Source organism: Adiantum capillus-veneris, chromosome 22 (genome assembly GCF_014529385.1).
Source record: "Adiantum capillus-veneris isolate H3 chromosome 22, ASM1452938v2, whole genome shotgun sequence".
Classification (NCBI taxonomy): Eukaryota; Viridiplantae; Streptophyta; class Polypodiopsida; order Polypodiales; family Pteridaceae; genus Adiantum; species Adiantum capillus-veneris.
The window spans coordinates 121,898,513-121,970,601 of NC_140952.1; the positions used below are offsets into that span (position 1 = coordinate 121,898,513).

Here is a 72,089-nt window from a genome sequence, read left to right on the forward strand (position 1 = left end):
AACATGCTCAAAACCATGAGCAAATAATGCACAAAATCCTCACTCAAGCATACATGAGTTTTTCCAAAGTCTCAACTCCTTAAACCTAGAATAAAATCCTATGATCGGAAACACAAAGTGCATCAACTGCACTCTACAAGCGAGGCATATACTAGCATAAACTCAGATGCAAACCAACCAAAATAAGACACAAATTGATACTCAAAACAACTGAAAATTAGCCCACATATGCCATTGCAAGATGAAGAATATCATCCTCCAAAAAGCGAACATCATGTGTATCCACATGGAAATATAAACGAGCATCAAGCATGCACCAAATGTGTATCAAATGAGCATCCGAATCGTCTAAAAATTCAGCTCACAATCATGCTAAAAATGATTTCAAAACTCTCTGCCAATCCGTGCACCACACTCTTGAAATCTATTTAATCGCATAAGTCAATGCACATAACCTATGATGAATCCACTCTCGAATCCTGAGAGTCCACAAGAATGCATACATCCACAAAGTATTCTCAACGTACGCACATAAATTTGTTGAATATCTCAAGCCACACTCTCTTCACTGAGAGCAAAACATCAATGCGCAAAACGAGAGGATGAAAAAGCTCAATTTGAGCTCTTCGAATGTAGCAAATCACCACAATAGGCATACGTAATCTTCAACTTTCCAAACACCCTGCAATCGGTTAGTCTATATCTCTCAAATAGTTCAAAATTTGTAAAAACTTCCTTCTGCAAAAATGAAGATCTCAAATAAACGATTTTGAATAGTGGGAATGGACCTGAAATGAGCTGTTTTTACAGGTCAAAAACAGATGTGTAAAAATATGCAGCTATGTAACCTAGACGTGCAGGCAATCTATCAAACGTACAACAAAATCAGTGCTGGATTTGGAAAAACTTTCAACTGGAAAGTTGTAGACCACGATGTTTCTTCTAGGGGTAGAGGGAATCAAGCTGAAAATTGAGCTTTTACTCAGACAAGATTCTACTGCAAAACAGTGCTAAAAGTTTCCCAGCTTCACCGCGATCTCGGCTGCAACGTTCTCGTGCTCTCCGCAATTGCCATGAGCTCTGATACCTGTTAAGGTGCGATTAAGAGTGTGTGTGATGTGTGTAGCAACGGAAAAGAGAGGAGAAGAGGAGACCTAGTGTTTGCAGGGGCTAAAACTCACTCTCAATATGTGAGCCCCCTTATTCTACTATATGTACATAATGAATAAGTATAGTGGGCGGGCGCCTAGCCTAACCGGTCATGGGGCTTTACCCCAACACTCCCTCCATCACCTTGTCTCTCTCACATACCCTTCTCCCTCTCTCTCTCTCTCTCTCTCTCTCTCTCTCTCTCTCTCTCTCTCTCTCTCTCTCTCTCTCTCTCTAGCACTCACCTTTGGGTGAGTGCTAGGGGGGGGGGAGTGCTAGAGAGAGAAAGAGGAAGGCATGAAGGTGAGAGAGAGAGAGAGAGAGAGAGAGAGAGAGAGAGAGAAATGAAATGAAATGTTATATTAACGTCTTAAAAAGGCCAAAATGACCTATGAGACCAATCTGTTACAATATGGTGAATCCAATACCATGTTTGGGTACAAAAGAACTAGATACTACTACTAGAATCCATCCTCATCTGCACTCTGGATATCGAGAGAGTATGGCTCGAATCCTCTGTTGTAGTCTCCATCGATGTTGTGTAGCCCCTCTCCTCAATCGTGGTTGTCTACATCTCCGTAGCTCCAGTGCTCGATCGATGAGAGTGCCGGTAGTGGTCGAATGAGTGTGGACTGAGCTCTGCAATGATGACTGCTCCTCTGACTGTTCCATATCTAGTGAAAAGAAACTGTAATCTGTCTCTGGGATTGTCTCTTTCTATCTCTCCCTAGTAAAGTGTCTCTATATCTGTGTAACTCAAGTAGATGTAGCCCAAGACATCTCTGATCCTCATAACTCTTGACCCTAGAGAAAGGACCGAAACCCTCTCTAGATAAGGTGGAAACGTCCCCATATCTCATAGTACAATGTGCAATGACATATGTAATGTAGCATATCTCTCGCTCTAACTGGCATAAGCGGCATATCCTATTGTCTGATGGTATCCCTCTAAATCTACTAGTCTCAATCTCTAGCTAATGTGAGGAAGTGTGTATCTGACCAATGGCACACCACAAACCATGAGACATATATGTGTCCATGTAGCTAGGTCGAATCACAAACCCATCTCTTGTGAGGTGGAGAAGATGCTCTCTATAGAAACCCATCTTTGTGCCCAACTCCTGTGGCGGCTCTATCCATGTCCTCCTTGTATCCAACTGGATCAGGTCCTGACGAATGAGTCTAGTAATCTCTACCCGTGTAAGAGACATCGAGGGTGCATGAAGAGAGTACTGGAAAGGGGGCAGCCTGTCCATGGTGAAACCATGCGTCTGAAACCATGATGTCATCTGTGCATACCAACATGAAGTGTCCCCCTGAAGAGCTAACCGTTTGGAAGACTCAAGGGCCAGTCTAGCATATCTGTCTCTAGTAGTATCCCACAAGCTTTGCACAAAGGATACTGATCTGGTAATCGCCTCAATCTCCATAGGAGGGGCACCTAGCTCTGCTCAAATGATGGTGTGGGGTACGGAGGAGTTAGCTCTTATTAATTGAGAGATCATAGATACCAAGGGCCTCTCCATACGTCTCCAACCATCCTGGCCTACAGAAGGTCCCCATGTATGCACCCCATACAACACATCTCTCCAAGCCTCTCAAGGCCGCAAAAGCTCTAGTCAGTCTAGTCTCTACTGCTCTCCCCAAAGAAAACCTCAGTCCAGTGAAGAGGTACGTGTATGCATCTGTATACTCTACAATCTCTTGACCATATGTGAAAGTCGGTGTTGATCTCCTGATCCACTATGGTGTGGTGTTAAACACCATAACCTTGGTTTTACCAAGGTTTATAGGCAATCCACTATCCTCTACAAGTTTGTGTAATTCATCCAACTGTTGATGCATACCCTCTGGTGAGTTAGAGATCAACACAATATCATCAACATATAACAACAATGGGATCCACGTCCCTAGGCACCTCTATCGCCCTCTCTTCCATGTAATTAGACACCTCATCAACATACATACCAAATAGAGTAGGAGACAATGGGAAACCCTGTTTCACCCCAATGGTGGAGTGAACTAAATAATATAATCCCCTCTAGAGTGTGTACATGTCCCATCACTGATCTGTATAGAGCCATAATCCCCCAAATCAACACTATGGGCACCCCCATCTCCTGCAATCTGCGCATCAAATGAGATCTCGGTACCATGTCAAATACTTTGCGGAAATTCACAAAGCTACAATAAATCCATCTCCCATGTGACCTGCCCTCCTCAATGATGGCTCTGAGTGTCAGAATATGATGGCAAGAGAGAGAGAGAGAGAGAGAGAGAGAGAGAGGCATGAAGGTTATGTGGAACAAATTGACAAGCCGCTTCGGATAGAGGGAGTTTTTTATTGAGAGGAAACAAATTTTTCATATGAAGAAAAAAAGACATTGAAAGCCATTACATAGTCACCTAAATTTTTCTTCTCTCTCTCTCTCTCTCATCCAAAGGTGAGCGCTAGTAGCCCGAGCAAAAATGGCTTCTCTCTCTCTCTCTCTCTCTCTCTCTCTCTCTCTCTCTCTCTCTCTCTCTCTCTCTCTCTCTCTCTCTCTCTCTCTCTCTGTCTCTCCGTCCGTCTCCGGGCCTTCCTCCCTCTCTCCCTCACTCCCTTGCGCTCATCCGTGGGTGAGCACAAGGGAGAGAGGGAGAAAGGGAGGAAGGACCGGAGAGCGAGAGCTAGTGCTCACCCACGGCTGAGCGTAAGGGAGAGAGGCGCGGAGAGCGAGAGAGAGGGATCGTGATTGTCACTTGGGGAGCTTCCGATATAGGGAGATAATCGAGAGATAAGTGAAGAATTACCTTTTTAAAAATCCAAATTAGGTTTGATTTTGTATATATATATATAAATATATATATATATATATATATATATATATATATATATATATATATAGAGAGAGAGAGAGAGAGAGAGAGAGAGAGAGAGAGAGAGAGAGAGGGGGAGATTAATGATTATTAAAAGATAAAATTACCAGAATACCGCTTTAATTTGTGGAAATTCCCAATACACCCCTCAAATTTCAAAAATTCCCAAAATATCCTTGTATCTAATTTGGTAAGATTGTCACGATTCCCTAATCTTTATTCCTTTTTAACAATTGAGATTTTTTTTTGAGTGCTTATCATGTAAACTGTCACAAATTAACTCCCAAAAAAAAGCAATTATGTCTAAAAATAATGAAGCAATTCATCTCCAAAGCCTACGTGTAACCAGTTCAAATTCTAGTTTTAGTATCTTGTATTGATAGACAATTAATCTTCTTATGAAAAGCTACAATTTTTTTTATCTTTGGAGAAATTTACTCTCACAACTAGGGGTATTTTTGGAATTTTGGAAAATTCGAAGGGCATTTTGGGAATTTATGACAAAATTTATATTGGGAATTTTTAAAATTTGAGGGGTATTTTGGGAATTTCCACAAAATAGAGGGGTATTGTGGTAATTTCCTTTATTAAAATTTGGATTGAGCGATGGAATGAGAGGCAGGTAGACAAGGCCAGGGAGAGTGGGAGAGAAGTGTATTGTATGAGAGAGAGAGAGAGAGAGAGAGAGAGAGAGAGAGAGAGAGAGAGAGTTTTAGAGCCCCGTACAGAGAGGAAGAAAGAAAGAGAGAAGCCAAGAGGGAGAGAGATGGAGATAAGAGAGTGAGGGAGATAGACGAAGGACGTGGAGAGAGAGAGAGAGAGAGAGAGAGAGAGAGAGAGAGAGAGAGAGAGAGAGAGAGGGAGGGGAATGGAGAAGAGAGGAAGGGAGAATAAAGAGAGAGATAGAGAAAAAGAGGTAGGGGAATAAAGAGAGAGCAAAAAGAGAAAGAGATATAGAGATAGGGCAATGAAAAAAGGAAGAGGTTGATCGGGAGAGGGGAAGAGGGATGAATATAGAGAGGATATAAAGAAAGGTGAGAGTAGTCAATGATGGTGATTGGAAATTCCCTCCCTCTGCTAGAATTCTCTCAAAGATGTACTTGATGATATGATAACTTAGAGAGAGCTACTAATTTTGAATTTGAGTTCTCGATTGTCTATAAATATAGGGACGGGTAAGAGCTAGAATATATCTATAAAACCAGCAAGTTTTAGTAGAAAACCCGAGTGATGGCTTCCTCCTCGACATGCAAGGTTAGTTTGTTTTTAAACAATAGGAAAAATATGAACCCCAAAAGGGCCTTGTAAGGATCCTTAATTTTAAGGGATTAAGATTGAAAATGTGTGTGATTTAGGAGACAAGGCCATTGAATGAGGGTATTCTCATAGGCTTTTTTTTAGGCTATCATAGGCTTTTTGTAGGTTGAAATAGCGGTTAGGGAGGGAGGATAGGTACATTCTCTCTCTACCCAAAAGAGTGGTGGTCCTTATGACAATAACTATCCTCCCCCCCACCTTTTTTTGCCACATCATCAAGGGCATCCATAGCCTCAGCCCAAAAAAACACTTTATAAAATAAATAAATAAAAAACCTCACTTTTACTCAGAACTTCTCCCCAACCTATATTTATACCCAAAAATCAATTTTCTCTCTCAAAATCTCACTGCTAGACCTTATAAATATCAAACTTTCCACCTTTTTCTATTTCCCTCCAAAATCACTCCCCTCTCTCTCTCTCTCTCTCTCTCTCTCTCTCTCTCCTCTCCCTCTCTCTTCTCTCTCCTACTTTTCAGCATACACTCTTTCTTCTTCCCTCTCTCACTCCTCTCCCTCTCTCTTCTCTCTCCTACTTTTCAGCACACACTCTTCCTCCTTCCCTCTCCTTGTTTGCAGGTCCAGTCCATAGTTTTGTTGCAGCTCTCCCCCCCATAGCTCTCCACTCCATAGCCCTCTTCTCCACTCCATAGCTCTCCTGCAGCTCTCCATTCCATAGCTCTTTTGCAGCTCTCCATCCCAAAGATCTCCACTCCATAGCTCTCCTCTCCACTCCGTAGCTCTCCTGCAGCTCTCCACTCCATAGCCCTCTTCTTCATTCCATAGATCTCTTGCAACTCTCCATCCCATAGCTCTCCACTCCATAACTCTCCTGCAGTTCTCCATCCCAAATCTCTTCACTCCATAGCTCTCCTCTCCACTCTGTAGCTCTTCTGCAGCTCTCCATCCCATAGCTCTTCACTCCATAGCTCACCTCTCTCCTTTGTGGCTCTACTGCAACTCTCCACTCTTGCTTGAGGCCAACTTTATTCCCCTTGCCATGGAGCTATGCAACATTACAAACCTCCCATCCAAAGCAAGATCGTCGAATTCGAAAATGGTTTCTCTACATGTTTAGCTACCAAAGGACTTTGCAAGCTCATAGCGTCATTACTTTCAAACTGCACAACAACGCCATGTGGCAGGTCACACCAATGTGGACCTTTGGGTGCATGGTTGCCTTTACCCTAATGATCCAACCATCAATGTGTATCCAACATTCAATAGCCTTTTCTTCATTCTTACAATATGTAGATAGAGGGGAGCACAGTCTTCTTGGATACTGCGAGAGATTGTCGTCTATTGGAGCTCATAGCACACAATGGTCTTTGTAGCCCATAATATATAACCCATCATCTCTGCCTTGGCCCCTCTCTACCTCCTCCATTCTATTCTATAAAACCCCATCTCTCCATGATATGGATACAAACAATAATACAAATCTCCCATCCACAGCACGATCGTCACGATAAAAATAAAACGTGTACGTATCTGGTTGTCAAAAGAGCTTGCACCTCCAAGCGTTATGACCTACATACAACACAACAATGTCGCAGTGCAGGTCACACAGATGAGGACCTTTGGGTGGATGGTTGCCTCTACCCCAATGACCCTTTGGTTAATGTGTATCCAACATTCAATAGTCTCCCTACCTTCTTGCAATATGTTGCAGTTGTCCACTATCAAAGCTCATAGTGTGAAATGGTGGATGCATCAACACCAAGTTATCATTCATAACAATTCTAGTCTGCAACAGAGGATCATTCATGTGGAGAAAGAAGCACAAACTCTTTAGCAACCTATGGAAGAGAACGATGGTAAGATTATGAAGCTTTAGGGTACCATATTGAGTTTGAAAGAGATGCCTTTAGGTGCAAGGGAGCATAAGAGGATCTTCTCATCCATAGAGACGCTTGCTCCCAAAGGTGGTGCTTGGATGAGAAGAGTTATCGCTACAAGGTGCATTTTAAAATACCCTATCACATTTCCTACGTGTATGAAGTCGCATCTGTGGTGACTATTTTGTTTTTTATTCTTATTGCAGGAATTTCATCCAAGAGACATGTGGTAGCCAAATCCAAGAGGATCCCATTTATTTGCTTACTAGTTTTCTTAAGAAGTCAGATGTCATAGCACTCTTGCACACACCAAAAGGAAAACATATCTATTTTATTGTTGTAACCAAGGAGGTAATGTGCAAGTTTTCTAATCTTTGAGTGATGATGATTTGCAGAAGGAATGTGATGAAGTTGGAATTAGTGCAAAGGGTTACACTGCACTACATGGCCTCTTCAAGAACACTTTGAGGGAACAAGGAGTTACTGAGAATGTATTTCCAGTGCCACACAAGGTGAAACTTGCTAGAGGGGCCTCCAATGAAGATGTTTTCTCATGTCTAGGTCACTATTTGCACATCGAAGAGACAATGCCCTCATCTATCTTTGTACAATCTCCACAAAGTGCTAAGAAAGCTACCAATGCAAGGAATCATGCTGATAATATTGACAAGGGGTTTCCTTACTCTATGTCAAATAATATTTTGTCCATTTGAAGAGGCTTCAACTAGCAATGGTTGTCTTTTATGCACTACCTTCTAATGGTGAGGAAAGAATCATGTGACGTTTCGCTTTCATTGTTGTTGTATGACCTTCACTTTTTTCCTTTCTTCTCTTGTAGTGTTTGGAACTAAGTTGGTGTTTGTTTTCAAGCTTGACGCATGCCAAATTGTGAAGCAATGAAGGCTAGAGAGGATGAGTGTCATATTTTTATTGTAAGAGCTCAAGAATATGAGTCTAGCAACAAAAACTTTGTCCTAGAGGATGCAGCCCCACCCTCCAAGAGCTACCACAAAACAAAGTTTTACAGCAAGACAGGCAAGTGGCACTACATAGGCAACCTCGCAGAGTGCGTCGTTTTAGCAGAGCCTTTGCTGATATTTGACATTATTAAAAGTGTGTGGAACTTCTCATCCGAAGGGCTCCTTTTGCGCGGACATGCGGGGAGATTGTGCAAAGCTACAACACTGAGTGACGTATGCAGCCCATCGGCCTCGAAGGACTTAAGCAGCTGCAAAGTCATACTTGGTGGGTTTATTTGAGGATACCAACTTGTGTGCCATCCATGCCAAGCATGTAACTATAATGCAAAAAGGTTTGGCACTAGCCCGTCACATACGAGAGAAACAACGACAGTTTTTTGCAATGGATATGTAATTATTTCAAATCTAGAAATGAAATGATGCTTACTCATTTTGGAATGTGTCACTTCTTATGTCATTTAAGCTCTTTGTATTAAATTTGTGTTCAATATTTTTTAATGTTCATTGTCTGGTGGTTCTTGCACACCATGCCATTGAACACGAAGGGGGAGACGGGGAGGGGGGGAGTTGTGAATGAGTATTTTATGGATAGTGCTACAAAACCTTCACAAAAGGCTTCAAGTGCCATTTGTTGAAATGCACACGTAATATCTATTTTTCCCAAAATTGATGTCTTGTGGACAGGGGTTTTTAACAGTGTTTGGGCCAAAATAAGCATATATGGTGCCTTCCAAATGTCAATCAAAGGCATTTTGGTTGTCTCTCAGTCTTCCAAGGTACAAAAGGTTAGGAAGGCACTAGTAGCAAAAAAACTATCAGTGATCACTTTGTTGGGTCTTATTTGCCAGGACGGGGAGGAGGGGAGTTGTAGATGAGTATTTTATTTGGCTAGTGCTAATAAATCTTCACAATAGGCTTCAAGTGTCATTTGTTGAAATGCATACATAATATCTATTCTGCCCAAAATTGATGTCTTGGACAGGGGTTTTTAACAGTGTTTGGGCCAAAAGAAGCATATCTGGTGCCTTCCAGATGTCAATCAAAGACATTTTGGTTGTCTCTCAGTCTTCCGCAGGTACAAAAGGTTGGGAAGGTACTAGTATTAAAAAAACTATTAGTGATCACTTTGCTGGGTCTTATTTGGGAGCCCCATCTGGCCCAAACTCGTTTCCTTGTGGACAGCGGCCTTCTGCACCACCAGGGCAAAAACAAATGAGATGTGTGTATTTCAACTGGCAAATTGCTACTAGCGCCTTCCCAACCTTTTGTATGGAAGACTAAGAGACAACTAAAATTCCCTTGATTTGACATCTGGAAGGCACGAGATATGCTTGTTTTGGCCCAAATAATGTTAAAAACCCCTGCCCACAAGACATCAATTTTGGGCAAAACAAGTCCAAAATAGGTGCCTTGTGGATAGGGGTTTTTTGCAGTTTTTGGGACAAATCCAGCACAACATTAGCATTAAGAATTCCATTTGAAAGCTAATGACACATCCATAGACAATTACTTGCCTTTACATTGACCCCTCGTCTTGCAAGTTGGGACCCTCGACATCGTCACAGGAGATAGAGATTGACCCACAAAGCACTTGCACAATCATAGTTTTTAAATTGATCTAATGAACACCATGTATCTATACCAAATAAAGATTCAAGGCATCTAATAAAACTCACAATAAACTTGCCCATTCAAAACTAGAAAATTAAATTTCACAAAAATCCATGTATTTACACCAAATTGTAAGTCAAGATAGGAAAGTACACGTGGAACTGATATTATATTGATATATGAAATTACAAAAGGGGATCACTACAGGTTTTCTGTTAGGAGGCATTGTGCAACTTCCTTGCGTCTTGCTTCAGCATTAGGTAGAATGGAAGTTAGGACTGAGGCCACTATGGCTTGTGGGTCTTCCACTCCTAAGGCTTGATTGATAGATACACGGGCTAAGACCTTGCCACAAAAACCTATGCCAAAAGTGGCCATTGCAAGGGGTTTGTTTACAAAAAAAACTCCTTGCATAGTCTGAGGTATATTAGACAAGCACAAGAGCTTGTTGACAGCCTTCAAGACCCACAAAGAAAAATGTCCTTCAAGTGAGAAGTCCTTGTGGATAATGCAGTTTTCGCCCATGGGTAGTTTGCCAAAGTAGTTTGCAAGTGTTGCTTCTTGGCCAAAAACATTGCTCTCTCTTGCCTTGCAAGCTTCCCACACCTCCATATCCAAAAGATCCTACAAAAGTTTGTGTTAGGAAAATACATTGGCATGGCCAATTACACAAGGAAGACAATTTCTGCATACTGCCTGTTGTTGTCGTTCATAGTTGGTGTGAGGTAAAGGTTGAGGGATGATCTCCTCATCAACAATTTTTGGGGCATTAGAGTCAAGTGACTCAACATGAAGAGGTTGTTGATTTTCCACAAGCTTGGCTTGGGTTTCCAAGAACTCCTCCTCATGATGTTTCTGCAATATTTGAAGTGACCAAGGAAATTATGTCAACGACTGCGATCCTAACTTGCATAGTTTTAGAGACATCATTTGGCATTGTAATGTGAATTTCAATGTCACAAGATTACCTTCAAGGCTTTGTAGAGGTATCCACTTCCCAGTCTTACACATCCACCGCTCATAGTGGAAGCATATATACAAAGTTGTGAAAACTTTTAAGTACCGTATCCAAATCCCCTAGCTTGTGAGACCACTAACTTGTACAGTTTCAGAGACATCATTTTGTATTGTAATACGAATGTCAAATGTCACAAGATTCCTTTCAAGGCTTTGTAAGGTATCCATTTCCTTTACACATCCACAGCTCTAGGTGGAAGCGTATAAACAAAGTTGTGCAAACTTTTAAGTACTGTATTCAAATACCTGAAGCCCCTAGCTTGCACAGAGGGAGATACACAAGATTAAACCTTCAATGGAGAACCTTGGAGTGCAATACTGCAGCCATGGCAAGGAGACAAGAGGTGGTTGATAGAGTTTTTGTAGGTGCTCCCGCCATGGGAAGCTTGGAGATGATGAGCTAAGAAGGTGTACCAGCTGAAAGGGTAAAAGAGGGTTAGAGAAGTTTACCTCAATGTTGCAGCCATAGCCATGGATAGCTTGTAGATGATGGGCTATGGAGTGGTAGAAGAAAGGGGAGAAGAGGTGCTTGGTAAAGTCTCCACAAGTACCGTATCCATGGAGATCTTGGGGAGAGGACAATGGAGGTGTAGATGAAAATGGAAAAGCGCGTAGAGAGAGAGAGAGAGAGAGAGAGAGAGTTTAGATTGTGAGCAGCTATGGAAATCTTCCATATGTGCTACAACCATAGCCATGGATAGCTTGTAGATGATGGACTATGAAGTGGTAGAAGAAAAGGTAAAAGAGGTGCTTGGTAAAGTCTCCACAAGTGCTGCAGCCATGGAGATCTTGGGGAGAGAGGACAGTGGAGATGTAGATGAAAATGGGAAAGCATGTAGAGAGAGAGTGTGTGTGTGTGTATGTTTAGATCGTGAGCAGCTATGTAAAGCTTCCATATGTGTTACAGCTATGGAAAGCTTCCATATCTGCTATAGCTATGGAAACCTTGGAGAGAGAGAGAGAGAGAGAGAGAGAGAGAGAGAGAGAGAGAGAGAGAAACAAAGAGAGAGAGAGAGAGAGAGAGAGAGAGAGAGAGAGAGAGAGGAGGAGGAGGTAGAATGGAGGGTAATGGCTGAGAAATGCAGATTTTGGTGAAAGAAAATAATTTTTGACCGTGTATTTGGTTAGGGGAGCTTTTGGGGAGTGAAAAGTGAGATTTAGATATTTTTGAATTTTTTTTAAATTTTAGGGTTACTTTATAGCCGCCCATGAAAATGGAGGGAGCCCCCCCCCCCCCCCCCCCCCCCCCTCTTCCCCTTTTCTCTCTCTTTCTAGGGGACAAAGCTATAATGATGGGAACAAATAGGCCCCCATGCCCCCTCCTACCCTAATTTTTTGAGGCTATAGCTCTAACCACCATTCTCTTCCTATTGGTCCATGCTTAATCTCCCCTTAAGCTAAAGGGCCCTTTTGGGGTTCATATTTTTCCTAATGATGATGACCCTGTTATGCTTGATTGCACAACAAGATTTACCATGGTTAATCCTAGAGAATATGGAGGGAGGTAGATTTAGTGAGATGTTTGCTATTATCTCTACTCTGGAAGGCGACATTCAGACTGAGCTGAAAGACGGTGTGACATTAGGTCATCATTTTCAGTTTATATTGGATTCAACGTTGTCTATAAAGTTCCTTTTGGCCACAAACATTGGTGTAGATATTTCTTCTAGATCAAATGTGGCAATAGTGGACTTATTTGATAGCTCCACTAATGAGAACGACGGACTTGCTGCTAGAAACACATCTGCCGAGACAGGGAAGAAGATTCATTTGCTGGTTGCCAGCAAAAAAAAAGATGGTTGTTCGGAAGAAAAAAATAAAAGCAAAAAAATGTGTTCGGATTCGAACTAGGTAGCAAAAACACAAAGTACACTGGAGTACAATGCATTAACTAGCCACAAGTACCCCAAGCTAAACCAAATGATTTCTAGGTGCTTGATTAAGAAAAAGGTGGATGAGGTTCCTCGGGTATACAATAGGGACTGTGTTTATGAGCTTGACGCTGTGCCGGTTGGTGTTCCAAAGATGTTAGGGATGGAACAAAAGTACGATGGCCATTTTTGGATTAAGACTGCTCGTTCTAAAATGAGGTATCCAGCTTTGATTAAGAGAAGTAAATGTGACAGACATGTCATTTGCAAAAATAGCTCCTGCTTGATCAATGCAATGAGTGGGCAGCCTAATGAGACTACTAACTTCAATTACGTCAATTTGCATGTTGAGCACCAGCAATGGAACACTACAGTGCTTCCACTATGGTCAAAGTCCGGTTCCGATTCGAGCGTGTTCTTGTGCTGCCTATATTACTTGTTGAGAATATAATTGGACCCGGCTATTTATCCACATCAAAAGCCATAACCATCACGTAGCAAAGGGGGTTTTGCGGTCTGCAATTCAACATACGAAAAAACTTGTGTCTCGTGTGGTGTCAGAATCAACAACGACTGAACCAAGGCACTTGCAACTGAGTCTTGCAAAGTAGATGGTAATGGGAGCGGTGGTTCAAGAGAATGGGGAGCAACTTAATAGAAAAGATCTCCTATATGTACTGAAGGAGATGCAACCATTGATCCATACATAGAGGTGCTGATTTATCTCCTTGTCTGCGAGTTTTCCGTCTCTACAACCTAGCCGACATTCATGTTCACAATTTCTGTTTCCACATTTAAGCATTGGATGAGAGAGGCAACTACAACACGGATTGGCGTTGGTGCGGAGTCGCAGTTGATTTGGCTTAAACATCTGCGGCTATAGGTTTTTCCATGGGATGTTATTTCCTCGGCAATCCACTGACTGTAACAAACACTGCCATGTGTTCAAAATGTCGATCTATGGTCATGGATCTGGGGTCGAGTTGGTTAATAGAATGAGATAAGATGGAAATGGAGATTTGCGAAGAAGCTGGATTTTCTTTGATCATGTTCGTAGGGTAGTGGGGTGGACAACAATGGCAGCATATGTCTACGATCCTATGTAGCACAGGCCTGATAAGAAGACTTCTTACTTCTCCTACGTGAAAATCATAGCGTTAATTGATCTTTTTTCATTGCAGGATTCAAGAAATGCAAACAATTTTCATCTGCGATATGAAAGAAGAAGACACTCAAGTGTAGATCTTGTTCTAGGAAATGATGAATTCAGTGTTGTTGGAAAGCGGACACACTGTCCAACTAATTTAGAGGATTCATGGTTGGTGAGGCTGAAGCAAATTGGAAAGCTATCGAATTGTATTCAGCCGAGAACCTGATAATGTTATGGAAGGAAGGGAACGCTCCTGCTTGTTTCATTGGGAGCAAAGTTTGCACATTCACACCATGCAGTACATGCATAAAAATTTCTAGGATGAGCACAAGTGTTTGTGTTAAGTATTGCGTTGTGTAAGGAGCGAAGAAGAGGCAACAAGCTTGTACAAGACTATAGGAGCTTGGTGGGCTTCTGGAAAAGTGTCCTACTTAACTTGTCACAAATGGGATTGTTGGCTAAGTTGGTGGCATGTAAGATACCCTCGGTGGAGAAAGCACTTTGTTGGGGTAAATATTGTCAACTAATTTTTAAAGTGAGTCATATAGTTCAATGTGAAAATACAATTCCTAAAGACAAGAAAATTTGCAGGAGGTGGATGATATGTCGTTCATTCCGACTACAAACCTTGCAGAAACAAAGAACGCTAGCTGACTTGCCGGCGAGGGAAACAAAGAAATGATGAGCTTGTACGATGCATGTGTGTCTGATCTATCAAATTCTTTGTTGCAAAGTGTCAAGATGCTTGCTTTTGTCGAGGGTAGATACCATGGAGCCAACCATTTGCAGAAAAACTTGCACAGCGGGTTGAGCAAGGTCAAGCACTAGGCCCAACCGTTGTTGCCATAGAGATTGAGCATGGGCTCAGAGGTACACCCTCTCTAAGCACTGAACAATGGATGGAGATAATACTATATATTACAGTAGCCAGAAAGCAAAAACACGCTATGGCAGTTAGTTGTGAGGAGGGGAATGCGTCGCATCGACCTGAGTATCTCACACAAAACATACCGCACAATCGTAGAGGCCTCCAAGCAACAACTAGAGATACCAGTCGTTGGCTATCGAGGAACAGGAGGGCTGCCTAGTGGTTGTGGAGACTGACATTCATAAGACAATGTGGGCAATTCATCGAATACCAAAGGGAAGTAGGGTTCATTGTTGCGCCATCCTTTTGAGGTATTCGGACATGGGAGAGAGTGGATAACAGTGGTCATGCCAATGGTTTGAAGGCACATTTCATGTGGTTCTGCAATGATAGTGTAGATCACACGTGACAGATATGTAACACTATCACTCAATGCCCTGCACAAATCCCAAGTATATGGCAAATGGAAAAAGGAACAAACCTAACCGCTTCATAGTTGTTGGAATTGGTGACAGGAGGCTTCACAATAGAGAAGATTCCTGTCAAGAAAACCAACAGTATACGTTGATGGCCAAGAGTATCAATTCAAGCCTCCAAGAGAATTGAGTCGGCAATAAACATGGAAGCCCGTATTGTGCAGTACACTATCGTAAAGACCGAGGTACACAAAAAATCCATGGTAGAAACATCTTCTTCACAAATTCGAGGTGAGAGGCGAGAAACCCAATGTGCACATGTGGAGACTTTGCAGATCGAGTAGCTCAAAGCAAACTATGTCTTACAAGCATATTTACTACATCTTCCTTCGTTATTTTGACTTGTATTTGAACTACAGTATGTTTATCCATCAAAGCAAGCTAGAAAATGAGGATCTACTTCGTGTCTTCAACTATCGTTGTGCAACATAAAACAGAATTGTAATTGAATACTATACATCACATTCCCTGGTGCCAATGCATTGTAATTCTTGATTCGATATTTTTTGTCTTCTTGTCGGAATTTAAAATTTGGATATAGAGGATGTACTAATTTTGTTCTATTACTATGTAGCGAAACACATTTTTGGGTTAGTAAGTTTGAATTCGATCATTGGGTGAGGTTGCATGCATCTTCTGGAGCTTCCATTAAGTTTGAAACTTACGTTTTTTTCCAATCAAGTAGAGGAACAGAGAGAGGATGTACTGTTTCTGTTCTATTACTATGTGCGAAACATATTTCTGGGTTACTATAAGTTTGAATTTGATCATTTGGTGAGGTTGCATCTAGAGCTTCCATTAAGTCGGAAAAATATGTTTTTCCCAATAAGCATGTTGTTTTAAATTTCCAATTGGTTGGTGAAAATCCAGAAAAAGCTCTTCAAAAAGCTCTCGGTTGGTGTGGAAAGCTTTTTTTTTGTGAAATTGACCGATGTAAAGGTTTGAGAAGAAGCTTTCTCGTAAGCTCCTACAAAAGCTCTCCCCGTTCCCGTCCCAAGGAAGACCTGGCTCCACCAATGGGTATTTCAATAATACTCGACTGCAAGAGTAGAAATTTTGAGTGTACAATGTATGGAACATAAGTAACAGAATTTGAAGCCCGAGTGGAACAAAAAATGTTTCCAGATCCACTACCCAAATAGCCAGCAAAACTAGACTCAAAGACATGGTAACATTATTATTGTGTGTGTGTGTGTGTGTGTGTGAGAGAGAGAGAGAGAGAGTAATAAATTCATTGTTTTCCTATGCTGACCAATCATATCAAGAGAGATACATCCAAATAGATGCTTTGCAGATCATACAATGTGAAACCTAGTTCTGCCTCTTTACAAGAATTTGGCATATATACACTTACCAGACTGCACATTGCTAACCTAACTTTGTGGGGAACCCTGAACTGAAAATCAATGCGGATGGGTATGTATTGATTGAGAGCTTGGCTATGTACAAATGAAAAGAGAAGCTGAAAAGGAGTCAAGGTGCATTGAGTGTCTTTTTCACCGCCGACTTCCATGAGCTTTGTAGAACAACTCCGAAACTTTGGCGTACAGAGGGGCAGCTGCTTTTGGCTGCTTCACTGATCCCATGAGAATCTCAGTTGCACTTATAGATGGATCTCCATAGAACTGAACATTTGTCCCAACACGTGTTAACACTACATTGCCTTCTAAAGAGCAACCTGCAAATAAACCTGAAGGAAAAAAACATATATCAGTAGAAAAGCAATATAAGCTCTATAATGTTTTGTATTGGTGTCATATAGAGGACCTTTACTGAGGCTATAGGTGTAGCAAGCCGTAGCACCACCATCCCCTGCTCGGACGTCTGCTTCAAAAGTTCGCCCTAATGGTCCTGCTGCAACACTTAAACCCGCTCCGAGCGAGAGATGAACCCTACCAGCAAAGGCCTTCACTGCTGCACCATTTCGCAGCACCAATATGAAATCTGTAATCTCTCCACCCCCCTATGGACATGAGCGGACATCAGTTAGAAACGAAAAAACTGAAAGCAGCTAAGACTCTTAAGACACAACACAATCCTGGCTGACCTGTGGTCCCCATCCAACACCAGTTGAAATTATTGCAGAAGGAGCTGACCATGATCCATCGGGTCGCTTGGCAATCACCAAACCCGTCCCCACTTTATATGTAACCATCATGCCTACTTTTACGACAGTGAATACAGCTAGGCCTTTTGCTCCCTTCAGTATCATTTCAGGAATTGTGCGTTCTGGCTTCAATCTTCCTATCTACAGAGCAAAGAGAAAAATTAGAAGCATGCCAAGTCTCATAAACATGGGAGAAAAAAATTAAGAGTGTGCCAAGTATTATCAAAATTGGAGAGCGAAATGCCACACGTGTACCTGTATTAAGGGCAGTAGACCATAGAAACAGGGAAACCCCATTCTAGGCCCTTGCCATGCTAGGAACGTTTTCTGGCCACAAGCCGTTCCAAAAATGCTTGTGTTTTGAACAGAGAACGCATTTTGGCCTCGTTCCAAAAAGGCCAGTTCCAAGATTGAAAAGTGGCCAACAAAGAGCTCTCTAAGGTTTTTGTGGGTAATGTTCATTGGGCATACATGGGGACCTTGACCCTTGTGGCCACTAAAGCCTAGCTTCTCAATATAATCTTCATTTTTTCAATCCACTCTAGGCTATCCACATCTCCCCTTCCGCTCCCTCTTTCCCACATTTCCCCTTGGCCGTTCCCATTCCCGTTTCTGTTCCACGTTCCATGTTTCTATCCAGTAGACTGAACTCTTTTGTATTTCGGATTCTACTTCGTTTGTTTTGACTTTCCTTTTCCTCTTTCACCATTGGCAAGCAACAAGACCTAGAGGTCCCAGTACATTGCGTAGCCAATAAGAAACGGCCTGGACCAGTCGGCCATGGGTGTGGCTTGAGTCTGGTCTGAAATTCGAGGTGTGTACATTAGTTTATGAGGCCTAGACAACCTTGTATAATGTGGACAAAGTCAACTAAGAATTCTTAAAAAGACCTGCCCAAAAAGACTCATTTAAGTGGCAATCAGGAACACATGGCAGTAGGAGACTTACTTGCCTAGCATGTCACCATGTGGGAAGCAAGATGGGATCGACTCTCACAATCAGAGAACGAAACTGTTCCACGTTATGTGGATAGGTTTTGAGATGTTCTCTTGAAAGTCACCCCATTCAAGAAGATTGAAGATTCGGAGAAGATACGTGACACATCCAACCCTATGTGTCCGTGGACAAGCTAAAGCATGGATAACCGCCAAAAGCTCTTTCTCATAAATCTGTACTGTCATTTCCGGCCTTGAGAACAATCGGCTCTCGTAAGCAATGACATGGCCTTCTTGCATTAAGACCGCACCCAAACTAGGACCACAAGCATCACAATATACTGCAAATGACTTCTACAAGTTCGGCAAAGTCAAAACTGGTCCCGTAGTCAATCTCTTTCAATGTTTGAAAGGCAGTCATCTCTGAGGGTCCCCACGAGAAAGGGACTCCTTTCTGTGTCAAGATATGCAGAGGGGAAGCAACCGCTGCAAACTTTCGAATGAACCGCCTATAGTACGAAAACAATCCCAAGAAGCTTCTAACTTCATGGACATTCTTCAAGTCGGGCCAATCAGAATAGTCTCTATCTTGGCCAGATCCATTTGCACTCCCGCTGGTGAGACAATGTGTCCCAAAAAGTGTATCTCTGGTAGGAAAAATTCACTTTTCTTTGCATTAATCACTAACTTGTGATCTCATAATGCCTGAAAGACTTGAAGCAGGTGATCTCTATGTTCTGCCTCATTCTTGGAGAAAACAATGATATCGTCAAAGAAAGTGCCAACAAATAGCCTGTACTCTCGAAAAATCTTGTCCATCATCCGGTTAAATGCCATAGGAGCATTTATTAAGCCAGAAGGCATCACCGAAAACTCAAATAACCCAGAAGTCGTCAGAAAAGCTGTCTTGTAGACGTCTCCCGGTGCGATTCTGATATGATGATATCCACTCTTCAAATCAATCCTGCTAAAGCACGAGGATCCCTGTAATCTGTCGAGTATATCATCGATCCTAGGAATCGAAAATCTGTTCTTGATGGTGATTTTGTTGAGAGCTCTATAATCGATGCACATTCTCCAATATCCGTCTTTCTTCGAAACCAACAACACTGGAGAGAAATACGGTTAAGTACTAGGCTGGACAAGACTCTTTTCCAATAGGTCTTTCACTTGGTTCATAATCTCTTTATTCTGTACTCGGCTCACGCGGTAAGGTGGCCGGTTTGGTGGTGTGCTTCCAGGTATCAGATCAATGGTATGATCTTCAGGACGAGCAGGTGGTAACTCGCCTGGTAGGCCCTCTGAGAAGCAATCGGCGTGAGAGTGGAGAAAATCTTGGTGTTCTTTATCAAGTTTAGACATATTTGTCCTATCCTTATCACTCATTTCTTTCATAAAGATCGAGTAAACAAACAGACTGGATTTCATTAATTTAGAAATGGCCGAAACCGATACAATAGGGACAGACTCACCCTTCAATTTAATGTCAAGTACAATGGTTCTGCTCTTCTCTGTAGTCAATGTCGCTTTCCTCGCCCGATAATCGACCACGGCGTTGTTCTTGTGGTACCAGGGAATTCCCAAGAGAACATCACAACCTTCCAAAGGAATTATGTAAAAGTCCTCATGCCCCGTAAAAGTCCTCATGCCCCAAATACCTCTGACAATGCAACCGAAGTTTGCCAATGACAGGTGTAATGGCTACGTCCCTGCCGAGTGCCGCTAGAACTGCCTTCGCAAGTGGTCCCATCCGATCGAGACTAATCTCGAGCCGCGCTGCCAATTCCGGTGAAATGAAGTTGGCCTTGGCTCCTCCATCAAAGAAGATCAGGGCCTCTTGGTCTTTCACTTTGCCCCAAGCTCGGCAAAGCTCTGTACTCTCGTCCATGATGTTGAGATCGGTACCCACACAATCTGGAACAGTCCTGTTTTCATCTTGCCTTTTCTTCCACGTTCCTCAGCTGCTCTCGAACTCTCAAGCCTTTCGTGTCACAAAGTGATGACGTGGCTACCGACAGTAGAAACCCTAATTTTTGCCAAAAACCCTAAAATTCTTGCAAACCCTAATTTCTCCCAGAAACCCTAATTTCTGGGAACCCTAATCCTAACTCCTAGTTGAAACCCTAAAATGACTGGAAACCCTCAAAGCAGGCGGCCATGCCACGTGGCAGCAGTGTACAGATATTTTCCGAAATCACGGAGGTAAAAAAAAAACATTTTTCTTTTTAGCGACACAAATCCTAACTTTTGGCTACGCTTTGGAAGATCCACAGAGGTGACTGCCTTTCAAACATTGAAAGAGAAATTGACTACAGGACCAGATTTGACTTTGCCGGACTTGCAGAAGTCATTTTAAGTATTTTGTGATGCTTGTGGTCGTATTTTGGGTGCAGGCAAGAAGGCCATGTCATTGCTTACGAGAGCCGATTGTTCTCTAGGCCGGAGATGACAGCACAAATATATGAGAAAGAGCTTTTGGCGGTTATCCATGCTCTTACTCAGTGGCGGCATTCCTACTCGGAGAGGATTTTACTGTCTTTACAGACCATCAGAGTTTGCGCTACTTCTTGTCACAGAAGCAGTTTTAGATGCGGTGGGCAAACATCTTGTGTCACGTGACACATCCCAACCCTATGTGTCCGTGGACAAGCTACACCATAGCAGGGTTCCCGTCAGTCAAGTCAGTTTAGATTAGCAGTGATCTGGCACTTTTGTGAGTCTATTCGTAGACCGTGCATGCCCAGTCACTTAGCATAGATGCATATCCTCCGGTTGCACACAGCATGATCATCAATATCCCCTTCAGAATCCATCAGATTCAGTCAAGGGAATTTTTCCAGTGCATGTAGCCTATTTTCCTATTTTTGGTTATTTTCACTTATTACTTTTAAGTGACTTTCCAACAAAAGTAGGTAGGGCAATTTTGCTAAGTTAATATATAAGTTGTCACCAGCGTGTGACTACTATCTATACTTTTTGTTGATTTCTTTCTTATTATTTATTTATTTTCACTTTTTGGAAACACCCCTCGAGAAATCTAACTGCCCTACATTGCATAGCTAGTGTGGAACTGTTCAGAGGGAGTCCAGGCCTGAGGGCAAGAGAGCATTAAGGTTGGACAAGGACTATGGTTAGCCAAAGTGGGGTCATTGACTAGCCAAAGTGGAATCCTTTGCTACAGAGGCTACATTTCAGTTCTGCGTGTGGCTGCAGTGTACAAAGGGGGTCAGATGACCTAGAAAGATACAATGGCAGCATCTCCTAAAATTTAGGGAACTGCTATTTTGGGACCTGAAAATGTGTTCGCGTCATTATCTCCGGGATGACAAGGGGAACATTTTATTACTCTGCCGCGAAGCCAACTGGGCAACCGATCGGGAGATTTTTAGGCGGCAACCCCAAAACGGGAAATGGCCTGTAAATGTGCCAAGTGGCACATTTATGTGCACTTTCCTCATGCATGAAGAAGCGGCACTGATTTTAGAGAAGAGAGGCTCATTTTGCAGTTTCTGTCACAGGTTGAAAGCTATCGAGGGCTCCCTTTCAATCTTATGTACAGTGCGATGCCAGGAGTGATGCCCTGCACGCTACGCACTGCCCTCTCTCTCCCCTATGGCAGTATGTTATGCCCCTCTAGTGGGCTTTTCAATTGACCAATGTACAGTTGTGTGGGTTCATGCGCGATTGCCGAGGCAAGAGCCTCTTGCACAGGTACTGGATTAGCTAGCGGCTAATCCCCCGCACGTACAAGTGATTCGGAGAGGTTTCACGTGCAAAATCTCGTCCGATTCAAAGGGCAAGTAGCCCTACAAGTGCGGGAGCTCGAGGACTTGCTACGGATGCGACCGACACGCAAAACGGAGCCCGAAACAGTGAATTACAGCCTGCTGTGTATTTTCTGCAGGTTTAGGGTTTTGGCCTTAAACGGACCCTAATACCCCCAAGAGGTTCGGGGACGCGAGGGGACCGCTGTACAGGTGATCTGGCGCATTTTCGGGGCAGAAAACAGAGAATTCAGCGTGCTGCAGATTCTCGCCAGGTTTTGCAAAGTGTCCGTATGCATCGGGAAAATCATCCAATGCGTGGGAATACAAACTGTGAAGGGTCCTAGTACAGTTATGCTGCCGAAATCGGGCCAAAACAGTTGAAATTCAGCCAAGGTTGTGCGGGGCAGCTTGTAGGGAACCACAACGTTTATTCCCTCTTCTAAAGAATATAGAAATACCGAAAGGGGCACCTATTTAGGGGCCAATCTGATGTCGGTCTTCTCATACAGGTGCAATCTAGCAGCCTGTATTCCTTCCCCCTTTGTTGTGTCTTGAAAGTGCAGGTAAAGTGGGCGACAAATTAAATGGGTGAAAGCAAATAAGGTTTAAGTCTAAGGTCTACCGCCCTTTTTGGATTAACAGGCCGGTTTCATGGTTCCATCGCCGGGATTAAACCACTTTTTCCCATAGAAGTGAGCCTTGGTCAATTTGGGCTTGAAGACACAGGGGATCATAGACCAGACACAGGGAATTGCAATTATGGCTAACAGACCAGATGATGTGACTGAAGAGGTTTCCTCTTCGCAGGGTAAACAGACACATGAAGTGGGTGAGTCTTCAAGACCACCACAAACGGATGATGATATATTCAGGACCCAGTTGGCTATTGCTGTGGCAATGTTCACACAAGTAATGTAGAACCCGAGGTTTTTAGCCTTTCTACAACCTCCTCTTCCGTCTCAACAAGTTGGGTCACTAGATCATATTCAAAAGCCTGTTAAGGCTAAAGCACAGGTGATTCATACTGCAGAGTCAATGGAAACGCCTGTACACTTGACGGAGAACATGCAGTCTCCACAACCTGTGCCTAAGGTGCAAGAACAGGTGGCTGTAATGCCAGTCTTTCAAGTTGTACCAGTTCAGCCAGCCACCTTTCAGCAGCCTATAGCTGGTTCTAATGGGCAGGGAAGCAACCTACAGGCTATGCAACAAGTCTTCCCACCACCTTCAGTACACCCTGGCTATTTTGGAGGTGGATCCGATTCCAGAGCATGGCTGGTCATGCACCTGGAAATCAGTTTTACACGCCAGGAACAGTGTTCGGGGGTGCTCAAACAATGATGCCTAACCCCATGTATGGTGTCACGGGCATGCTACCAGGGTTTCAAAGCACTCAGGGCCAATTTGGGATGCCACAGGCAAATTTTGGTATACTAGAATTACAAATCAACAGCCACATATGGCATTTCCAGGTCAACTTAATAGCGGTCAAGGAACACATGAACCCTAACAGTGTTCCCATGTTTCAGTCACATCCATATGACAACTTAACGCCGCTGGAGAGGCCAACTCCGTACAAAGAAGGTGGCAAAGGTGTGACATTCACGACCTTTACCGGTTTGATGACAGGAAGAAGGCTCTCTCATTCCTCCAGCAGTTTGACAAGGCCTATGCAGAGGGAAACTTTACAGAGGCTTCAAAGGTCCACAAGGCAACCACTTTCTTGACAGGGAATGCGGGACAATGGTGGACAACTTTATTGCTTCAAGGGCAAGCTCCGTCCACATGGATTTACTTCAAGCAGATTTTTGCAGCAGCATGGTTATCTGATGACTTTGAAGCAGATGTCATGACAGAATGGCACCAGCTTAATGCTGCTACTTGCAAGAATCTGGATGACTACACTCGGAAGTTTTGGAAAGCTCTACTTCCAATAACTTCCTATAGGTTTGTGCCATTGACAGAACAGATTGAAAAATACTGTTGTGGCCTACCCAAAGGATTGAGAAAGTATTGCACGAAGACCAAAGTCACTACTTTAACGCAGCTCATCGAGGTAGCAAACACTGGCAATGGTTTGCTCAAGGGAGAAGATTGTGAGTTTAATAATGGCGTCAAGGAAGGATCAGCCAAGAAAATTCAGCGAAGAAGTACGTTCCCAATGAGGTTCCTAGAGCGACTCAGGAGCCAGCCAACGTAGGGAAAGGCAAAGCTACGGCTGAATCAAAAAAGGGACCAGCAAAGAAATGGAAAAGACGTTTTCCTCGCAAGTCGGAAGAGCAAAAGGTCCTGAGGTCAGAAAACAAATGCTTTATCTGTGAGCAGCCTGGCCACATTGCTTACAATTGTCCTCAAAAGAAAAGGCCAGCTGATTCTGAAGACAAGGAGGACAAGAAAGGAAAGAGTCCCATGGCTGGTCTAGTGCCAGATATGGTGGGCGACAAGCCAAATTCAGATGCAAGTGAGCTTTGCAAAGCATGGGGAAAGGTCACGGATCAAACAGTGCTTATCTTCTTTGATCCAGGTGCCAAAGCCAACTTCATTTCCCTAGAATTGGCTTCAAAGTTGGGAATCAGACCTGAAGAGATGGGGTATATAGCAGAGGCAGGTTTGGCATGTCTTGGCCATACAAAGGCTATGACACCTATCATCGGAAAGTTGCGCCTACATATCTAGTCCTATGTAGATGCTGAAGAATTTTACATCATGCCACTGGACGGATGTGATGTGTTGCTAGGTATTCCTTGGTTGTTTCGTGTATCATGGATGCCTACAACAAAAAGATCACTGTACAGAGCAGGGGAAAGACTCACATTCTGGATGTAAAACTTAAAGGGAAGTCTATTCCCACTGTATCAACTTCTGCTATTACTTCTGTAATGAAAAAGCATCTTTCTGCGTACTTGGTTTTTGCACGTGAAGTGTCAGATTGTGATGAATCAAATTTATCTATGTTAGATAAAGAAAGGTCAATATTTTTACAACAGTATAGTGATTGTTTTTCCGATTCATTACCGTCTCAATTACCGCCAGAGAGACCCGAGGACCATGCGATAGATTTGGTGCCAGGCAGTAGCCCACCAAATAAGCCTCCGTACAGAGTTGGTGCGGCTCAGCAGAAAGAGATAATGAGCCAAGTACAGGAGCTGTTAGAAAAGGGGCTGATCAGCCCAGTTCATCTCCATTCTGTTCTCTAGTGTGGTTGGTGCAGAAAAAGGATGGCTCATGGCGTATGTGCATCGACTACCGTGCACTGAACAAGAATACCATCAAGAATAGGTTCCCTAAACCTAGAATTGATGATATTCTTGACAAATTAGGAGGAGCAGCTATGTTTAGCAGGATAGATCTAAAGAGTGGGTACCATCAGATCCGCATTAGATCAGAGGATGTGCACAAGACTGCTTTTAGAACAACGTTTGGCCTTCACGAATTTCTAGTGATGCCCTTTGGTCTCACAAATGCTCCTGCTACGTTCAATAGGATGATGGACAGAATTTTCCGTCCACACCAGCAGTTTGTTGGTACATTCATTGATGACATGATAGTCTACTCAAAGAATGAAGAGGAGCATAGGCACCACTTGGCCATTGTGTTCAAAGAGCTACGCAGCCATAGGTTGCTCATCAATGCAAAGAAAAGTGAATTTTTTCTGGAAGAGATTCACTTTCTGGGACACATTGTCTCAAAGGATGGTGTCAGAATGGATCCTGCAAAAGTTGATGTCCGAAGCTTCTTGGGACTATGCTCCTATTACAGAAGGTTTGTCCGAAATTTCGTTGAGATTGCTTCACCTTTACATGCTCTTCAAAAGAAGGCAGTCACCTTTAGATGGACACAGAAAGAGATTTCAGCTTTTAATCTCTTTAAGGAAAAGATGACTTCAGATCCATCATTGTGTTGCCAGATCTTAGGAAGTCATTTGTGGTCGAGTGTGACGCCTGTGGTAGTAGCATTGGTGAAGTGCTAATGCAAGATGGCAGGGTAGTAGCCTATGAGAGTAGAATCTTGCAAGGGCCAGAAAAGACTATGCAAGTCTATGAAAAAAAATTGCAGTCCGTGATTCATGCGCTCTTAAGTTGGAAACACTACCTGCTAGGTGCAAATTTCGTTGTCCAAACGGATCATCAGACCTTGCGATACTTCTTGACACAGGAAAGTTATCTGAGAAGCATATGCGATGGGCAAATATCTTGTCCATGTTCCATTTTCAGATTGTGCATGTGGAAGGCAAGAAGAACGTTGTGGCTGATGCCTTGTCAAGGAAGGCACAAATTTCAGCTGTGTCAATTCCTTATCATCATGAACTTGATGATATGAGGGAACAGTATGCAAATGATGAAGATTTTGCAAGAGTCTTCGCGCAGCTAATGGATGGACAACGTCATGAACACTATCTTCACAAAGATGGGTTCATGATGATGCATGGCAGATTGTGTGTCACAAAGCCATTGCGACGCAAAGTTATGGAAGAGAGTCATGTACCATCGTATGCAGGGCATCGTGGTATCGATGCTACAGTTAAAGCGATTGAGACATTTTTCTACTGGCCTACATTGAGAAGAGATGTGGATGCCTTTGTGCAAGAATGCCTAATATGCCAGAAGGTCAAGTTTGACAAGCAAAAGGCACCAGGGTTATTGCAACCACTACCTATTCCAGATAAACCATGGGAAAGTATTGCTATGGATTTTATCTTTGATCTTCCGAGAACGCATACAGGAAACGATGGTATTTGGACCATCATTTGCAGATTCAGCAAGCAGGCTCATTTTATTCCTATCAGGAAGAAGATAAAGCCAGATCAGATGGCACACTTGTTTATGAGCAATATTTTCAAGCATCGTGGCATGCCACAGTCAATTGTTAGCGACCGTGATCCACGCATGACAAGTTTGTTCTGGAGAGGCTTGTTTGAGAATATGGGCACCACACTCAAATTCTCTTCGTCATTTCATCCTCAAACAGATGGGCAGTCAGAAGAGGCAAATTCTACTGTCCTAGATCTGCTGAAGTGCTATGTGTCAGAGCATAAAGGAAAGTCGGAGCAGTATTTGCCATTGGAGTATGCATACAATAATACAGTGCATTCATCAACTGGCAAGGCACCTTTTGAGATAGTTGAAGGTGGCAAGAAAGTTCCTCCCATACTGCATACAAAGGACAAGATATTTGAAGCAGATAAGTATGTTCAGGACATGGATGAAATGTACAAGAAGGTCAAAGTGGCCTTAGAAAAGACTCAGGCAAAGCAAAAGAAAGCAGCTGATCGTCACCGTCGTGAAGTGGTATTTTCACTTGGTGATTAGGTGCTTCTACGCTTTGAAAAGGCAAGGTTAAAGAAGATGAAGGGCAAGGAAAGACTGTTTCCAAAGCTCAGCATGCGTTACTACTATGGGCCTTTTCAAGTATGCGACATAATCAATGATATTTCATATAGGCTGAGAGTTGGAAGATTCACAATGCGTTTCATGTGAATCTTCTCAGACCCTATGTGGGTGATGTGCTAGAGGATATGCCAGCTCAAGATCAGCCGGAAGTCGAGGAACTTGACGAGATCTTGGTCCCGGAACAGATTTTGGCACATAAAGAAAGAAAAGTGAAAGGCAAGGTTGCTAGGCGTTACTTGGTGAAGTTCAGAAACTATCCACCAATGGATGCTAAGTGGATGGAAGAAGGTGAACTTGCAGAGTCACCACCTGTGTTATCACTTTACCTTGAAGCCTTCGATTTGCAACCTACCTGACCCCTTGAGTTTCAAAGCTACATGGATTGTCAGTGTGACAATGGCTTCTAAAACAAATGATGTACATGGTATTTAAAGTGAGCTCAAATCAAGTACATGTTACATGAATGTTAGAGCTGTACAGATTGTCAGCTTGGCAATTGCTCTTATGGAAAGTCCAAAAGTTTGCTTAGTGCTATAGAAGTGAGTATTTCTTGTCAGTTTGTCAAGGATACAGTAATTGCTTCTATTAAAGGGTACATGTGTAACTGCATTCTTAAACTGTCGGTTTGGGTATACTCGAAAGTGTTACTGGATCCAACGTGTACTAAAAGACGGTGGCAAAATGCGTAGCTACCATTTCCTCATTGGAAAGTTAATGACTCAAAGCAATGGCACAGTGCGAAGCTACCACTATGTCATTGGGACAGGGTTCACACGCAGGCAATACATGTGTCGACAAGGTGTTGAATACACCAGGGTTGACAATGAGCATGTATGTGTCATACATGTGTCGACAGGTGTTGAATACATCAGTGTTGACTGTAAGCATGTACGACATAGATGCAAACGAGGACGTTTGAGATTTCAAGAGGGGGGTATGTCACCAACGTGTGACTACTATCTATCTTTTTTGTTGATTTCTTTCTTATTATTTATTTATTTTCACATTTTGGAAACACCCCTCGGGAAATCTAACTGCCTTGCATTGCATAGCTAGTGTGGAACTGTTCAGAGAGAGTCCAGGCCTGAGAGCAAGAGAGTGCTAAGGTTGGACAAGGACTATGGTTAGCCAAAGTGGGGTCATTGACTAGCCAAAGTGGAATCCTTTGCTACAGAGGCTACATTTCAGTTCTGCGTGTGGCTGCAGTGTACAAAGGGGGTCAGATGACCTAGAAAGATACAATGGCAGCATCTCCTAAAATTTAGGGAACTGCTATTTTGGGACCTGAAAATGTGTTCGCGTCATTATCTCCGGGATGACAAGGGGAACATTTTATTACTCTGCCGCGAAGCCAACTAGGCAACCGATCGGGAGATTTTTAGGCGGCAACCCCAAAACGGAAAATGGCCTGTAAATGTGCCAAGTGGCACATTTATGTGCACTTTCCTCATGCATGAAGAAGTGGCGCTGATTTTAGAGAAGAGAGGCTCATTTTGCAGTTTCTGTCACAGGTTGAAAGCTATCGAGGGCTCCCTTTCAATCTTATGTACAGTGCGATGCCAGGAGTGATGCCCTGCACGCTACGCACTGCCCTCTCTCTCCCCTATGGCAGTATGTTATGCCCCTCTAGTGGGCTTTTCAATTGACCAATGTACAGTTGTGTGGGTTCATGCGCGATTGCCGAGGCAAGAGCCTCTTGCACAGGTACTGGATTAGCTAGCGGCTAATCCCCCGCACGTACAAGTGATTCGGAGAGGTTTCACGTGCAAAATCTCGTCCGATTCAAAGGGCAAGTAGCCCTACAAGTGCGGGAGCTCGAGGACTTGCTACGGATGCGACCAACACGCAAAACGGAGCCCGAAACAGTGAATTACAGCCTGCTGTGTATTTTTTGCAGGTTTAGGGTTTTGGCCCTAAACGGACCCTATTACCGCCAGGAGGTTCGGGGACGCGAGGGGACCGCTGTACAGGTGATCTGGCGCATTTTCGGGGCAGAAAACAGAGAATTCATCCTGCTGAAGATTCTCGCCAGGTTTTGCAAAGTGTCCGTATGCGTCGGGAAAGTCATCCAATGCGTGGGAATACTGACTGTGAAGGGTCCTAGTACAGTTATGCTGCCAAAATCGGACCAGAACAGTTAAGATTGTGCGGGGCAGCTTGTAGGGAACCACAACGTTTATTCCCTCTTATAAAGAAAAAAGAAATACGGAAAGGGGCGCCTATTTAGGGGCCAATCTGGTGTCGGTCTTCTCATACAGGTGCAATCTAGCAGCCTGTATTCCTTTCCCCTTTGTTGTGTCTTGAAAGTACAGGTAAAGTGGGCGACAAGTTAAATGGGTGAAAGCAAATAAGGTTTAAGTCTAAGGTCTACCGCCCTTTTTGGATTAACAGGCCGGTTTCAATAAGCAAACCCAAGTTAGCACTTTCTGGCAGAAGAGGCAGGAGCTTCCCACTCAACAGGCAACTTCTTAGCAGTACCCCCCCCTCAACACTTAGCCTCGCCACCCCTCACCTTTCCCTCGCGTTTTCTCAGCATTAGCATCGCCACCAAAGTCCCCCCTTTCCTCGCGATTGTCCCCCTACAGATCAGCCCCATCCTTGGCGATTTTGCTCACCAACCACCTGCCCTACTCAGAGTTTTTACTAACGCTAGGCATCTGCTGCAGATCAGCGTTTTTCGAGCACCATCAACCAGCGTTTTTCAGCCATATGAAAACGCAGCTTCAGCAGTGACAAAACGCAGAAATTCAGCAGTTCGAAACAGTCATTTTCAGCCTATAGGAAGGTAGCAGATTCAGTCCCCATTGGTTGCAGAAGATCCTCAAGTTTAGCCTCGAAAAACGCAGCCAAAACAGTCATTTTCAGCCGCCGAAATAGTCCCAAAAATCAGCAGTTAGAAGACCACAGATTTCAGCCATCAAGTCGTCGTCGTCATCACCGTCGTCGTCATCGGCATTGTCCCATTGCATCAGTCCATTGCATACGCATTGTACACCTTTGTGCGATCAAAGTAGACCACTCTCGCCGACGAGAGTGGGGCCTTCAGAGGAGGGTTTTACAACCTCTCAGCTGTATTCCACTGCACCTAACATCTTGTCACAGTTTCACTTCCAGATTGTCCATGAGTAGGGACAGAACAATGTGGTGGCAGATGCTTTGTCTCGGAAGCCGTTGGTTCTGGCTATTTCCGCGATACATGTCACAAAGAGATGACGTGGCTACGGACAGCAGAAACACTAATTTGTGCCAGAAACCCTAAAATTCCTGCAAACCCTAATTTCTACCGGAAATCCTAATTTTCGAAAATCGCGGAGGTGGAAAATTTATTTTTAAATAAAAAAAGAGCAACGCAAATCCTAGCTTTTTGCTACACAAGGATTTTGGATGAGAGAAAGAGAGTTGAATTGCTTTATTTTAACTCTCATTGAGAGAGAGAGAGAGAGAGAGAGAGAGAGAGAGAGAGAGAGAGAAGCTTTTAGGCTTTTGCTTTCAAGCTTTTGGGGCTCTGCTTTTGGCATCCCTTGTAAACATTTAAATAAGTGGCTTGGGCCTTCACTTCTAAGAGCATCTGGACGCAGAGTCTGAGAGTGAACCCCGAGTCACTCTCTTGTACTTTGAACTGATTAATACAAAAAGAAATACCGAAAGGGGCGCCAGTCTTTGGGGCCAATATCTCTAGGCACGGAACTCCGCCGGGCCAGTGCAAATCTACTATGATCTGTGAATTGTGTGAAGTGGTTATTTGGTGCTGTCGCGATTGATTCTTGACTTAGAGTGTCCAAGTCTGTTACAGTGGTATCAGAGCACGGCCGATTTCTCTTCTACGGGAAATCCGATCCCCAATTTTTTTTTCGCGGCACCTATGGCTTCACGCAAGGATCAGTCGACTCCCTCTGCATCTGGAGATGCGGGCAGGGATCACAACGAAGATTCAGACAGAGAGTATGGCTCGCCTTGGCCTACTCAGGCGGAGCAAAGAGAGATGACGCGTCATCAATTGATCGGCGATGCAACAAAGATGATGCTCAGTTTTGCGAAGGATCCGAAATTGGTGAAATATATGAGCGAGACTTCTTTTCAGGAAGTGCATGCACAGTGGCAAAAAACCACTACACCACCCCTGAAACCCGCTCTCAAGAAACCTTCTGATCACAAACAGTATACAGAGAAGGAATTACAAGAGGTGGTTGATGCACGGATTGCTTAGCTTTTTGACGCGCAAAAGAAAGCCAAAAAGCATGGCAAAAAGCAGAAGAAAGGCACTGACTTCCCGTGATATTTGGGTCGTCAGTCGACATTCGACAAGGCAAAGAAACAAAAGAAGCGTGTTCGATTTGAAGGGGTACCCAGCTCTTCTTCTTCTTCTTCTTCTTCTTCTTACAGTTCTTCTAACTCTTCAGATTCGAGCGAAGAAGACAGAAAAGGTAAAAAGCGAAGCAAGAAACAAAGCTTCGGAAAGGGCAAGAAAAAGGAAAAGAAGACTAAATCTCGCCCAAAGACTGACAATTCTACTGAGGACTCGTCTACAGACAGCTCAGATTCTGGTGATGGAAACGTCTATGCGAACAAGAAGAATTTTTACAAAGCCAACCAGTATGACTTTCTCGAAGATAAAAGCAAGAAAGTCCGAGAGTTTAAGGAAGGTGGCCACTCCATCAAGTTTGATACTTTTTCAGGATACTCAGATGCTTCGAAGGCTTTGTCTTTTATACAACAGTTTGACATTGCTTTCGCGGGAGGATGCTATTCAGAGCACTCCAAAATTCGGAGAGCTACCTCTTACCTTAAGGGGAATGCTCGTACTTGGTGGTCCACGCTTCTTTTAAACAAGACTGCGCCAGTTAAATGGCTGAAATTTAAAAAGCTTTTTATTTCTTCTTGGTTGACGCAAGAATATGAACGAGATATACGAGCTGCTAGGAACCATCTTCGGATGACCAAGAAAGATACAATCAATGCTTATTGTGAAAGATTCTGGAGCTCGTTTCTACCCACCTCTTCATTTAAGAAGATCTCGTTCAGAGAACACATTGAGCGGTTCACCTTGGGTCTACCTACAGAGATCCGAGATCACTGCTTGGAGCAGAAATCAGCTTCTATTCAGGAGTTGATGAGTCATGCGAAGCGGGGCTTTGCCATTCACTCTGGCAGTCTGACCTACCCCACAAATGAGAACATGACACAACCAACCAAAAAGACTTCTCGGAATGAAAGTAGAAAGAAAAAGAGCAACCCAGAGAAAAAGGATGCACGACCCAAGCTTACTCCTGAGGAGAGAGCTCGCTTCATCAGAGAGGGGAAGTGCTTTGGATGCGGGGCACATGGACATATCTCCGCGAAGTGCCCTAAAAAGGCACAGAAAGAACAGAATGATAAAGACGACGATAGGGCTGAGAGTTCGAGAGCAGCCGAGGAACGTGGCAGAAAAGGCAGATAGAAAAGCAGAACTGGTACCACATGGCGTGGGACCTGCACCGAATCTAATGAATGAAAGTACAAACTTTGCCGCTTTTGGGGCAAAGTGAAGGATCAAGGAGCTCTTTTGGAGGAGCCAAGGCCAACTTCTTTTCGCTGGGAATTGGCGGCTCGATTTGGAATTAAGCCCGACAGACTAACGCCACAGACGGAGGTAGTTCGACTGGCACTGTCACCAGGAGGTGTATTTTTCCTGTTGCCTTCCGTAAATAAGTACTAGATATTTTTATTTATTTTTATTTTTACTTGTTTTCCCCGGAACCCTTGAAAAGGTGCAAGTGGACATTGCATGGCCAGTGTGAAACGGCTACAGCCAAATGGGTTTCTCACATCGGGGATCTAGGTCGGTCAGACAGGGACTGCCCGGGCCAGTTAGCACTGAATTCTGATCAGTATGGAAGCTCGTGTGCGCCAAACTGGAATTTGGGCCACTAGTCAAGTCACTGCAACTTTATAAGTTGAAAGGGGCCAGTAAATTAACCCACATTGTAGATGTTGGTCAAATGGTAGTCTTCAATGATGGTCAGGAGACCGATAGGGGCGCCATTGAAGCAGCTCCTAAAATTTAGGGAACTGCTATTTTTGATCGGAAAATGTGTTCGCGTCATTAGCTCTGGAATGACAAGGGGAACATTTATTGCTCTGCTACCAAGTCAACTGACACACCAGTTGAGATATTTTTAGCAGGGAAAGCCCAAACTCGGAAACTGGGCTACGTGTCAGCCTATGAGCAATTCTGCCACTCTGGGAGGCAAAAACGAGCTGCATATCAACAAAGGGGGCGCCATTTTCAGCCTCAGGTGGATTGTAGCAGGTACAAAAGCTATGGAATGCTTACCTTGCCCTCTATGCACACTATGGTGATGGGAGTGATGCCCCGCACGCTACATACTCCTCTCTTTCTCCCCTTCGTACAGTATGTTATGCCCCACTAGTGGGCTTCTCATTTGACCTATGTACAGCTGTGGGGAAATATGCTTTCATGCCGAGGCAAGAGCCTCTTTGCACAGGAACTGGTGTAGCTAGCTGCTGCACCAAAGCAGGTCCACGAGAGGGTGATAACCTCTCGATTGCGCAGTAAATTCAGCATTGTTTGCTTGCTGTTTTTACTCTGTTTTGAGACTGTTTTGTGCCCGGGATGCTTCCGGAATCAAGGGGCACCAAGCCCAAGGTGCAGGGAACAATGTAGGGACCGGCGTGTGCCCAAATCAGGTCAAAAACAGGACTGAACCAGAAATTACAGCGACCTGGAATTTACTGTTTTGTGCTCCCGACTGAGGGATAACGCCAGTGGAATAGAGTCCTGAGCTTGGAAACTGATTCGGATTAATTTCGGTACCGTTATGCTGCCGAAATTCTGCCGAATCTGGAGCGTACTAGCTGGATGCAGGTGTTATCTTCCATGGACTCTCTTTTTGTAATTCTCTCTCTCTACGTTAAAGAAATACCGAAAGGGGCGCCAGTCTTTGGCGAAATGAAGACACAATATGCTGAAGATTCAGATTTTGCAAGGATCTATGACCAGCTTGTTGATGGGCAACATCATGAGCACTATATGCTTAAGAATGACTTTCTCATGATGCATGGAAAGTTATGCATTACTAAACAGTTACGGCCAAAGATTTTGATGGAAAGTCATGCTCCACCATATGCTGGGCATCGTGGAATTGATGCGACAGTGAAAGGGGTTGAGGCATTCTTCTATTGGCCAGCTTTGCGTCAAGATGTTGACACATTTGTAAGATCATGCTTAGTATGCCAAAAAGTCAAATTTGACAGACAAAAGCAACCGGGATTGTTGCAGCCATTGCCGATCCCTGATAGGCCATGGGAAAGTATAGCAATGGACTTTATCTTTGATCTTCCAAGGACGCAAACAGGAAATGATGGGATTTGGACTATCATTTGTAGGTTCAGTAAGCAGGCCCATTTCATTCCTGTTAGGAAGAAGATAAAGCCAGAACACATGGTCAAGATATTCATGAGCAATATCTTTAAATATCATGGGATGCCTCAGTCAATTGTCATTGACAGGGATCCACGTATGACGAGTCTTTTCTGGAAGGCATTGTTTGAAAACATGGGCACTACGCCCAAGAATTTAACTAGAGAAGTTTGTGCTCAAGAGTACACTAGAAGACTTCTATGCTTGATATATGTGTCGTAGCCACGTTGGTGGGATTGTTTAATCGTCCAACGCTACATTTCCGGAAGCATGTATATCTTGGATTCCCATCATAGAATATATGTGATATCAGGAGATATCCGCATGTATTATTGGCATGCAAACGAGGTCTCTTGCAGTATTTCAAGGGTGGGGTGTGTCACCAGGAGGTGTATTTTTCCTGTTGCCTTCCGTAAATACGTACTAGATATTTTTATTTATTTTTATTTTTACTTGTTTTCCCCGGAACCCTTGAAAAGGTGCAAGTGGACATTGCATGGCCAATGTGAAACGGCTGCAGCCAAATGGGTTTCTCACATCGGGGATCTAGGTCGGTCAGACAGCCCGGGCCAGTTAGCACTGAATTCTGATGAGTATGGAAGCTCGTGTGCGCCAAACTGGAATTTGGGCCACTAGTCAAGTCACTACAACTTTATAAGTTGAAAGGGGCCAGTAAATTAACCCACATTGTAGATGTTGGTCAAATGGTAGTCTTCAATGATGGTCAGGAGACCGATAGGGACGCCATGGAAGCATCTCCTAAAATTTAGGGAACTGCTATTTTTGATCGGAAAATGTGTTCGCGTCATTAGCTCTGGAATGACAAGGGGAACATTTATTGCTCTGCTACCAAGTCAACTGACGCACCAGTTGAGATATTTTTAGCAGGGAAAGCCCAAACTCGGAAACTGGGCGACGTGTCAGCCTGTGAACAATTCTGCCACTCTGGGAGGCAAAAACGAGCTACATATCAACAAAGGGGGCGCCATTTTCAGCCTCAGGTGGATTGTAGCAGGTACAAAAGCTATGGAATGCTTACCTTGCCCTCTATGCACACTATGGTGATGGGAGTGATGCCCCGCACGCTACATACTGCTCTCTTTCTCCCCTACGTACAGTATGTTATGCCCCACTAGTGGGCTTCTCATTTGACCTATGTACAGCTGTGGGGAAATATGCTTTCATGCCGAGGCAAGAGCCTCTTTCCACAGGAACCAGTGTAGCTAGCTGCTGCACCAAAGCAGGTCCACGAGAGGGTGATAACCTCTCAATTGCGCAGTAAATTCAGCACTGTTTGCTTGCTGTTTTTACTCTGTTTTGAGACTGTTTTGTGCCCGGGATGCTTCCAGAATCAAGGGGCACCAAGCCCAAGGTGCAGGGAACAATGTAGGGACCGGCGTGTGCCCAAATCAAGTCAAAAACAGGACTGAACCAGAAATTACAGCGACCTGGAATTTACTGTTTTGTGCTCCTGACTGAGGGATAACGCCAGTGGGATAGAGTCCTGAGCTTGGAAACTGATTCGGATTAATTTCGGTACCGTTATGCTGCCGAAATTCTGCCGAGTCTGGAGCGTGCTAGCTAGATGCAGGTGTTATCTTCCAGGGACTCTCTTTTTGTAATTCTCTCGTGTGCGCAGTGACATTCTAGTCGCTGGACGCAACAGTGTTCTCTTCCCTTCTCAGTGCTCTGTGTAAAGTTTACAGGTAATTGAAATAGTACCGCCCTCTACGTTGTATAGGCCGGTTATATGCACCCAGATAGGATGTTGCCATTACACCGAGCATTGCCAAACTTCGTTTGCAATGACAGGGTGTTCAGGGCACGCGAGTGACGTTCTGCTCGGGATCCCTTGGTACCACAAGAACTACGCCGTGGTTAACTACCAAGCCGAGAAAGTGACTTTGATAAATGAAGGGCTCAGAGAATTGTACTTGATGAACTTCAGTTTCTTTACTCATGCTTTTGGGAGAGAACTGAACGATGGATAAATGTTGAATATGTTTTGACCTGATCAAAAGAATGCCAAGATTTTTCTCCACACTCATGCCGATTGTTTTTCAGAGGGCCTGAAGATCAGACCATTGACCTGATACCTGGAAGCACGCCACCGAATCGGCCACCTTACCATGGGCCGAGTACGGACTGAAAAGATTATGAACCAAGTGAAAGACCTCTTGGAAAAGGGTCTTGTCCAGCCTAGTACTTCACCGTACTGCTCTTTATTGTTCCTAGATTTGAAGAAAGACGGATCTTGGAGAATGTGCATCGATTATAGAGCTCTCAACAAAATCACCATCAAGAACAAATTTCCGATTCCTAGGATCGATGATATACTAAACAGGTTAAAGGGATCCTCGTGCTTTAGCAGGATTGATCTGAAGAGTGGATATCATCATATCCGAATCACGACGAGAGACGTTTACAAGACAGCCTTCCGGACTACTTTTTGGATTATTTGAGTTTTTGGTGATGCCTTTTGGCTTAACCAATGCTCCTGCGACATTTAAACCGGATGATGGATGGGATTTTTCGAGAGTACAGGCTATTTGTCAGCACTTTCTTTGATGATATCATTGTTTCTCCAAGAATGAGGCAAAACTCAGCAGTCAGTGAAAAATCCGGGCTGTCCGTACAAATTTTCCACGTCATCAGTTGCTTCTGCTTCTTCTTATGTTGCTTCTGCTAGGTTGAGGCCCCTTGGCCGAGATCTGAGGTTGGCTCCGTTCTTCAGGGCTTGACGCGTCAACAATTTGTGGCATCCTGTAACAGACTTGGACACTCCAAGTCAAGAATCAACCGCGACAACACCAAATAACCACTTCAAAACAATTCACAGATCACAATAGATTTGCACTGGCCCGGCGGAGTTTCGTGCCTAGAGATATTGGCCCCAAAGACTGGCGCCCCTTTCGGTATTTCTTTTTGTATTAATCAATCATCAAAGTACAAGAGAGCAATTAGGGTTTCACTCTCAGACTCTGCGTCCAGATGCTCTGAGAAGTGAGGCCCTCACCACTAATTTAAAGGTTACAAGGGATGCCCAAAAGCAGAGCCCCAAAAGCTTGAAAGCAAAAGCAGATTCTCTCTCTCTCTCAATGAGAGTCAGTAAAAAGCAAGTTCTCTTTTTCTCTTTCTTTCTCCCAAATCAAAGTGAAAAGCTGAGATTTGCGTCGCTCTAAATTTCCCAAAAAAAAAAATTAATAATAATAATAATATTCCGCCTCCGCGATTTCCGGAAATTAGAGTTTCTGGCAAAAATTAGGGTTTGCAAAAATTTTAGGGTTTCTGTTGTCCGCCACGTCATCACTATGTGACATACCCCCCTCTTGAAAGCATTGTAATCGACCGCGATTACGTCTACAAAACCGACAAAAGCCATAAACCGTCTTAGCAGACACTGACTGTTAGTACCTACGAACTAGGAACACACAGCTAGCACATGTACAAAAATCGACGGTCACATCAAACGACATCACAGGACATCACATGACATTCAACATTCATTCGGATCTTAGACCATGATTTATCGGCAATGTAGCTAGCAATCACATCTAGGTCCAATCAGGACATCATCGATGTCCGATTGACTAACCCCTATTGCAACCATGTCTATTCGAGATCAATCAAACCAAAATGTTGCAGTCATTTCGTCTATCAGTTCCTGCACTCACAAGAAGTCAAGAACAAATCAGTATCATAATCAGGAATTCCATTTCATAAAGTCATCGAGCAGAATACTGTCAGCTCTCAGTATCCCTGAAGCTCGAAGAGACATCAGTGACTTTAGTATCAAAATCGAGGCATCTGTTGACAAAGGAGTGGAGTAACTCCCCTCTTGTGCATCCCACTGCACCAGATCTCCGGCCAAGCTGAATTCTGGGTTCCGTTTGGAGTAGACTACGCTAAACCAAAGCATCGAGGTAAAGTTTCACAATCCGAGGAGTATCTGCTAGGTCCTCCTCCTCCATCCACTTCGCATCAAATGCAAGAAAGTTCTTGAACTAAACCAAGAACTGCCTTCGGACTTTACCTTTCTTCGAATCATTATGTGCCAAAATCTGTTCAGGAACAAGGATCTCCTCGTTTTCTTCCACTGCGGGTTGCTCATCAGGCTCCCCATCATCAGGCATATCACCCGTAACAGGGTTCAAGAGACTCACATGCAATGCATTATGAATCCTCCAAGTATCTAGCAATTCCAATCGGAAGGAGACATCATTTATCTTGTCAGTGATCTGGAAAGGTCCGTAGTATCACATACTAAGCTTTGAAAAGCCTCTCCTTTCCCTTTTTATTTCGCAGGCGTGCCTTCTCAAAAGTAAGAGCACCTAATCATCCTCCTTCAATTTCAAGTCGTGACGATGGCGATCCGCTGCCTTCTTCTATCGTTCTTGAGACTCCTGTAAAGTCTCGCGAACCTTGGCAAAAGCCGTATCCAAATCTCGCGAATATTCATCCGCTTCCAATATCTAATCTTTCGTGCTCAGGAAGGATGGAACCTTCGCAGCACCTTCAACAATCTCACATGGCGTCTTTCCCGTCGAAGAGTGTATCGTGTTATTGTAGGCAAATTCCACCAAAGGTAAGTTCTTTTCCCATTGAGTCTTCTGATCCGACATACAAGACTTCAATAAATCTAAAATCACTGAATTGGCAATCTCAAATTGCCCGTCAGTCTGCAAGTGGAACAATGACGAGAACTGCAACTGCGTGCCAATGTTCTCCCAAATTGCCTTCCAAAACAAACTCATAAATCTGGGGTCTCTGTCAGAGACAATCGTCTTAGACGTGCCATGTAATCGAGAAATCATCGTGATCTTTCTGTGTTCTCGGGAGATCAAAAATGAAATCCATTGCAATACTTTCCCAGGGGTGGGTGGGTACGGGTAAAGGCTGTAACAATCCCTGTGCCTTATGCCTGTCAAACTTGACCTTCTGGCATACCGAGCAACTGCGCACAAACTCTTCCACATCCTTTTTGAGTCTCGGCCCAAAGAAGTATCTCTCTACCCCCTTCGTGGTGGTAGCAATGCCGCGGTGACCCGTAAAAGGTGGACAGTGGCATTCAGTCATAACCTTATCCCTCAACGGCTGTGTAGCGCGCAACATAGTCTTTTTCATCAAGTAGCCTTCCCGAAGGGAGTATCCCGCTAATGTCTCCCCATCCCGTATCCGTGTGAAAATATCCACAAAATCTGTATCTGTGGCATACTGATCGACCATATCCTCGAAGCTCCTATGATGTATCGCAGAAATAGCCAGAACCAACGGTTTTCGAGACAAAGTATCTGCCACCACATTCTTCTGTCCCTGCACATGGACAATCTGGAAGTGAAACTGTGACAAGATGTTCGCCCACCGCATCTGCTTTTCCGAAAGCTGCTTCTGTGACAAGAAGTAGCGCCAACTCTGATGGTCTGTAAAGATAGTGAAATCCGCTCCGAGTAGGTAATGCCACCACTGAGTAAGAGCATGGATAACCACCAAAAGCTCTTTCTCATAAATCTGTGCTGTCATCTCCGGCCTAGAGAACAAACGGCTCTCGTAAGCTATGACATGGCCTTCTTGCATCAAGACCGCACCCAGACTACAACCACAAGTATCACAATATACTTCAAATGACTTCTGCAAGTCCAGCAAAGTCAAAATAAGTCCCGTAGTCAATTTCTCTTTCAATGTCTGAAAGGCAGTCACCTCTGTGGGTCCCCACGAAAAAGGTACTCCTTTTTGTGTCAAGGTATGCAAAGGGGAAGCAACCTCTGCAAACTTTCGTATCAACCGCCTATAGTACGAACACAATCCCAAGAAGCTTCTTACTTCATGGACATTCCTCAAATCGGGCCAATCACAGATAGACTCTATCTTGGCCGGGTCCATTTGCACTCCTGCTGCTGACACAATGTGTCCCAAAAAGTGTATCTCTGGTAGGAAAAATTCACTTTTCTTTGTATTAATCACTAACGTGTGATCTCGTAATGCCTGAAAGACTTGAAGCAGATGATCTCTGTGTTCTACCTCATTCTTGGAGAAAACTATGATGTCGTCAAAGAAAGTGCCAACAAATAGCCTGTACTCTCGAAAAAAATCATGTCCATCATCCGGTTAAATGTCGTAGGAGCATTGGTTAAGCCAAAAGGCATCACCAGAAACTCAACTAACCCAAAATTCGTCCGAAAAGCTGTCTTGTAGACATCTCCTGGCGCTATCCTGATTTGATCATATCCACTCCTCAAGTCAATCCTGCTAAAGCACGAGGATCCCTGTAACCTGTCAAGTATATCATCAATCCTAGGAATCGAAAATCTGTTCTTGATGGTGATTTTGTTGAGAGCGCTATAATCGATGCACATTCTCCAAGATCCGTCTTTCTTCAAAACCAACAACACTGGAGAGCAATACGGTGAAGTACTAGGCTGGACAAGACCCTTTTCCAAGAGGTCTTTCACTGGGTTCATAATCTTTTCATTCTGTACTCGGCTCACACGGTAAGGTGGCCGATTCGGTGGCGTGCTTCCAGGTATCATATCAATGGTTTGATCTTCAGAAAGCAATCGGCATGAGTGTGGAGAAAAATCTTGGCGTTCTTTTGATCACGTCAAAACATAGTCAACCTTAATCTATCGTTGAGTTCTCTTCCAAAAGAATGAGTAAGAAACTGAAGTTCATCAAGTACAATCTCTAAGCCCTTCATTTTCTCAAAGTCGCTTTCTCAGCCCGGTAGTCAACCACAGCGTAGTTCTTGTGGTACCAAGGGATCCTGAGTAGAACGTCACTCGCGTGCCCTAAACACCCCTGTCATTGCAAACGAAGTTTGCCAATGCTCGGTGTAACGGCAACATCCCATCCGAATGCCAGTCGAACTACCTCCACCTGTGGCGTCAGTCTGTTGGGCGTAATTTCCAAATCGAGCCGCCAATTCCAAGTGAAAAGAAGTTGGCCTTGGCTCCTTCAAAAGAGCTTCCCGATCCTGCACTTTGCCCCAAAAGCGACAAAGTTTGTACTTTCATCATTAGATTCGGTGCAGGTCCCACGCCATGTGGTACCAGTTCTGCTTTTCTATCTGCCTTTTCTGCCACATTCCTCAGCTGCTCTCGAACTCTCAGACCTGTCGTCATCTTTATCATTCTGTTCTTTCTGTGCCTTATTAGGGCACTTCGCGGAGATATGTCCATGTTCCCCGCATCCAAAGCACTTCCCCTCTCTGATGAAGCGAACTCTCTCCTCAGGAGTAAGCTTGGGTCGTGCATCATTCTTCTCTGGGTTGCTCTTTTTCTTTCTACTTTCATTCCCAGAAGTCTGTTCGGCTCGTTGTGTCATGGCCTCATCTGTGGGGTAGGTCAGACTGCCAGAGTGAATGGCAAAGCCCCGCTTCGCATGACTCATCAACTCCTGAATAGAAGCTGACTTATGTTCCAAGCAGTGATCTCGGATCTCTGTAGGTAGACCCAAGGTAAACCGCTCAATCTGTTCTCTGAACGAGATCTTCTTGAATGAAGAGGCGGGTAGAAAAGAGCTCCAGAATCGTTCACAATAATAATTCACTGTATCGCTCTTGGTCATCGGGAGATGGTTCCAAGCAGCTCGTATATCTCGCTCAAACTCTTGAGTAAACCAAGAAGAAATAAAAAGCCTCTTAAATTTCAGCCATGTAACTGGCGCAGTCTTGCTTAATAGAAGCGTGGACCACCAAGTACGAGCATTCCCCTTAAAGTAAGAGGCAGCTCTCCGAATCTTGGAGTGCTCTGAATAGCGTCCTCCCGCGAAAGCGATGTCAAACTGCTGTATAAAAGACAAAGCCTTCGAAGCATCTGAGTATCCTGAAAAAGTATCAAACTTGATCGAGTGGCCACCTTTCTTAAACTCTCGGACTTTCTTGCTTTCATCTTCGAGAAAGTCATACTGGTTGGCTTTGTAAAAAAATTCTTCTTGTTCGCATAAAAGTTTCCATCATCAGAATCTGAGCTGTCTGTAGACGAGTCCTCAGTAGAACTGTCAGTCTCTGGGCGAGATGTAGCCGTCTTTGCCTATTTCTTGCCCTTTCCGAAGCTTTGTTTCTTGCTTCGCTTTTTGTCTTCTTCGCTCGAATCCGAGGAGCTAGAAGAACTATCAGAAGAAGAAGAAGAAGAAGAAGAAGAAGAAGAAGAAGAAGAACTGGGTACTCCTTCAAATCGAACACGCTTCTTCTGTTTCTTTGCCTTGTCAAAAGTCGACTGACGACCCAAATAACCTGGAAAGTCAGTGCTTTTCTTCTGCTTTTTGCCGTGCTTTTTGGCTTTCTTTTGCGCGTCAAAAAGCTGAGCAATCCGTGCATCAACCACGTTCTCCAGTTCCTTCTCCGTATATTTTCTTGGAGGCAGAAGGTTTCTTGAGAGCGGGTTTCGGGAGTGGTGTTGTGGCTCTCTGCCACTCTGTCTGTACCTCTTCCAAAGAGGTCTGGTTCATATATTTTGCCATCTTCGGGTCCTTGGCAAAATTGAGCATCATCTTTGTTGCATCGCCGATCAACTGGCGACGCTCTATCTCTCGCCGCTCCGCCTAAGTAGGCCAAGGCGGGCCATGCTCTCTGCCTGAATCTTTGTTGTGATCCCAGCCCGCATCTCCAGATGCAGAGGGAGTCGACTGATCATTGCCTGAAGCCATAGGTGCCGCAGAAAAAAAAATTCGGGGATCGGATTTCTCGTAGAAGAGAAATCGGCCGTGCTCTAATACCACTGTAACAGACTTGAACACTCCAAGTCAAGAATCAACCGCGACAACACCAAATAACCACTTCAAAACAATTCACAGATCACAATAGATTTGCACTGGCCCGGCGGAGTTCCGTGCCTAGAGATATTGGCCCCAAAGACTGGCGCCCCTTTCGGTATTTCTTTTTGTATTAATCAATCATCAAAGTACAAGAGAGCGGTTAGGGTTTCACTCTCAGACTCTGCGTCCAAATGCTCTGAGAAGTGAGGCCCTCACCACTAATTTAAACGTTACAAGGGATGCCCAAAAGCAGAGCCCCAAAAGCTTGAAAGCAAAAGCAGATTCTCTCTCTCTCTCAATGAGAGTCAGTAAAAAGCAAGTTCTCTTTTACTCTTTCTTTCTCCCAAATCAAAGCGAAAAGCTGAGATTTGCGTCGCTCAAAATTTCCCAAAAAAAAAAAATTAATAATAATAATAATATTCCACCTCCGCGATTTCCGGAAATTAGGGTTTCTGGCAAAAATTAGGGTTTGCAAGAATTTTAGGGTTTTTGGCAGAAATTAGGGTTTCTGCTATCCGCCACGTCATCACTTTGTGACACATCCCCCCTTCTTGAAAGAAAGTAATCATCCGCGATTACAGCATATCTGCAAAACAACTCAAGTTAGCTCAAAATTTTTCCAAGGGACAATCAATTTGCTCTTTTCCTTTCGACTCTTTTGATCAAGGAGTTGGCTTCTCCTTTCGGCTCTTTTGTTAAGGAGTTGGATTCTCCTTTCGTTCAGATCTGAACTTTTGATATTTCGACATAGTAAAATTAGCCATCACACCCAAACCACATTGATCTTCCTCGGGTGTCTTGATGCACTAAAATTACGTACCCAGGAAATCTCATCCAATTAGGAATATTCAGTGGTTGGCACATCAAAATGCAACACAAATGCTCACATATGCATGTTACAAGACATAGAAACATAAAGTCGCCGATCAACACTCCTTCCACATAACCTAACAAGGTCCAGGCCGGGAGATATTCAACGACTCCCTCATCACTCCTCCGCATAACCTAAAAAGATCCACGCCGGGAGATATAGAGGCCTTTTACAACCAAACGCCCCCCAGACCGCAGCCTGCGTCGTTTAAAGGTGCTAAGAGTAACCACTGCTCAGACTTCTTAATTAACACTAGAATGGTAACATGACACTTTTATGTCCTTAGACACTTTTGTGTCCTGTTAAGTGACCATTTTGCTTCAATTATTTAAAAAGTATGAAAATGAATTTCTAGGTGCTATATCCACAAAGTTGTCTTATGAGTTGAAAAAAACTTGACATTTTTTTAAAGATCGATCTCACCATTAACCTTACTCTTGCACAACATTTTTTAACCTAAACTGTGTGAAAAAACGGATCCTGCTTTTGGTCTTTTTTCAAATTTTACAACTATACCACTCTAAACTTCATGTTTGTGAGGTTTAGATTGCTAGAGGATAAGCCTTCATAGTTCTCGACATGTTTTGACACTTCTAGGGAGAACTAAGTGTTAAAATTGAAAGCTATGACCAAATTACAAGAATTGCCTAATCCTTTTTTCGGCCAAAATTAGCACTTTTATTATTTTTTTGATAACTTTCTTGATATCCAAATGCAATTTTGATTGTGTAAGTGTCATTTATAACATAAAGCTAATCTTCCTTCAGTTTTTAAAGAACCTAATATTCTATATAGCATAGTATATGATGATGGTTGAGTTTTTTGATTGCTGAAGAATACGAGACATTTTAGTGTAGCAGGTGTAGCTTTCTCAATATTGCTAGTTTCTTAAGCCAATTGTGTGTATGTTGTAGATAGTAACCATATCTAATTATAAACTATAAATTTGGCTAGATATTGAGTAGTTTTTATGGGATTCTAGAGGTCATAATGCTAAACCCAGTTTTGTCATGTTTATGGTATTTAGCACTTCATCATTGTCCCCGAGGTTCCACTTAGTATTCATCATTGTCCCCAAGGTTCCACTTAGTAAGAGATCCATAATTCTTTTGGCACACTCCATGGCTCGTTTTGGATCCAAAGGCCCAAAGGGAACTAAGAAAACATGTATATAGTATTTGTATTGAGCGTGACTATAGAAACATTGATGATAGGTCCGCAGAATGGCAAAAATGCAACTTTTTTGTACCTATTTTCTTTGCCCCAGAAAAAAATAGTGAGGCAAAAGTAGCCATATGTTTTAAACACCAATCCATTGAAGTTAACGGGGAATTTTATCTCATGTCCTACAAAAATCCCCACTCTTATTTATATACAATCAATCGTAAAAAATGGTTGTTTTGGGCAAAATGCACTGGTCCATTAACTTTGGAGGCTTGTTGTAACCAAGACATGATAAATTTTACAAATTTCTCATTTTTGCCATATGTAGTAGTCTTTGAACTATAAGCTCATGAAAGGATTTTTCAAATGAGTGGATCTACTATGGTTTTGGAATATTTTTCCAAAACCCTAAAAGACACTTTTATGTCCTGTTAGGTTACCAGACTAGTGTTAATACTCCTCCCGCATAACCATCCAGGTAAGGGCCATGAGTAAAAACAACACTTTTTAATCATTCAATACTCTCCCCGCAAATAACCACAAGGGTCTGGGCCATGAGTATGAATGAGCAAGCATTCTCAAAGTTCAAACATCATTTGTCACTACTCCACCCGGGAGTAAAATCACCAATCATTGAAACGAGTATTAAGACCAGACAGAGTCAGACATTTCTAATCGGCACCAAAACAGGTTCAAAACAGATACCATCCATTTCAAAGAAATTCCAAACAAGATCACCAAACACGTTGTTAAATAGTACTCAAACAAAATTCAAACTTAAAAAGCAATCTCGACATCGGTCGAGCTTGAAAAGTCGACTGACTTTCCATCCTGAAACTACCAAAAATTAGGGTTAGGTTCTTTCCATAAGGTCATAGCCAACCACAATATGGTTCATTAGTTCTTGGACAGACAGTGTTCTTTTGGCGGCGATGGCGGCAATCACACTGGACCTCCAAGATTATCAGCTCGAGAAGAGACATCTACTGAGAGATGTCGAGAAATTTCAAGTTATAATCTGCTAGGGTTTCCAGGGCAAAAAAATTTCTTGAAAGCTTGCTAATCCTTGGAGTGTATGGCTTCGTAGCTATAGACACCAACATCTGCATGGCACTGCTTTTTGAGAAAAACAATGACTTGAAACAAATCTTGGATCCTTCTCTTGCAAGTGATCCTTTATGACTTATGCCCTGTAAGACATGAGCGGTGAAGACAGGAGCGCGCCCGATGCGCGATGAAGGGTGGGAGTGGCTAATAAGTCTAGGGTCGGAGCACGAAGCTAAAATTTCCAATAAGCATTCTAGCGAAGAAAACAGTCAAGCCGGATCACTTAACGAGACTGTTTGTGGCCCAGATCTTCAGATTACATGGCATGCCTGAGACAATTGTCTCAGGCGCACAGACACCAGATTCACGAGTGTGTTTTGGAAGGCTATTTGGGAGAACATTGGCACGCGGTTGCAGTTCTCATCATCTTTCCAGCCGTAGATTGACAAGCAATCAGAGATTGCTAATTCAGTAGTACTAGATTTATTGAAGTCTTACATCTCGATTCAGAAGACTCAATGGGAAAAGTATTTACCTTTGGTGGAATTTGCCTACAATAACACGATTCACTCTTCGAGGGGGAAGGCGCTATTCGAGATTATTGAAGGTGCTACAAAGGTTCCACCCTTCCTAAGCACGAAAGGTATGATTTTTGAAGCCGACGAGTACACGCGGGACTTGGACACGGCTTTTGCCAAGGTCCGGGAGGCTTTGCAGAAATCTCAAGAAAGACACAAAAAGGTAGCAGATCGACATCGTCGCGACGATTTGAAATTAAAGGAGAATGATTGGGTGCTCTTACATTTCGAGAAGGCACGCCTGAGAAAGAAAAAGAGGAAGGAGTGGCTTTTTCCAAAGCTTAGCATGAGATATTATGGACCTTTTCAGATTTCCGACAAGATAAATGATGTCTCCTTTAGACTGAAGCTGCCCGATACTTGGAGGATTCACAATGCTTTTCATGTGAGTCTCCTAAAGCCTTTTAAAGGCGATGAGCCCGATGATAGGGAGCCTGATGAGCAACCCGAAGTGGAGGAAAACGAGGAGATACTCATTCCAGAACAGATTTTGGCACATAAAGAAAGAAAGGTAAAAGGTAAAACGATAAAGCAGTTCTTGGTTAAATTCAAGAACTATCCTGCATTGGATGCGAAGTGGATGGAGTAGGAAGACTTGGCAGGTACTCCTCAGATTGTGAACCTTTACCTTGAAGCCTTTGGTTTAGCATAGTCTATTCCAAAATCGAACCCCGAACTTAGCTGAGCCGAATTTGGTGCAGTGGGTATGCACAAGAGGGGAGTCGCCCCACTCCTTTGTCACAGATTGCCCCGATTTTGATACTAAAGTCACTGATGTCTCTTTTGAGTTTCAGGGATATTGTGAGCTGACAGTATTCTGCTATATGACTTTATGAATTGGAATTCCCGACAACATGGTACTGATTTGTTCTTGACTTGTCTAAGTGCAGGAACTGATAGACGAAATGACTGCAGCATTTCGGTCTGAAAGATCTCGATAGACGTGATTGCAATATGGATGAGTTAATCGGGCATCTATGAGGTTCCGAGTGGACCTAGATGCGATTGCTAAATACGTTGCCGATAAATCATGGTCTGAGATTGAATGTGATTTGTCATGTGATGTCCTGTCATGTCGTGTGATGTGACTGTCGATTGGTACATGTGCTAGGCGTGTGTTCCAAGTGCGTCGGTACTAATAGCCAGTGTCTGCTAAGACAATTTATGGCCTCTGTCTGTTTTGCAGGCGTAATAGAGGGCAATTACAATGCTTTCAAGAGGGGGGTATGTCACAAACCAGTGACGTGGCATATCCCTAGGGTTGCAGACTGTACACACACACCCGCCCCAGCTGGCTGAAATGCTGATGTGGCTGTGGCTGTGGCTGTAGATTTCCGAAATTCACGCTTAATGCTGACCTGGCATGACTGTACGGCAGCCGCCCCCCCCCCTCGTTTTACGGGCAGCTGTACGGAAGTTTCCTCTACGCAAAAGCTGGTCTGCTTTCTTCTACGCAATTAGCGAGAGAGAGAGAGAGATTTATTGGAATTGCTTTATTTTATCAAGCAACGCTTGAGAGTCAAAGAAGCTTTATTTTTTAATGCTTTTGGAATTGGCAGCTTTTGGGGCTCTGCTTTTGGCATCCCTTGTAAACCTTTATAAGAGTGGCTTTGGCTCCCACTTCTCAGAGCATCTGGACGCAGAGTCAAAGAGTGAGACCCTCCCACTCCCTTGTACTTTGAGCACAGATTTAATACAAAAAAAAAAAAACCGAAAGGGCCTTTGGGGCCAACATCTCTAGGCACGGAACTCCGCCGGGCCGTGTTGAATCAATTGTGAACTGTGAACTGTTTTGAGGTGAATCTCTGCTGTGTAACAAGAATCTTGACTTGGAGTGTCCAGGTTTGTTACATTTGCGACAGCTGTACGAAATTGCTGACATGGTAAAAGCATACGGAATTTGCAACTTTTGGCTACGCAAGTTCTACGCAATGCTTGAGAGAAGAAGAAGAAGAAGAAGAGAGTTTTAACATCGTAGGAAACTATCCCAAGAGACCTTAAAGATCTAGCCGACAAGGAGAGAGAGCTTTTGAATATTTGCTTTATTTTTAAAGCTTTTAAACTTTAGTATGGCAGCTTTTGGGGCTCTGCTTTTAGCATCCCTCGTAAACCTTTATAAGTGTGGGCAGGGCTCCCACTCTACAGAGCATTTGGACGCAGAGTCTGAGAGTGAGACCCTCCCACTCCCTTGTACTTTGAGCACAGATTTAGTACAAAAAGAAAAACCGAAAGGGGCACCAGTCTTTGGGGCCAATATCTCTAAGCACGGAACTCCGCCGAGCCGTGTCGAATCAATTGTGAACTGTGAACTGTTTTGAAGTGAATCTCTGTTGTGCTACGGTAGAATCTTGACTTGGAGTGTCCAAGTTTGTTACAGTGGTATTAGAGCGCGGCCGATTTCTCTTCTATCAAGAAATCAGATCCTTTTCTCGTGACACTTAATGGATTCAAACAGAGATCAATCCACTTCCTATGCATCTGGGGATGCGGGAAGAGATCACGAAGAAGATTCTCACGAGTACGGCCCGCCTCGGCCTACTCAGACAGAGATTGAAGAGATGAAGCGTCGACAATTGGTTGATGATGCGACAAAGATGATGATCGACATTGCCAAGGATCCCAAATTTGCAAAATTTTTGACGCAGACATCCTTCGACAAAGTGCACTCGTAGTGCTGGAAGGCCATAGAACCACCCCTCAAACCAGCACTCACGAAACCTCCTACTTTGAGGATGTTTACAGAGTAAGAATTAGAAGAGGTGGTCGATACGCGGATTACACAGCTTTTTTACGCAACCAACAAAGCCAAAAAGCACGGCAAAAAGCAGAAGAAAGAAACTGACTTCCCGGGTTATTTGGGTCGTCAATCTGCTTTTGCCTCGACAAGAAAACAAAAAAAGCATGTCAGATTGAAGGAGTATCCAATTCTTCTTCTTCTTCTTCTTCTTCTTCTTCTGAGAGTCCTTCTAGCTCTTCCACTCGAGCGAAGAAGACAGAAAAGGGAAAAAGCAAAGCTTCGGAAAGGGCAAGAAAAAGGCAAAGAAGCCTAAGTTTCGCCCAGTTTCTGACAGTTCTATAGAGGACTCGTCTTTAGATAGTTCAGCCTCCGATGATCACAGATTTTATGCAAAGAAGAAGAATTTCTATAAAGCCAACCAGTATGAATTTCTAGAGCATAAAAGCAAGAAATTTCAAGAATTTAAAGAAGGTAGACAGTTAATTAAATTTGACACGTTTTTCGGATTTCCATATGCTTCGAGGCTTTGGCCTTCATACAACACTTTGACATAGCTTTCTCTGGAGGGCATTACTCAGAGCACTCCAAGATTCGGAGGGCCACCTCTTACTTCAAGGGAAATGCTCGAACTTGGTGGTCCACTCTTCTATTGAAGAAGAAAGCGCCAATTAAATGGCTAAAATTTAAGAGGCTTTTTATTTCTTCTTGGTTGACTCGGGAATATGAACGCAACATACAAACTACTTGGAACCATCTTCGGATGACCAAGAAAGATACCTTGGACGCATATTGCGAGAGATTTTGGAGCTCTTTTCTACCCGCTTCTTCATTTAAGAAGATCTCGTTTAAAGAACAGATTGAGCGGTTTACCTTGGGACTTCCTACGAAGATCCAAGATCACTGCTTAGAGCAAAAGTCAAATTCTATTCAAGAACTGATGAGTCATGCGAAACAGGGCTTTGCCATTCACTCAGGCAGTTTGACCTACCCCATAGATGAGATCATGACGCAAAAAACAGAACAGGCTTCTAAAAATGAAAGTAGAAAGAAGAAGAGCCCCCAAGATCAGAAAGATAAGGATGCACGACCCCGGCTCACTCCTCGGGAGAGAGCCAACTATATTAAAGAGGGGAAGTGTTTTGGCTACGGGGAACAAGGACACATCTCCGCCAAGTGCCCTAAAAAGGCACAGAAAGAACAGGATGAAGAAAGGCCAGAGAGTTCAAAAGCAGCTGAGGAACGTGGACGGAAAGGCAAGATGAAAGCAAGACTGGTTCCAGATTTCATGGGTATTGACCCTAGCACGATTGATGAGAGTACAGAACTTTGCCGAGCTTGGGGCAAAGTGAAAGATCAAGAAGCCTTGATTTTCTTTGATGGAGGAGCCAAGGCCAACTTCATTTCACCTGAATTGGCAGCGCGGCTCGAGATTACACCCGATCGGATGGGACCACTAGCAGAGGCAATTCTAGCAACAACGAGCAGGGACGTAGCCATTACACTTGTCATTGGCAAACTTCGGTCGCATTGTCAGGGGTATTTGGGGCACGAGGACTTCTACGTAATGCCCTTGGAAGGTTGTGATGGCCTCCTGGGAGTCCCTTGATACCATAAGGACAACGCCCTCGTCCATTATCGGGCAAAGAAAGCGACTTTGAACCACAGAAAAGGGCCAAACCATTGTACTTGATGTAAAACTTAAGGGCAAGTCTGTCCCTATTGTATCAGCTTCGGCCGTTTCAAAAATAATGAAATCCAGTCTGTTTGTTTACTCGATCTTTTTGAAAGAGTTGAATGATGATCATAGAACAAATATGTCGGACCTAGAAAAAGAACGCCAAGATTTTCTCCACACATGCCGATTGCTTTTTGGAGGGCCTGCCAGGCGAGTTGCCACCAGCTCGTCCTGAGGATCATACCATTGATTTAATACCTGGAAGCACACCACCGAACCGGCCACCTTACCGTGTGAGTCGAGCTCAGAATGAAGAAATTATGAACCGAGTGAAAGACCTCTTGGAAAAGGGTCTTATCCAACCGAGTACTTCACCTTACTGCTCTCCGCTGTTGGTTTTGAAGAAAGACGGATCTTGGAGAATGTGCATTGACTATAAAGTTCTGAACAAAATCACCATCAAGAACAAATTTCCAATTCCTAGGATCAATGATATTCTAGACCGATTACAGGGATCCTCTTGTTTCAACAGGATCAATTTGAAGAGTGGATATCATCAGATCCGAATCGCACCGAGAGATGTCTACAAGACAGCTTTTCGAACGACCTTCAATTTATTCGAGTTTTTGGTGATGCCTTTTGGCCTAACCAATGCTCAAGCGACATTTAACCGAATGATGGACAAGATTTTTCAAAGAGTACAAACTATTTATTGGCACTTTCTTTGACGACATCATTGTTTTCTCCTAGGATGAGGCAGAACATAGTGAACATCTGCTATAGGTCTTTCAAGCATTACAAGATCACAAGTTGGTGATTAATGCAAAGAAAAGTGAATTTTTCCTACCCGAGATACACTCTTTGGGACACATTGTCTCAGCAGAGCAATAGTGCAGATGGACCCGGCCAAGATAGAAACTATCCGTGATTGGCCCGATTTGAAGAATGTCCATGAAGTTAGAAGCTTCTTGGGCATATGTTCGTACTACCGGCGGTTCATTAGAAAGTTTGTTGAGGTTGCTTCCCCTTTGCATATCTTGACACAGAAAGAAGTCTCTTTCTCGTGGGGACCCACAGAGGTGACTACCTTTCGGACATTGAAAGAGAAATTGACTACCGGACCAGTTTTGACTTTGCCAGATTTGCAAAAGTCATTCGAAGTATATTGTGATGCTTGTGGTCGTAGTCTGGGTGCGGTCTTAATGCAAGAAGGCCATGTCATTGCCTACTAGAGCCGATTGTTCTCAAGGCCGGAATTGAGAGCACAAATATATGAGAAAGAGCTTTTGACAGTTATCCATGCTCTTACTCAGTGGCAACATTACCTACTCGGAGCGGATTTTATGGTCTTCACAGATCATCAAAGTTTACGCTACTTCTTGTCACAGAAGCAGCTATCGGAAAAGCAGATGTGGTGGGCGAACATCTTGTCACAGTTTCACTTCCAGATTGTCCATGTGCAAGGACAGAAGAACTTGGTGGCAGATGCTTTGTCTCGGAAGCCGTTGGTCCAGGCTATTTCCGCGATTCATCATACGAGCTTCGAGGACATGGTCGATCAGTATGCCACAGATACAGATTTTGCAGATATTCACTCGAATACGGAATGGGGAGGTAGTAGCGGAATATTTTATTCGGGATGGCTACTTGATGAAGAAAACCATGTTGTACGTTACACAGCCGCGTTAAGAGAAAAGGTTCTAACCGAATGCCACAGTCCACCTTTTACGGGTCACCGCGGCATTGCTATCACCTTGAAAGGTGTGGAGAGATACTTCTTTTAGCCATGACTCAAGAAGGACGTGGACGATTTTGTACGTAATTGCTTGGTATGCCAGAAGGTCAAGTTTGACAGGCACAAAGCACAGAGATTGTTACAGCCTTTACCCATACCCACCTGCCCCTAGGAAAGTTTGCAATGGATTTCATTTTTTATCTCCCCGAGAACGCAGAGTGGGCACAATGGTATCTAGATTGTTATTGACAAATTTAGCAAGCAAGCTCATTTCATTCCAGTGAAGAAAACAGTCAAGCAAGATCACTTAGCGGGACTGTTTGTGGCCCAGATCTTCAGATTACAAGGCATGCCTCAGACAATCGTCTCTAACAGAGACCCCAAATTCACGAGTTTGTTTTGGAAGGCTATTTGGGAGAACATTGGTGTAACAAATTGTTGACGTGTCAAAGCCCTGAAGAAGGGAGCCAACTTGCAGATGTCGGCCGAGGGGCCTAAACCCTAAGAAGAACAAGTAACAGAAGAAGTGATGATGTGGTTGCCCGAGAGCAGAAACCCTAACCCTAATTTTTGCCAAAAACCCTAACTGCTGAAACCCTAATTCTGAAAACCCTAACCCTAAAACCTGCAAACCCTAATTACTGCAAGAAACCCTAATTGCTGCAAACCCTAACCCTAAAACCTGCAACCCTAATTTCTGCCAAAAACCCTAACCCTAACCCTAAGGCAGCAGACAAATTCCAAAAATTGCGCTGACATGATGACGTGGCAGGCTGTACGGATTTCCGTAAATTGCGCTGGCAGCTTTTGGCATTGCTTTTTGGACCAGAAGTTTTTGAAAACTTTTTATGTTTTTTGGACGAGAAGCTTTTGAGTTTGAAAGCTTTTCATATAAACTGCTTTTCAGGCCAAGGGCCTTTAAATATGGGGCTAGGGCTCATTCTCTAGCATGCTTCAGTACGAAGGTGCAGAGTCTCGAGTACCAGCTTGTACTGTGTTGATGCAATATAAAGAAATACCGAAAGGGGCGCCAAGGTTTGGGGCCAATACTCTCTGGGGTGGAATTCCACCACTCCGTGTCGCGTGTCATCTCTCTCTCTCTCTCTCAGTTCAGTTGTTATTTAAGTGCTAAAAGTTTGTTCAGTCTGTTCTTTTCTATTGGCACGTGGTGCCCGCCTTGTGACAATTGGCACACGGTTGCAGTTCTCCTCATCGTTCCACCCGCTGACTGAAGGGCAATCAGAGATTGCTAATTCAGTGGTACTAGATTTATATTAGTTTTACATCTCCGATCAGAAGACTCAATGGGAAAAGTATTTACCTTTGGTGGAATTTGCCTACAATAACACGATACACTCTTTGACGGGGAAGGCATCATTTGAGATATTCAAGGTGCTACAAAGGTTCCACCCTTCCTAAGCACGAAAGATAAGATTTTTGAAGCCGACGAGTACACGCGAGACTTGGATACGACTTTTGCCAAGGTCGGGGAGGCTTTGCAAAATATCAAGAAAGACACAAAAAGGCAGCAGATCGACATCGTCGCGATTTGAAATTAAAGAGAACGATTGGGTGCTCTTATGTTTTGAGAAGGCACGCCTGAGAAAGAAAAAGGGAAAGGAGCGGCTTTTTCCAAAGCTTAGTATGAGATACTGTGGACCTTTCCATATTTTCGAAAAGATGAATGATGTCTCCTTTCGACTAAAGCTACCCGATACTTGGAGGATTCACAATGCTTTTCATGTGAGTCTCCTGAAGCCGTTTAAAGGCGATGTGCCCAATGATAGGGAGCCTGATGAGCAACCCGAAGTGGAGGAAAACAAGGAGATACTCGTTCTAGAACAGATTTTGGCACATAAAGAAAGAAAGGTAAAAGGTAAAATGATAAGGCGATTCTTGGTTAAATTCAAGAACTGTTCTGCATTGGATGCGAAGTGGATGGAGCAGGAGGACCTGGCAGATACTCCTCAGATTGTGAACCTTTACCTTGAAGCCTTTGGTTTAGCATAGTCTATTCCAAAATTGAACCCCGAACTCAGCTGGGCGGAATTTGGTGCAGTGGGTATGCACAAGAGGAGAGTCGCTCCACTCCTTTGTCAACAAATTGCCCCAATTTTGATACCAAAGTCACTGATGTCTCTTTTGAGTTTCAGGGATACTCTGAGCTGACATGACTTTATAAACTTGAATTCCCGAAAACATGATACTGATTTGTTCTCGACTTGTCTTAAGTGAAGGAACTCATAGACGAAATGACTGCAGCATTTCGGTCTTGAAGACCTCGATAGACGCGATTGCAATAAAGATTAGTTAATCATGGTCTGAGATCCGAATGAATTTTTAAATGTGATTTGTCATGTGATGCCCTGTGATGTCAAGTGATGGCGTGTGATGTGACTGTCGATTGGTACATGTGCTAGATGTGTGTTCCTAGTGCGTCGGTACTAACAATCAATGTCTGCTAAGACAGTTTATGGCTTCTGTCTGTTTTGCAGGCGTAATCAAGGGCGATTACAATGCTTTCAAGAGGGGGGTATGTCACAAACTGATGACGTTGCATGGTGACACACACACTCTCTCTTGAAGGTCCGTGAGGGGGGGAATGACGTGGAAAAATCCCCGGCTTTCACGCTGAGTGCTGATGTGTCATACTGTACGGAATTCCGCATTTTTCGGCACATTTCACAGCGGGTTTTGAGGCAGCTATACGGAATTCCTAACGTGGCAAAAGCGTACGGAATTTGCAGCTTTTGGCTACGCAAGTTCTACGCAATGCTTGAGAGAGAGAGAGAGAGAGAGAGAGAGAGAGAGAGAGAGAGAGCTTTTGATTATTTGCTTTATTTTTTAAGCTTTTAAAGTATGGCAGCTTTTGGGGTTCTACTTTTAACATTCCTTGTAAACCTTTATAAGTGTGGGTAGGGCTCCCACTCTGCAGAGCATCTGGACGCAAAGTCTAAGAGTGAGACCCTCCCACTCCCTAGTACTTTGAGCACAAATTTAATACAAAAAGAAATACCAAAAGGGGCGCCAGTCTTTGGGGCCAATATCTCTAGGCATGGAACTCTGCCGGGCGGTGTCGAATCAATTGTGAACTGTGAACTGTTTTGAAGTAAATCTATGTTGTGTTGCGGTAGAATCTTGACTTGGAGTGTCCAAGTTTCTTACAAAAGCTGCATGCTGAGCCTCAACGCTCTCTCTCTCTCTCTCTCTCTCTCTCTCTCTCTCTCTCTCTCTCTCTCTCTCTCTCTCTCTCTCTCTCTCTCTCTCTCTCTCTCTCTCTCTCTCTCTCCGTACTATGAGATACGCAACCGCTTCCACTGCCTGTTCAGAGAAGGTTGCAGATCATTTTCTAGAGTCATGAGATACAAGGATCAGAGATGTCTCGGATTGTTCCTACTAGAGACTTAGGGAGAGCTTGTTAAGGACATAAGGGGAAAGAGTCTCAGAGACGAATCACAGCTTTCTTTACACCAGCCAGGGGAGAGCCAGAGGCGAAGTCATCACAGCAGATCTCAGAGCCCCACCCAAACTAGAGGTACGTTGCTTGACCGAGCCACTGAGCTAGGCAGATTCAGATGCCCGCAACCTCGGGGGGTCTCCCACAAAAGATACAAATCACTCTAGCTCGACATGCAAGACGCCCAACCAGAGTACTAACCATAGGAGGTTGATGAAATTCGGCAGCGACCGACGAGGGATTTCATTTGAACCCACCCCCCCCCCCCCCCCCCCCCCCCCCCCAAATCTCTCGTCTCAATTCCGAATCAACTTCAGATTCATTTCCTATTTCCTTTTTCCGTAGTGTTTTAGTGTTAGTTCTTTGTAATTTACGTACTCAGACATGATATCAGATTCACCAATTGTAACTTTTTGGTCTCATAGGTCATTTTGGCCTTTCGAAGACGTTAATATAACATTTCATTTCTCTCTTTGTGGCACATGGACAAGAAGGGATACTTCAGAAGACCATCACTTTCACTTTTGGTTGGTACAAAAACTTCATACCACTCTGAAATGTGTATATTCCTCAGAACCCTCCACTTTCTGCTCTTGCAGAGCTCTACATCCAATCAACTTAGACCACTAAGTCATCCCCATGACTAGGCAACTGATGATTAAGATGACACGGTTCAGCACAATAATCCTTCAAATAAAATCACTCCCAATTCCCTTCCTAAATTTTTCTCATTAAAGCTCGCTTTCAGAAAAAAATAAACTATAAGCTGCTCTATAGATGCTGGCCCTAAAACATGGTTTAAAATTTAATAAGCAGGAGGAATTCTCTATCCCTAAAGGAATGCACCAAATATCTTGCTGGTTGATCGAATAAGCATTAATTTTATGGTTTAGGTCGAGTAAATACCTCCATAAAGCTTTGCAAAGTGTTGGTTGCCTTGCAAATATCGTGCTCCAGTGAGAAGCCAAGGGGGCTATTGATCCAGGCTCTCAGACACGAAAGATCAGTCACATCATGAGTAGCCTCTTGTGCCACACTACTCACTTGCTCAAACAATATACCCTGAACGGCTGCCAGCTGTTCATAACATGAATCACATACTCGTTGTGGAGTTTTCTCCCTGAATTTTACCGGTAGGAGTGTCCTTTGTGATGTACAAGATCCACAGAAAATCAGTCCACAGAAGCGACAATGGTGACGTGAGAAAAAGATCGGATGAAAATAGGCTCCACATTGCATGCAAACCGCAGCATGACTGTCTGGAAGCCATTGGGGTGGCTCTGCTGCCAACACAGCTGACATGGTTCTCACATGATCCTCCATTTGATCTGTGAGAGATGAAGCCAATGGATCAAAAGCGTCATCTTCATAGTCTCTGAAAGGGAGGGCAGCCAATTGGTCATGGCGCCCACACTTCTTCGACCTGCCCTTCTTGTGGGCTCCACATAGAAACACGATGGCTTCTATCAAAATTCTCCATGCAGTTAAGTCGTAGGTATTGCTACCGAGAAGATCTGGGAAGAAGTCGACCTCATAGCCTGCGTGCCCTGTGGGTGGGATTGAGACGGGGATCCAAGCACCTGTTTCCTCTGGCAACGGCATGTCGTATGCGAAGTACTTTCTGTCTGTTACCTGATTCCATGATGGGGTGCAGGGACGGTACACTGTATCAAGGGTCGCGTCAGCGTCTTCATCAAGAACTCTTTCCACTGCAGGATCTGGAGTCTCCTCCTTCATCGCGTTGTTGTCGAGCCCTCTTCCAATTGAGACTGTTCATGAATCATAAGTTACTGTTTTGATCGGTTTTTATTTCTATCCACGACTCAAAATTTTGCTTACACTTAAATGCAAGCCAAGCCTTAAATAGCACGCGTGCAAGGTAATCTCAAGAATCGATCTCTCTCTCTCTCTCTCTCTCTCTCTCTCTCTCCCCCACATTTCAAAAGAGGCTTGTTGAGAAAGGGGTTCATCTTAAGTTGCGGACATTGAGCCCTAATGAATCCATTGGTTCTAACTTGAGTGAGATACCCAACAACACAAAAGACTTTGACGAAGAAACCTTACAATTTGGCAAAGCAGTACAAAAATGATATCAAATCTATCTAGGGTCGCTTTTGTAATGCAAAAGTGTGTTCAAGGTCAATCTAAGCTGATTGCAAAATATAGAATCCTATTCCACACTCCCTTACGATCCCCACGTTCCACATGTTATAAAGAAAGTTAATGAAAAGAGGTCAAGATACGTGTCAAAAACAAAGAAGGTAGATTAATTTCAAATGCAATTTTCATAAACTTTCTTTATAACAAAAACTTGAGTCATTTGGTCACAAGAAACTTTTCGAAGTGACAAGCACAACATCAAATCGGCAAAATTTTCAAGTTCGATATTTCATTGTCAATTGCCACGCTTGTGTGGTACAATGGACTGCACACGAGACGATAAGGTATGGCACAACATCCATTTCTTACAACCTTCAAGGGCACTCAATGCCAACTCGTCGACATACTTTTGTCTAGCCCTATATATTTTTCAATGTGTTTTGTATCTTTTTTGTGGTATGACATGTTTAACTACTCATATGGTTCTGAGTGTAGCTTGCCAAGACTATGCTTGCTAAATTACAAAAACAATCGAGATATTTAATTCATCAATTGGTAAGTACTCTACCTTGACTAGGCTTTTCCAGATGCACTTTTGAAACCTTGTTCATACTTTGATTTTATAAGTGAGTTAAGAAATTATATGTAACAAACAACAAAGACATGTTTTGAAAGATGTTTCCAACCGTTTCTAGAGATTCTCATGCCTTTTGTTTTGTGGCATGACAATTTAGGAGATGAGAAATTCTAGGAGTGCACATATTTTCAAAAGCAAGAAACTACAATGCAATCTACTCTTACAAAGAAATATTAGAATCCATCTAATCTTTTGATTGCATGAACACAACGACAATGGACAATAATACAATATGATAAAAAAGTACAAACCTTTTGAACTTTCTTTGATGCAACAAACATATACAAAGACTATTCGAACTTTTCACAACAAACATATTGTCCAAAATTCAAGAACAAATACACAATCTCTCTTCCCTCGAAGAAAATATTATTGATCCTTGTGAATTGCCACCCACTTACATACATTAAGAGATTTTTATGTTGTAGGAAGTGTGTCAAAACTTGTTTTAGTCAAGATAAACATACAAGAAAAAGTACAAGCATCAAATACTAGTACTAGTGACTTAAATGCACGAAAGAAACAAATACTTAACATCCAAACACATATATGTGCAGGGTTAATCAAAGAGATCATTGAAAAATTGAAATAAATTCGACGGGATTGAAGAACGTTTGAATGATCAATACTAAATGACTTTTGCGTGCAAAGTCTGACATCAATTAAGGTATGCTTGAAATGCATGTAACACCTTGAAAATGTAATTTTCACAACCTCAAAAGGCAAATAATGATACCATTCCAACACTAGTAGTGAATTAATAATCACATGGTACCATCACAAAGATCTATACAAAAAATCATTGATGAACTTGATGTGTATTTCTCTAGTGTCCAACCACAACAATGCATGCATCTCCTACTTTAGAAGTCTATGTGGAAGATAAGGGCTTGTGTGGCAGACAAACCTAGATATGTGTTTTAAATGGCTATGTGTAAGTCAAAGACCCTAGCTGGGATATCTATTCCATCCTTATAAATAAAGTCTATGTTATACATATCCTTATGCGAAGGTATTGATTGCACTTTGTAACACGACTTTACTTTATTGAAGTTGTGTACTTCTCTCTCTCTCTCTCTCTCTCTCTCTCTCTCTCTCTCTCTCTCTCTCTCTCTATGCTTCTCATTTCTCTCTCTATGTTTTTTAAAAATCCTCTCTCTACGCTTGAAAGTTCTGAGCACTCTCTCTCTCTCTACACTCAAAAAAAATCAAGACTCTCTCTACGCACCCGGCGGGGTTTAGGGTTCAAGGTTGTACGTTGGGCGTTGGGCTGTACGGCGTTGGGCGTTGGATAGCGCGAGGCCACGAGGGGGGGGGGTAGCAGATGCTCTCTCTCTCTCTCTCTCTCTCTCTCTCTCTCTCTCTCTCTCTCTCTCTCTCTCTCTCTCTCTTAAAGAGACAAAGAGAGAGAAAATATGCCAGGAGCAAGAAAATCTCAAAGGACTAGGATTGTGGGCTCAGAGTGCTCCTTTGTGTTGGTCTTCTTCACCTTATAAGGGTATTTCCACGTTGCACCAGGCTCTTACAGGGCTAGTTTTCTCCTCAAGTATGCTCGATTCTCGGCCTCGTCCGCCTTCTGTTGAGTCTTGTTAATAACATCCACCCAAGAGGTCGTTATTTCTTTGTCCTGCTCTTCTCCTTCTTTGATGGCCCGTACTTGCTCCTTGATCGTGTTTAGTTCTTCTATCACTGAGGGTTTCAATTCTCCTTCTTCAAGTGTGTTTCTTGATCGTGCTTCAGCAAGATCCTTCTTGAGTGACGCAATCTCTTCATCTTGGGTCGGCTTTATCATTGTGCTTCCTCATGCTTAGTTGCCGCCAAAGGGACCCACACTATGCGCACCAACTTCCTCTTTTTTTTCCCTCTGATAGGGAACTCCTTTGCACACTTACATGTATGCTTGCCAAAAAAACATTCCAAGGTTCCACGATTTACCCATAGTCAATTATTCATTGGAGGCTTTACCAATCAACTATTCAAGTTTTTCTTTTTAGATCGAGGCTCATAGTTTATATGAGGACCTCCAATCGTTATGCATCCAACAGACATGGATTCCTCCCATACATCCTCTTCCATTGAAGGTGAGCACTACATTATAAGGAGAACTTCATGATTACTCTAGAGGATGGCTTCATCCAATGGACAAGGTTTATGGACACGCATATGCCACATAGTGCTCGAGTGGTGAAGGACCGCTCTGTCTCCCTTTGTCTTGCTCATGTAATATCATATCTCCCGAATGGCCTTGTTATGTACTTTTTAGGCTTGGTATCTTAGTGCTCCAGGGCATATAGTGGCTCCAATTGACTCTGTTTTTTGTCTAATAAACGGATTTGACCATCACCTAGGGACTCTATCATGACACATAATTAGAAAAAACAAGCGCTAGTGTCAATCCCAAAGACTCATATTTGCCACATATGGAGTATGCCTCATATAATGGTGTCAAAAAACAAAACAAAAAAGATGTACTTGTGTGTGGAGGTAACTGTAAACACTCAGTGACATGAGTGAGAGGGACCTCATAAACCTTGCTCCACACTGGCTAAACCGAGCTCCATGCGTGCCTAGACCATGTTACACACCTTGTGACCAACAACATGTGACAAACAAAACCCTACCATTTAGGCCTAAAACTGATGCAATAGGGAGTGAACCCTTGATTGTATCGGAATCAATAGTTAAGAGAGAAAGTAACAGTTTGCAAAAATGGTACCTGATGAACTACTTTTCCTAAAATCCTTTTCTCCTACATGACCTTGTCATGTGTCTGAAGAGAGAAGGGGATGAAAACATTCTCACATATTGCATGGGACTTGTAAATCTCAATTAAAGCATATTAAGAAAGCAAAGAAATCCAAATTATATGCTTACTATGAGATGAAAAGTATCGAATACTTACACCCAAAGGTCAAGGGCAAATTTCAAACTTGAAAAGTAAATAACCAAAATTCTAGCCTCAAAAGGCCTAGTATTTCTTTGACCTGTTAAACATTAAACCAAAAATTAATGAAAATAAATCAATATTTGACTGATAATCAGGGGTGTTGCCTTAGGATTTTGCAAAGAAGGTAGCCAAGATGAGCATAGGCCATCATGCTACCAATAGTGAGTGTAAGAAGCAGCTAAAGTGAAATTAGCCCTACCCCTTGGCGGCCATCAACACATATGGAGTGTTTTATCATTAGCTAGGTCAGACAAAAATATCACTCCTATAGACACCACTAGTGTTATAGACTAACTTGGAGACCCTCTCAAGTTGGAATCTTATTCATAATTGAATCTTTAAAATTATCAAATCTGCTCATTGAAAGAAGAGAAAAATGTCCCAAACCAAACAGAAGATAGTCATACTAGTTATTCTTTGGTTTGTAAAACAAGAGATTACCTACCTTGCTCTCTTAGCTGATTCATGATATCCCATGAATTAGTTGCTTAATAACAAGACCATGCTTGCTACATATGAAAATCGTCATCTATAGTGCATGCACCTTGTGCATATGACCAATGATAGAGTGCATGCCGTCACTACAGTCATAGGGAATGAACACAAGCAAATATACCACCCTCAACTGTTATTGGGTGGAAGGTTACAACTATGGGTAACCCCTGCAACAATATCAATAGGAGCATCTTCAATAAAAATCATTGGAAACAAACAAGAGCTTACCTTGTCTTAAAAAAGTGTGTGAATCCAATGCATGTGGAGATCACACTCCAGTGGAATCCACCTTGACCATTAGGCGGATAATAATGTCATTGGCAGAGTAGCTGGTGTTATAACAAAAGCATAAACAACAATGATGGGGTGGAATTAATTTCACCTTACTGGCACGCCATGCATGCAAATCAAAAAAATAAAGTGATACACGCTTGGCTACAATGACGACTTCATCAGTTTCAGCCGATACCATAAGTGCCTTGCACAATCTGTAATGGCATGGATACATCACAAATTGACATTGCCAAACATAAAATGTGAGCTTATATCCGCATATTACCAATGCCCCGAATGTGTCTACATTGCCCTTGATCCTAAGCCTATGAGAAGTACCTCGGCATGGGATAGAGCCTTGCTTCTCGTATGGCTTCCAAAGCAATTTGATTTGCAAAGCAAAAGATCTTGTCCAATTTAAAATTTGAAAACATAGAAAAACAAGAAGAAGGTGAAATTGTCTAACCTTGTTGCCCCTCTATGGCTAGTTGTCCTCAAATTCAAAAGTATATTCTTGCTTGAGAGTGAATTTTAAGTCTAATTTTGTCATCCTTGCTTGAATCTGGTTTATAGCCATGTACGCTTATAAATTGAGAGATGTCATATGTACCATGCATGCCCTCTTGGCTTGGTTTATACTGACACCCAATGAAAAATCATTCAAACATGTTGCAAAGTCCCCCCAAGTTTGTATACTGATAACATATTCCAAAGTTTGGAAGGTTCTATGCAATATAATGGAGCCTTTAAGATCATAGCCAACGGATGCTCCTGTCAACATACAGATGTCATGGCAAAACAAAATTGACCTTGTTAATCATTCCCGGATAATTGACCTTGTTGAATTGTATGTCTTATTTGAGAATCATAACATACCTTAGATTGCCCAATGTTGAAAGGAGAGATCTCAAGAAACTTAGCTAGCAAATTTCATCTGATTGCAAACCTTTCTTGCCCGAAGCAGCTTTTGCTTGCCACGCTAGATTTGTAGAAAATTATGTAAGATTTAATAAGCTCAAAATTATAAACTATAAATTTAACTTTCTTGCCAACTTGCTTGAATTGTCATCCTTGGCATGGAAATTCATAGCACCCCAAGGTATGATTGCCTATGCAAGATGTCTCACATGTGTAGAAGCCTTGCTTCACCATGGGCAATTGCGTCTAGATCAACTTAACAAGCTCGAAGTCCTGCTCATGGTGGATATTGATCATAATCATTTTCAACTACATCTAGCCACTTTTTAAACAACAAGGAGCAGGCCATGCCGAACATCTTGCACCCTTCATCAAGGCTAGCAATAAGCCTTGTCTTTGCATCATCAAAGACATATATGCTTGTCGTATTTGGAAAGCTCTACAAAATTCAAAGAGTATAGATGTTCAACATAATTCTACACTTTTCTTTCTTAGCAACTTTTCATCGAAGTTGGAGCAGTTGCCTCATCTCGTAGCCAACCCCGCTCATAACTCCTTATTGGTCCTTGGTGGTTTCCTAGAAAGAGCTCTACCTTACTAGCAACAAGCATGGCCTTACCTTGCCTTTCTACAATTGGATGACTTACCAATTGTTGCGGATTATTCTTGAACACCTTGAAGCATGATCTTTCTCTTGTAGATTATGAAGCCTTGCCGATCGTATTTTTCCTTTACATGATACAAATCATAATAAGCTCCAGCCTTGTAGCCCAAATGTGGGTGTTACTGCCATTGCTAGATACTCGTGCCCATTCAACCCTGTTAAAAAAAAAAAAACTTGTGAAGCTTTGCCGAGCTGTTGGAGGAATTGCCGATGAGAAAGCACAAGGTATGGAATCCAATGGGCCGTGCCAAATCAATTCCCTGGCAAGCACCAAAGTTCATGCCCTAAAAGTAAGAAATGATCGCATTGATCGCAATCAACAACTTAGAGAGAGAGAGAGAGAGAGAGAGAATGCAAAAATCCATGTCCTCCTTTCTCTTCCTCTTATACCAATGTGAGAGACTAGGGACAAACACATGCTCTTTTCCACATGATCGCAATCAACAACTTAGAGAGAGAGAGAGAGAGAGAGAGAGAGAGAGAGAGAGAGAGAGAGAGAGAGAGAGAGAGAGAGAGAGAGAGAGAGAGAGAATGCAAAAATCCATGTCCTCCTTCCTCTTCCTCTTATACCAATGTGAGAGACTAGGGACAAACACATGCTCTTTTCCACCCAAACATGTGATATATAGGCCCTTGGCCCTAGCGATATATATAGACCCCTCGTATTGCATGTGGGCCCTAGCCCTTGGCCTGACCATTTGCCCAACAAAGCAACCCCAAAGGATTCACCAATCATGATAAGGAGACATCATCAGTGCCCCTAAATGCCCCTTATATGGGAAAATGCTTTGTAAAATGTACATTTTCTCCACTTTATGACCCCCTCCCTTACACCCACATAACGAATCCCCTAGAGAAGCAACCTAGGTGTTGAGCCTCTCAACTCCAATAGCACTCTCGGTGTAAGCTATCTCGTGAAAAGGGTTGTATATTTTCCCAACATGCTCTCATATGTGGAACATCTGCATACATAGTGCTCATCTGTTCTCCACACCACCTCCACATACCTTGAATGTCCTCCAATCTTAGCTAGTCTAGGTTGACCTCAATCTCTAGCCTATGAGATAAGATCCTAAGCTGTTATGTGGCACATGCGTGTCCATATACCTTGTCCATTGGATAAAGCCATCCTCTAGAATAGTCATGAAATCCTCCTTATAATGTAGTGCTCACCTTCAATGGAAGAGGCTGTATGGGAGTAATCCATGTCTATTGGATGCATAATGACTAGAGGTCCTCATATAAACTATGAAAGAATAACTTGAATGGTCGATTGGTAAAGCCTCCAAAGAATGAATAATTGGCTATGGCTAGCCGTGGAACCTTGGAATGGATTTTTTGGCAAGCATATATGTAAGTGTGCAAAGGAGTGCCCTACTAGTGTTTAAAATTTTATGCCCAAGGACTCGTGTCATAATGTTCTCTTTGTGCACTATAGAAAGCATCAACACATCATCCTAAGGCAATGTCTCAAGACTCTATTAGAAATATTAGGGCACTTGTGTCTATGATGGTTAGCATGGATAGTAGGGATGGCCCTAGGATGGTTCATGTGATTCTCGCCAATGAATTGGTGATGAAGGCCTTCATAGACAAGAATCTTACTTCTAGAGAGGTCATAAGTGTGAAACAGCTCCAAGAGGAGCTCCTCATCGTGATTAATTTGAAAAAGTAAGTCAATTATTGCGGAGTACATTCTTTTACCAAGAGATATATATGTTTATCTTTTTTTAGATGTATATGTTACAATAAAATTTAGAATATTTTAATATTGTAACTACAAATGTGCAAAGAGACTCATGACAATGAACTATGACTAATACAAACTAGAAATTCTAACATTATCTTCAATATCACACAATATACTAATAGATACCCCACTTTAGTAGATACTATTTGCATTATTCAAAACCAAAATCAGTAAAGTTTAATGAGATAGGCATTCCTTATAAATTATAATGTGGATTAAAGTATTAAAGTATTGTGTTTTAGGATCTAGAATTCAAGTATTTGTTCCATGACAAGGTAGCATAATCATATATTTCAATTTACATATCTAACGGTGTTGAGATCTATGGTGAGTGCAAGAGTTTGTGAGAGCTCAAGGAGGTTTGAAGGAGAAAACAACCATAGCTACACAACTAGAGAGAGAGAGAGAGAGAGAGAGAGAGAGAGAGAGAGAGAGAGAGAGAGAGAGAGAGAGAGAGAGAGAGAGAGAGATGCGTAGAGTGCTCAGATGAGAGTGCTTCAAAAAGGAAAGAGGGTGCTCAAGCTTGTGTGAATCCAACAAGAGTAGCCTCTCTGGGATTTGATGCATGTCATCTGCAGCCTCACGTGTGGGCTAGAGATCATGCACGCGCCCACCATAGCCTCAAACCTTCCATGGAACCTTTGAGAGAGAGAGAGAGAGAGAGAGAGAGAGAGAGAGAGAGAGAGAGAGAGAGAGAGAGAGAGAGAGAGAGAGAGAGAGAGATCATGCAATTTTTCATGCAAAAAGCCACAACCTCCCCTCCTTCCTCTTCCTCTAATACTAGTGTGAGAGACTATGGACAGACACATGCCCTTTTCCACCAACCATGCCATATATACGCCCTTGGCCCTTGTATATACAGACCCCTTGTATCGCATGTGTGTCCTAGCCCTTGGCCTGACAAAGAAACCTTAAGGGATTCAATAGTCATGATAAGGAGACATCATTGCATGCCAAGTGCTCCTAAATTATCCCTTATACAAGACAATGCTTTGTAAAATGTACATTTTCTCCACTTTATGACCCCCATCACTTACACCCACATAGCGAATCCCTTAGAGAAGCAACCTAGTTGTCTTGAGCCTTTCAACTCCAATAGCACTCTTGGTGTAAGCTATCTTGTGATAAAGGTTGTATATTTGCCATGCATGCTGTCATATATTGAACATCTGCATACATAGTGCTCATTAGTTCCCCACACCACCTCCGCATACCCTGAATGTCCTCCAAGATTAGTCAATGTAGGTTGCTTGCCGTACCTCAATCTCTAGTCTATGAGATGAGATCCTAAGCTATCCAATCTCATACCTTGCTGCTATGCTTCTCTTCACTCTTCACTATCTACCCACTTATGCATGCCATACTCTCGTCATACGAAACCCCCATCTTCGTATCGGATGGAGCTAGCTAGCCCTTTGCATATCATGGTTGTACTCCCTATGCATATATTTTTGCATTTCCACATCCATTACAATTTAGAGCTCCATTCCCCATGCATATAATTTTTCACGTCGACATCCATTGGAGTTAGAGTTCCATTTCCCTAATTCACCATTCACATGTACACACACTCCCATGTTAGTCTATTTTATTTTTCACGTCGACATCCATTGGAGTTAGAGTTCCACTTCCCTAATTCACCATTCACATGTACACACACTCCCATGTTAGTCTATTTTATTTTTCATGTCGACATCCATTCGAGTTAGAGTTCCATTTCCCTAATTCACCATTCACATGTACACACACTCCCATGTTAATCTATTTTATTTTAAGTTACAGTAGTTTTATTTTGAGTATTTTTGTCCTTTCTTTGGATTTTAGAGCAGCTTTGTGAAGGTTTTTGAGTTTTTTTAAAAGAGTAAAATCTACGCAAAGGAGAGAAACTATAAGTATAAGCCAAAGTTGAGGCTAGTCTTAAGTGATCATGCTTTGGCTGCCACCCACAAATTTGGAGGAATTAAAATTTTTCCATATGATAGAAGGTTATTGGTTATTGTTGCAAGTTTATTGAAGGGTATGCCAAGATATCATGTTCATGACATACCAACTCAAAGTTGAGGACATGCTTCTAGCCACATAGAGGAGCACCATTTTCGCTTTCACAAGCAAAAAGTGGCTTTAGATACTAGTATTGTACTAGCTATTGTCAATCCTTGCAAATCGTTTGTGTTGGAGAGAGATGCTAGAAATAAGGACGATGGTACATCACTTCTTCAAGCAGGTAGGCCTCTCAATCTCAAGAGAGTTATTAGGAAGATTTATGCTATTAGTGATGCTTTATGTAAGTGGAAACACCATTATACGGTGTGCAATTTGAAATTGGGTTTGATCCTAGGAATATTCCTACCCCTCTACCTTTCTCAATCCCTCTCCCTCTGCCTACTTTATCTTTTTTTCTCTCTATCTCTATCTTGATCTACCTCTCTCTATTCCTTTCTCTTTACACCTCAACCTCTCTATGCACCCCTTCATCTCTATATCATTCTCTCTCTTAGCCTCTCAATATACTTCAATATCTCTTTATGCCTTAACCTCTTTGTCTCTATCTACTTTTATTCTCCTCTCTCTATCTCTCTCCCCTTACCTCTATCCTTCAACCTCTCTATATTCATCAACCTCTCTTGCTTTATCCATGTATCACTCTATTTGACTCCCTTTTATCTTAATGTGCCTATTGTTAAAGTTTCAAGTCCAACACATCCATTTCAATAAGGTAGAAACCAAGGGTCAATAATGTTGACATGGTAGAATGATGGCATGGTACCTTAGCATGGTTCTCTTTGAATGGTCATCAACTTCTAAATCATCATCTATACATGTTGGAGGACTCTACAACAACCACCTAGAAGACAACTGAAAAGTACCTAAAAGGTAGATGTAATTTCAGGAGGTCTGTAGGCATATTTGTAGGGGTGATAGCAGCCACCTACAATAGTGATCTTGTGGAGAAATACAAAGAGAAAATGATCAAATCAATATGGACTACATCTTGGTCAAAGGGTTTAACCTAATTCCACTTATACCATTTCTGGTGAAGTTGTCAAGTTGGCCACATGCAGATCACACACTGGAGCTAACACACCAACTTGGGAGCTGCCTACTAGGAGATACAACCATGATCTCCTCATGAAGTGTAAAGAAGGAAAGTTCCCCACATTATGGTGCATCTACCTACTGAAGGAATCCACGACCTATGCTTGGAATGAGAGCTACAACTACATAAAGATATGCCAAGGACACCTGACAACAGGAGAGACACATAGTGAGATAAAGAGAGACAACATAAAGAGTTCTGAGAGACGTTGAGAGGCATTAGATCATCTTGTATAGAGTGTTGTTAGTTGGGAAAACAACCTCATTATACTTGGGTCTTTAGCCTCTTGCTTGGGTTTGGGGATCATCCATTGAGTCTTTCAGAAGTACTTGAATTGTGTATCATAGGTACTTTACAATACTTATCAAGGTACTCCAGAGTACCTTCTATAGACAATAACAAGTACCTATTTATGTACTATAAGTAGTTAGATTGTACCTCATTGTAGTCATCTGAATATTAAAGTTTTCCATTACATTGTATCATTGTCTCTCTTGTATTTGTGTCGTGTCCATATCCTCCCTCTCTCTTCCCCCTAATATTTTCACATGGTACCAGAGCTCACATATTTTTTCATATGGTATCAAAGCGGGTTCAAGTGCCTAGGTAGAGAGAGTTTGACTGAGTGTAGAAATCACCCTTCATCACATCACTTGTGAGAAGTTGAAGATGGCACCAAGTCTACACAATCTACACTTGGAGGGAGCTGAAAAGCTCAATGGAAACAACTATGCAACTTGGAAGGTGAAGATGGAGTCTCTACTCTTCTTCCAAGAATATTGGGATATGGTCTCTATGGAGAGATCAAGTGCATAAGATTGTACTCAAGAGGAGACGGAGAAATGTGACAAGAAGGCTATGTTTGCTGTCCACACGGTGAAGTTGAGTGTCAAAGATGACATTCTTAGCCATATAATGGATGTGAAGACTCCCAAGAATGCTTGCAACACATTGAAGAACATCTATGAGTCCAAGAGCACCTCAAGGCAAGTGGCTTTGAGAGCTGAACTTACAAACACCAAGAGGAATCAAGGAGAGGATGCTACAAACTTCATCGAGAGGGTGAAGGATCCACATCAACAACTAGTAGTTGTTGGAGACAAAATGTCAGACAATGAACTCTCTAAAATCATCATTCATGGATAAAGAGATGGATATGACTTCCTAGTTCAAGGGCTCATTATCTTGAGGGAGAAGCCATCACTTGATGAGATGGATATGAGGGCCTAGTTCAAGGTCTCATTATCTTGAGGGAGAAGCCATCACTTGATGAGATGGAACAAATTCTTAGAGATGAAGACCAACGGCAAGTAGCCATGAGGAAAATACATGATGGAGGAAGAGCAACACCTCCAAGCACCAATGGTAGGGCTCTCTTTACAACAAGAGGAAGTGGAAGATCCACCCCACAAAGAGGAAGAACACGATATCAGCCCAGCAACAACAACCAAAACAACAACCAAGATCAACCACCTTATGGAGGTAACCCATTTGCATATGGTAGAGGAAGCCATTCATTTAGAGGTAGAGCAAGAGGAAGAGGTAGAGGTAATCACCATTCCATAAAATGCTTCAAATTCTCAAGGTATGAGTAGTTTGCTAAGGATTGCAGGAGCAACCAAGCTGATTAGAAAGAAAAAACAACCAACTACATGGATGGAGAAGATGGACAAGGCAGCTCACATTGCTTCCATGAGGATACATCATTGCTATCTTTGGAAGAGCTGGCATCTCATAGTGAAGAAGAACCATGGTGGATTGATAGTGGGGCAAGCTCCCACATGACCTCACATGTTGAATACTTTTCTAACCTAGATGATATCCACAAGGGAAACATATACACAACAGATATTACTCCTAATATTATTGCATGGAAAGGAGACATACCCATTGACTTGGGCACATGACTGAAGAAGACCCTTGGCAATCTTCTCTTGGTACCATCCCTTACCAAGAACCTACTTTCCGTTGGAGCTATGATAAAGAAAGTTCTCAAAGTGGAGTTTGAAGGCATCCAATGCCTCATTAGAGACCAAAGAATCACTACAAAGTGATTGCCAAAGGGAAGAAGCATGGAAAGCTCTTTGAATTGGAAGGAGAATCCTCAACATTTTTAGCTTTTGATGGTGAACAATCAGTCCCTCTCACACCCACAAAGCTATGGCATAAAAAGGTATGGACATCTAAGTTTCAATAACATGTGTATATCAAAGAGTCAAGGCATGGTTTTGGGCATTCCAACCTTACAAATGATTGGAAAAGTATGTGAATCATGTTGTCTAGGAAAGCAGTCTAGAAGCAAGTGTGCAAGGAGCAAAACTAGAGCACTTGGAATAAGTGATTTGCTCCATGCTGATGTGTGTGAATCAGCCCACACTCCCCCACTTGGTGGGCACACTTATTATGTGAGTTTCATCGATGATTACTCCTGAGGATTTAC

The 72,089-nt window shown here is 42.9% G+C and overlaps 1 protein-coding gene across 1 annotated transcript; it reads right to left on the reverse strand.

Moving 5' to 3' along the window:
• Positions 1–16,404: 16,404 nt before the first annotated feature.
• Positions 16,405–58,587, reverse strand: LOC147430132 (uncharacterized). Its single transcript, XM_086494641.1, has 4 exons — positions 57,675–58,587; positions 17,182–17,382; positions 16,902–17,097; positions 16,405–16,824 (listed from the first exon to the last, which is right to left on the reverse strand). The coding sequence occupies exons 1-4, from the start codon at positions 58,503–58,505 to the stop codon at positions 16,631–16,633; spliced, it is 1,422 nt and encodes a 473-aa protein (XP_086350767.1). The 5' UTR covers positions 58,506–58,587; the 3' UTR covers positions 16,405–16,630.
• Between the last annotated feature and the right edge of the window lie 13,502 nt (positions 58,588–72,089).

Coding starts and splice junctions, on each gene's coding strand:
- LOC147430132 (XM_086494641.1), bottom strand. CDS start 58,505: ATGAAGGAGGAGACTCCAGATCCTGCAGTGGAAAGAGTTCTTGATGAA. Junction 17,383..57,674: donor CTTTGCAAAGCTTTATGGAG/GTATTTACTCGA, acceptor TTTGCTCTGTAG/ATAGGAAGATTGAAGCCAGA. Junction 17,098..17,181: donor GTGTTGGATGGGGACCACAG/GTCAGCCAGGAT, acceptor TCATGTCCATAG/GGGGGTGGAGAGATTACAGA.